Source organism: Marmota flaviventris, chromosome 5 (assembly GCF_047511675.1).
Source record: "Marmota flaviventris isolate mMarFla1 chromosome 5, mMarFla1.hap1, whole genome shotgun sequence".
NCBI classification, from domain to species: Eukaryota; Metazoa; Chordata; class Mammalia; order Rodentia; family Sciuridae; genus Marmota; species Marmota flaviventris.
In genome coordinates, this window is record NC_092502.1 from 35,737,840 (window position 1) to 35,809,928 (window position 72,089).

General features: G+C 38.0%; 1 protein-coding gene and 3 pseudogenes across 1 annotated transcript; 3 read left to right on the forward strand and 1 right to left on the reverse strand.

Annotated features, from left to right (window-relative positions):
- The first annotated feature begins 18,147 nt into the window (after nucleotides 1-18,147).
- Nucleotides 18,148-19,676, forward strand: LOC114084240 (protein RCC2 pseudogene; annotated as a pseudogene).
- Nucleotides 19,677-25,168: 5,492 nt separating this feature from the next.
- LOC139705900 (protein RCC2 pseudogene) lies at nucleotides 25,169-26,697 on the forward strand (annotated as a pseudogene).
- A 1,829-nt stretch (nucleotides 26,698-28,526) lies between these two features.
- On the reverse strand, nucleotides 28,527-29,464 carry LOC114106414 (olfactory receptor 2Y1B-like; annotated as a pseudogene).
- Nucleotides 29,465-56,420: 26,956 nt separating this feature from the next.
- Nucleotides 56,421-57,350, forward strand: LOC114106429 (olfactory receptor 2Y1B-like). Its single transcript, XM_027953352.2, has one exon. The coding sequence runs from the start codon at nucleotides 56,421-56,423 to the stop codon at nucleotides 57,348-57,350; it is 930 nt and encodes a 309-aa protein (XP_027809153.2).
- The last annotated feature ends 14,739 nt before the right edge of the window (nucleotides 57,351-72,089 follow it).

A 72,089-nucleotide genomic window follows, 5' to 3' on the forward strand; every position in this document is an offset into this window, starting at 1 on the left:
AAGGAACATTTTCTGAGTGAAAAATTTGACTCTCCCATTACATCTGATGAAAATCTATTTCCTCTAAGAATCCAGAGGATTAATGGTCAACACACTTTAATAAACTATGGCAGTGAAATATGCATAAAGTTGCTTTTTACTTGAAACTGATATTTCTTACAGTTAAAATCTAAATACCATATAAGAAAATTTACCAGAAACCAAAAAAATGAAAAATAAAAAAATCCTAAACAATAGAAGCTTAGCCTATGCTCAACATGAGCAGTTTTAGCCAAATTAACACATTCTTCTTTTCATTAAGTCTGCTATACTGAAAGATCATTAACAGTGCTTTGGTGCTGGATGACTTATTCCAGTAAAGTATTTAGGTGCCATGGTTCATGCCCTTTTGTATACAAAACATGGGGGGAAAGTAAATTATAAAAAGAAAGTTTTAATACACATGTAATATAACCAACATACCTATGATGGGTTTTGGATGAACATTTTAGTAAATTAACTAATGAAGTCTGCAGTCAGATCCGTACATATCAACTTTATTACTTCCCACTTCAACTGTTCTGAAATTTCAGTTCTGTGAGTCTCCAATCACTTAACTGTAAAAAAGCAAAGCAAAGCAAAAACAAATCCTTATTTCACAAGATTTTGACTTGGACTAAAGGATCTCATACATTCTGAAGTGTCAATTTATGTAATATATACTTTTAACACTTGTCTGTCTACACTAGTAATCTTTACATACCATCCAACTGGGCCTGCTTAGTTCTTTTATCATTTTATCCCTCTTTCCCCATGAAATGCCTGGAGAAAGAAAGGGTCTTAGTATAGATCTTTGAATGAACTGGTGAACAAGTTCTACATCCCGGTACTGCTCTTAGTGCACATAAATGTCCAAGAAATATTTATTTTCTGTTTATCAGGAAAGAATCCGCACTTTTTCTCATTTAATCCTGCTTCATATGTTTATCAATGATATTTATACTAACATATACGTATGCTTAGGTAGACATAGAAGATGGTTACATGAAAAATGTTGGAAATGTAATCCAAAAGGATTTCAACATCATGAAGCAAAGAGTCATAAAGCAATAAGTGGACACCATAGTATATAAGTTAAAACTGAATAGGGAAGATTGAACCCAGCTTTTAAAGCTTTGAAACCTCAGTTGAACAGATAGAATGGAGGAAACCACAATTGAAAGCTTGATAGTTATTTAAATAAAGAGTGGGTGATACTGGCCAAAACTTCAGTGTAAGGCAGCAGCACTTTTGAAATTTACCAAATGAAAGCTCCGACTAGAGGAAAATTATGATATATACCTTCACCACTCTAGTTTAGAATCTAAATATCATTTCTGCACAGATCTTTGTACCATCTGGTAATCTCTCCCCTATAAATAATCTCAAAATGAGAAATAGTTTAATGAAGCTCTTGCCTCATTTCTTCACCCATAGTTTTTTTCCTTCTTTATTTCTTTCCTGTCTTAATCTTTATGGGAATATCTGTGTTTGATTCCTTAATCTATCGAATTAACTATTTCTTCACCCATAGTTTTTTTTCCTTCTTTATTTCTTTCCATCTCTTGGTTCCTGTCTTAATCTTTATGGGAATTTCTGTATTTGATTCCTTAATCTATCATATCAACTATTTTCTTGGCAATGTCCTTAATTTATTTTCTTTCTTTCTTGTTCATTCATTTCTGGAAATTTTTCACTAGGTTGTGGTCTCCATAATTACGATCAGATTCATAAAGTGACCTATCTTGTTCAGGTTTGTAGTTGTAATACTGAGAGTAAAGACTAGCACATGAAAGTACTCAATATGTCCCTGAACCTGTAGGAACCCATGTGCACAGTTCTTTCACAGGTCCTTAGGAAAGCATGAAGACTTACAGCAATTTCAGGTTTATTTATAAATTGTGTTGTGGAGGTGTCCATATTTCCTTGGAGTCAAGTGTGAAAGAAGAGTCCCAATCCTGTGTAGCTCAAAGTCACTATCCTTGCTCAATCATGTTGACTATCTTCTGCCTGAACAGGAGCTTGTGCTTTGGAGGCTGTGTACTACTTTCTAATCTCTAGGGTCCTTCTGAGAATGGGCTGAGGTACAGAACTACAATATCAATAATATCCACATGAAGTGTTCTATTAAACTTCTGAGACTGATGCTAGTGACTCTGTGTTCAGCATGACTCACCTTGCACTCCTTGTATTGGCCACACATCTGTCATTCAAGAACCAGTGGCTGCAGTGTGATACTTTCTCCGTACCTCATAGAGCATTTATCATGGTCTTAGTTGTTCAGGCTTATCTTATGCCCACACCTGGAAATCATAAAAAGAGAATCTCCCTGGAAACCAGGAGTATGTTCTGTCTTTCATGAACAGTTGCCAGCTCCATCACACACAGAATCCAGTGATGGACCTCTGTAGATTCCATACATTATTCCTAGTCCTATGTCTCATAACTCAGGAATGACTTGACCCTGGAGGGTAGGGACAACTTAATTGCAGAGCACCTAAATAAACCTCCCAACTGACAGTCCTCCAAATGTTGAGAAAAAAACTAATTACAACAGGCAAGTTTTACTGGCTTCCATATTCCTCAACTGAAGGTGACAGCTTGAAAATATCCACTTCCTTTCACCTTGCCCAAAATTTCATCCCAGTAAAGAACAGAAATAATGTTAGGCTGATACAATTGTTTCCTAATGATTCACATTTGCATCCCAGACATCACTGTGTTCATGATTTATCCTTCTACAACTTCGTATTGAAATAAAAGTATAGTACCTAAGACTCTGCACAGATCAGTTAGCATAAGGAGAACCATGCAAGTTCGTGGGGGTAGACAAAAGAGAAACAAAGGACAATTGAACCAATATGACAATTGACCCAAAAGGACACCTATTAACCTCCTGCATGAGAAACAGGGGGTGTTTCTTGAGTTTTTAGACTAGAAGAGGGAATATTTTAATTCAAGCTTGACAGTTGTATCTGTGTTTAAACACCTGTCTTATGGGAAAAGCTGTAAATTTGCTTTGTTCTTCTCAACAGGCCATCAATCAGGTAAAATTCACAACAGGGCAGATTGTGGCACAGTATAAAGAAAACATTTAAAAAAAAGAGCCATGTAAAAAACAGTCTTCCTGGAAAGTAAGTGATATTCCTGTAACTTGAAAGTTTGCTGCTAGTTCAGAGGCTGAAAGCTGATCTTTCAGGATATTGTAAAAGTGTTCCTGAATTATTTTAAAGATGTAGTTTGGACAGAAGGTTTGGAGCATCCTATCCAGCCCTGATCTACATTTTTCTAACCTTAAATTATCTTTCTAAAACTTGATCCCTATTCCTAAACTCCTTGACACACAGAAAACATTTTGACATTTGTATCTTTGGTTTTTGTACTACAAAGGTCAGTGACCACCTATGTTCAACTCTGTGTGTTTGTGTCTCTGTATATGTTCACATTCATGTGTCTCTGCATGTTTTCTATAATAATAAACGTCTCCATTTTTTTCTCAATAGTGTTAGTATTACATCCTTAATCCTATCTTCTAATTTAATGTTATTGTCTGACTATAATGGAACCACATTAAAGCCAGAAAGTTGAACGTCTGTATAAACAAAAAAGGAAATTATACAATTTTCTTCCCCATAACCTAAATAGTTAAACCATGTCGTCTTCAATTTGAATCTAATTTTATTCCTTCTATTATGTCTGCATGGGTACTTTTTGGGAGACTAGACCAGCTATAAAACCTTACTAGATACCAAAGCATTCTTCCACAAGTCTCCAAAACCATCTCCTACACAGACTCAATCATTCTGTGGTCTGAACCCTATCCCTTTCACATAATATTCAAAATTACTTTAAGTCAACTCTCATACTCTACATAAAGTCTTGTTCCCCTATAATTTATGCAGTTGCAAAGAATGAGATGCAAGTGAGCATCTTTATTCTTGACAATGTGCTTGTAGTTGTGTGTGTGGATAGATGGATGATGCATCATAGAAAACAAAAGTCTTTATCAGAGATAATATGTATTTTTGCCTGATTGTAAAATTTCTTTGTCCTGAAACTAGGTAGCAAACAGAGTGAAATCCAGGGCTAATTGCCTAGTGGAATATTTCTTATTTTGTGTTTTTATTTCCTATGAAGTCAGAGTAACCCACCCTGTCAGTACTCACCCAGACCTCCAGGGAAGAAAACTGCCGAATTTACCACCCTCAATTCTTTCTATCAATTTCAAAGGTGATGTGAACCTATTTGAGACTGTTAGCATCTGGAGATGTCTGAGTTAGATATATTCTTCTTTTTTTGATGTTTTCCTTTGTAGAGTGAGACCTTGGATCAGATGTTCTGCCTGGAGAAGTCATGATTACAGCTTGGTCCTCTTCAGCAGGGAGCTTGCTGAGGCTCAAAACCTAGAAGGTGGGTGCATCCCCACCTGTAAGACACCCCAGCTCAAACTAGCCAGCTGACCAGCAAGGAGCAGGTGTATTGTCAGACTACCACTTGAATCTAAGGCTGAAGACACCACTTCTGCCCTTGGGCATTGCCAAGGCCTTCTTTAGAGCAGTGGAGGGAGAGAGTTGTTTACCAAGTGCAACCTTGGAGATCTTTGGGACCCAATGGGGCAATTATAATCAACTTACTGGCTCAAGATCTACCGTGGAGCCCTCAGTTCTATTTCCCATACTCTGCCCAAACCAAAGTAGTCGATTCATTGTCCTTGGACCACATGTTCTTGCTTGGCTCATATGTCTCTGCATCCTGGGATTCCTCCACTTTCCTACTTCAGCCCCCATCCTGACAGTCCTTCACCAGCCATGCAATCTTCCATAACCTAATTGAAGCCATCATGTTCTCAACACACCTAAAATCTTTTCCTTCTCTGGAATCTTTATACAACTATCACATTCTCATTTATGTATATCGTTGATCCAACAAAATTGGTTTTTTTCCTTAATGACAAGTTCATTGCTCTTTTTTTTCTTTCCTACACTATATTTAATTTATCACAATTTCATACTTCTGCCATAAAATACTATAGACAATTATAAGAGAAAAGAGAAAGGGGGGGAATAAATTACTTCCAAGAGGTTGGGAAATGTCCTCTTTGAAAACCTCATGCATAAAAGAAAAATAATAGCTAAACCTTGTAGTGTTTATTCTGTATCAGGCACTGTTCCAGAACAACTAAGATTATAAAGATTTCCCCCAGGTGCTATGAGACTTAAGAAAGACAAAAGGCTCACTGACAGACTTACAGAAGTGTGATTCAGAGTGGCAGCAATACCAGTTGGATATCCCACCATTTGGGCCAGAAAGAGGAGCATATTTATGGGTTAGGACAAAACTGATTTCAACCTGACTGAAGTGTATCTGCTTTATCATAAGATTATATTGAAGAGACATAGGCAGCCCTGGAACCAGGATCCAGTTGTAAAGTCCTACAAATGACTCTGATGGTTTTATTACTTATGGTTTGCGGAGAAACTGTGCAGGAAAACACAGCTAGAGTAAAACACAACCAGGGTTAAACAGGAGGAATCATGATGGTTATATCTCAAGTCTTGCCTGGAATCATGTCAAGCAGAACCTACACAGGCACTCTTCTAAGGATTTATCCTCACAATAACTCATGTGGTAATTCTCACTGTCATTGCTATTCTACAGAAGATACTAAGGCATAGAGGTTTCAATTAAGTTTTTCATGGTTGTATTACAGCTGTCCATGGCCAGCCCAAGAAACTAAACCCAGGTATGAATACACAAAGTAGAATCCCATTTTCAGTGTTTTTGAGTTTTATATTTTTTTTGTAAAAAAAGAAGGTTTATGTACCCAAACACACACATACTCTCTCTATTTCTCTCTCTCTCTCTCTCTCTCTCTCTCTCTCTCTCTCTCTCTCTCTCTCTCTCATACACACACACACACACACACACACAACACAACACACCATATAGCCTAGTTATGTCAGGCTAAACCATCTAGATTTCTAGAAGTTCAATCCATAACATTCACACTATGAAGAATTTGTTATTGGTAGCCAAGCCAGGGAATCTGCCTAGATATCAGCTGGCTAAACCTGGCTGCCAGCCCCCCACCCCATGTAAGGAATAAGCAAACATAAAAAGGAAAAATGATCTGGGCATAAAGGTGCACACCTGTAATTTGGGAGACTGAGGCAGGAGGATCACAAGTTTGAGGCCAGCTCAGCAACTTAGTAGGACCCTCAGCAGCTTATTTTATATTCAAAATAAAATATAAAAAGTGTGGCTCAGTGACTGAACAAACAAACACAGTGCACAATAAACAAACACAAAATACGAAATGAAAACATGGATTTATGGTGGTTTGACCAGAACTGGGAAAAGCAGCTTGTCTGTATCTTTAGGGGTTCTAGATTAGCAGATTTAGCTAGGCTGTGCTAGCCAAGGAACATGTCACAGTTCCTGTTTGTTGGGCCTGTGGGTAGATTCTTAGTGTCCATTCTCAGCATGAGGAAATTCAGAGAGTAAAAAATAGCTTTTATCAGGAAACTGGGGATTGGGTACAACTTGGGGCTTTTAATTTTCATGGGTCCCTGGTAAAACTCCCTCGTCTATTTAGGCCTCAGTCTTGTGGGTATTGTGGTGTTGTGTCATCTGGCTGACAGTATATTATTGGATAAGTGTGTAGATACCATCAAGGAACTCTGAAGCATGAAAAGCCAGATTCCTTTTCCTGAAGGAGACAAAGTCTGAAATATTAAACAGTTCTGATGATGGGAAAGACTTCAGTGTTAATTCAAGGAAAAAATCTCCTCTTTAGCCTGACTGTGGATTTTGATGGGGTTAGGTGTCTATTTAAATTAGTTAAGTGACTATTTAGCTTCCCCCACCACTGAATGATTTCCTCTGAAGATATTGATGGTTATTTATCAACCAGGATTCCATGAAGCAGGAGCTGTGTCCCACTCATTGATCTGATTGGTCTCCAGTTAGAGGGAAAGTAAGGCTCTATGACTCAGCATCAAAAGACCACCCTTCTTATCCAAACAAGAACAAGATCAAGAGCTTTAGAAACAGCAGTTCTTAGGCTAAAGTTAGTAGCAATCCACTGTTAAGAATCTTGACACCAATATAGGCAAAGCAATTCCAGTTTGTATAGTACATTCTAATTAATAAACATAATTCTTTTAGTTCTATAATTTTTATCTAATCAAAAAATATGTCTACGTATTTCAGATTTTTGCAGTAAACAGTGCCTGTTAGCTAAAGACTGTCTTATACAAACAAACGTTACTTAGCATTTAGGTACAAAGTTCATCATCACATTTTACAACATCTGTAGAATTTTTTAGATACATTCCACAGAACTGCAAAATTTTTGAACATAGACTATAAGAATTAATTAATAAATAACACACGTAACAATGCACACATACGCACATTATCATATCTTAAATATGCTTTGCAAACTGTCATAAAGAGTATAATTGAGAAAACTTTTTAAAAAATCAGCCTTTCCTATCTTATATTAATATCTTTAATGAAATTCATCTTGTAATGTAAGATGAACAAGGCAAAGTTACCACTTTATTAACTGCAGAGACATGGCTCATGTTATTTAAAATAACTAGAAACAATATACAAGATACTAATACTACATACAGAGTTTAGCGATGCAGCAAAATAATGCTTTACTTTTATAATATGTTAAGACAATGTTCATGATTTATAGTTTTATATTTAGAATATCAGATGTCTAAAGCTTCAGAATATTTTTATCAACAAAACATGTCTTATTGTTGTAAAAATACTAAGTAATTTAACCAGAGTAATAAACCCAAAAAAGACTTAACAAATAAAGATTTGAGCAAACCTTAATTTTTGTGGAACCTAAATATTCTTTTAAGCAATCAAAAATAAAACCTAAATAAAATAAAATAAACCCCAATAAAATCAGCAGAAAACGTAGAAAATTATATTGGTAAATGTAAAATCTTTTTTATTTAAGTCAGTTGTTTGTAAACATTGCTAAAAGCATATCAATATTTTAGAGAATTCCTTGTTTTAAATATAAAGAACTAGAATTTGGTTTCACATTTGTGCACTATATTTTGATTCTTTTCCGTAGTCAATAACATTGGGATTCATTATGACATAATTGTATATAACAGAACATATATTGTTCTAATTCAGTCTCCAGGACTTCTCTTTTCCCTCCCCCATCCTTACTCCTGTTTGCTTCCTTCTATTCTATTGATCATCCTACTATTTACTTACAGTTATATTTAATTAGTATCTTGTGGATATACATGATGGAGAGATTCACTGTAGTATATTTATATATGCATATAGAAAAATAGGTCGTATTCATTCCACTGTCTTTCACTATCCCAGTCATCCTCCCTTTCCTACATTTCCCTCCATCTACTCCATGATCTTTCCTTTTTTGTTTTATCCTCCCTCCTTATTTTGCATTGGCTTCTACATATTAGAGAAAACATTTGACCTTTCACTTTTTCTGAGCTTGCTTATTTCACTTAGCATGATAGTCTGCAGTTCCATCAATTTACTGGCAACTGTCATAAAGTCATTCTTCTTTATGACTGTGTTATACTCCATTTTGTATATATACCACATTTTATTTGTCCACTCATCTGTTGAAGGATACCTAGGTTGGCTATTGTAAATTGTGTTGCTATAAACATTGATATGGCTGTGTCAACGTAGTATGCTGACTTTAGATCTTTGGGACATATATGAGGAGTAGGAGAGCTGGGTCATATGGTGATTCAATTCCAAGTTTTTTGAGGAATTTCCATACTGCTTACCAGAGTGATTTTGCAGTCCCACCAACAAGGTATCAGTGCATCTTTCCCCCACATCTTCTCCAATATTTATTGTTATTTTTATTCTTGATAAGTGGCATTCTGACTGCAGTGAGATGAAATGTCTATATACTTTTAATTTGCATTTCTTTAATTGCTAAATATGTTGAACATTTTTCATAAATTTTTTGATCATTTGTATTTCTTCATTTCAGAACTGTCTGATTAGTTCTTTTCCCATTTATTGATTGGGTTATTTGTTTTTGTTCTGTTTCTTATTATTGTTGTTGTTTTGTTGTTGGGGGTGGGGGTTTGGTGTTATGTTTTTTGAGTTCTTTTATATCCTGAATATTAATGCCATGCAGAGCATGTGGCAAAAATATTTTCCCATTCATTGAGCTCTCTCATAACACTCTTAATTGTTTCCTTTACGGTAAAGAAGCTTTTTAATTTAATGCCATCCCACTTATTGATTTTTTAATATTTTATTTCTTATACTTTAGGAGTCTTGTTAAGGAACTCAGTTTCAGTGCCAAAATGCTGGAGAGTTGAACCTACATTTTCTTCTACCAATATCTTTGTTTTGTGATTTAACTTCCTACATATTTTTTAAAACTCATAGAACAATTTAATTATGAACTTTCTAAATTTCTTCTCTGGGATTTCCTCCACTCCAGTGTGGTGTTAATAAAATCACTTGATGAAGCTTTAAGGACTGTTCGGGATGGTTTGTTCCCCTTTTACATTATTTTTTGTCTACCCACCTACTGGTATAGCTTTCAATTATTCTTTTAAGCAATAAAAAGCAATCTTTTTAGTTTGTGCACTTCTTTCTCTTAAGAGCCCTGGATTGGGTGTATACCAGATAATGATATTTTAAGTCAATTGTGACCTTCACTGCCTCCTTTCTGTGTTGTGAGGACACTGAAGCCAGAATTAAAAGGCAGTCAGTATAGATAGGTAAATGGAGTAAGGCTGGATCAAGGAGGCCAATTTGAGTGAGTCTGGGAAGATAGAGACTGCCCCAGAGGCATTGAAATGAGTTCAGAGCCCATCCTCCCCTCTTATCAAGATAACCTGCTCCTGCTCCAACCTGTTGCTAATATAATTTGTCCCAGGAATTGTCCCTCCAGCTAGCTAGTTATAAAAGTTGTTCATTTGCCTGGGGACTGAACCCAGGGACATTTACCACTGAACTACATTGTATTTAATTTTAATTTTGAGACAGAGTCTTGTTAAATTTCCTAGGGCCTAAATTGCTAAGGCTGTCCTTGAATTTGCAATCCTCTTGCCTCAGCCTCTGAAGTCACTGGGATTACAGGCATGTACCACCATGCCTGGCTCCTTGCTAACTTGTACTGTTATGACTTGCTGCTCACAGTCACTCTGCATCATACATTTCAGTTCCATTAATATTTTAGAATTTGTAACCCATTAAAGCTATTAAATCCTGAAAAAAAAATTGTTCATGTGTCCTGGGCTGCTCCATCCACACAGCCCCATCTGCTTCTCATCTTTGGCCATCCCACCTGAACATCTCCAGGACCTAGTCAGGTAAGCAGGAAGAAGAAAGATAAAGGGAAGAGAACAGGAGAACAAAGTCTCCAGAACTGTAATAGTGGCCATTCTATTTAAGGAGCTTCATCTACAAGTAAATCCCATGTTAAAGTGGGCATTGGTGTCAGTAGCTGATCAGAAGTTACCCTAGTACACCTGCACTACTAAAGGAATATTCCTTTTCAGACAAAGGGAGACATCTATAGTCATAATCCCTAACTCACACCAACCTGGATGGACCTTGTCAAAAGATAGTTTCAATCATTTTCTTTTGGTGTATTTCCACAAATGTTTGTATTCTATAGAAAATTCGCTTTCCCAAATTTGCTTTTCCATCCACTTTGGGGGAATTTAATGAGTACTCTGAAGTAATTTTTTAAAAATTTATTTATTTATTCTAATTTGTTATGTATGACAGCAGAATGCACTTCAATTCATGGTACACATATACAGCACAATTTTTCATGACCATCATTGCGCACAAAGAGTCACAACATTCCTGTCTTCATAAAAATCTTCTCTCAACCAAAGAAACAATTAAGGAGGTGAATAGGGAAGAATTATTTACCACACTCACATCAGAGCACTAATCTCTAGGATATATAAAGAATTTGAAAAAATGTTCAACATCTCTAGCAATTAGAGAAAGGCAAATCAGAACTATGGCAGCTATTAAGAATACAAACAACAATAAGTGTTGGCATGGATGTGGGGAGAAAAGCACACTCATACATTGTGGGTGGGACTGCAAATTGGTGAAGCCAATTGTAAGGATGGCCTTAGCCTAAGCAACTCCATTTTACAATAAAACTGCAGTTCCCACCAGGCAAGCCTACAGAGCCCTTCAAGACTGTCATCAGGCATAGCCTGATAAAAGAAATCATTTTCACAACCCTGATAAAATTCATAGGGAAATCACTGTCATTTGCCTTTGCCTTGATAAAAGATTAGGACAAAAACCACCAAACCATATGTTCTGACTCTAAGATGTAAGATGTCACTAAGAAACCTAGTAACAGCTGATAGGGGCCTGAAGGGTGAGCAGAAGCTCCCCAAATTTAGTATAAATGATGGAGCAAATAAACAGACATTCGGGCCTGCTGACACTTTTATGCACACAAGCTTGAGAGCCTCATGAGGACCCAGACTGACATCCAACTCTCCTCCTCATCTGCCTGATTCTGCATCATCCTCACCACTCTCAAACTTACAGCAGCCTCTTGAACCTGGTAAGGATGGTGACATCTCCTTATGACCATCTCCTAAGCCAGCCATCAGCTCTACACCAAGAGTAGCCTCTATCAGTTCCTGATCCAGTCGCTGCAGTCTAAGTGAGTGTACATCTGCTGGACTGAAGACTAACTTAAGAACTTAAATCTAGCACTTAAACTTAGCGTGCAGAGGGAATGTCTGTAATAGGTCTAATAGATTAAGTGTGTTTGCAGTATTTAGAATTAACTTAGAATTGTTTGCTTTAAATTGATCATGTCTATTGCAGTTCCCAGCATTAAGGATTGTCATTTCTTGATTAAGAACCTATAGAGTGAAATTGTATTGAGTGATTTTGAAGTGAATAAATCATTGGAAAGGACATTAGTGCATGGACATTCTTTCTCTCTCCCCTCAATTGCAGATGTCACACTTTTGCCCATTGCAACACCAATCTGAAAAGCAGTATGGAGATTGCTTAGGAAACTTGGAATGGAACCACCATATGATCCAGCTATCTCACTCCTAGGTTTATGCCCAAAGGAGTTAAAATCAGTATACTCTAGTAACACATCCACATCAGTATTTATAGCAGCACAGTTCACAATAGCTAAATTGTGGAACCAACCTAGATGCTCTTCAGTAAATGAACGGATAAAGAAACTGTGGTACACACACACAATGGAATATGACTCACCATTAAAAGAGAATAAAATTATGCCATTTGCATGTAAATGGATGGAGTTGGAGAATATATTCCAAAACAAATGCCAAATGTTTTCTCGAATATGAGGATACTGGTCCATAATGGAGATGCGAGGGGGTGGGGGAGGCATTGGATGAAGGGTGAAACTTTAGATAAGGCAAAGGAGGGGGGAGGTGAAGGGAGGGGATAGGGGTAGGAAAGACAGGGAATGAGATGGACTCTGAAGTAATTTAAATAACACTTGTGGGAGTGCCATGCATTTCACTGCTTTTTGCTAGCTACTGCTTAACATGTGGATGTTTAAAAGGAAAGACAATGATTCTTTTAATCTAATTTGAGATGTGCACCTGAGTCAGCCCTACCAAAAGTAAGTAATGCTGGGAGATTATAAAGGAAGTATTCTTACACTGGCATGCCTACAATGACTATTACAAAAGTCTCTGAGGGCTGGAGTTGTGGCTCAGTTGTAGAGCACTTCCTGTGTGTGTAAGGCCCTGGGTTCAATCCTCAGCACTACATGTAAACAAACAAAGTAAATAATAATAATAATAAATGTATTGTGTCCAACTACAATTTTAAAATATATATTTTTTAAAAGTCTCTGATAGAGTCATGAGTTTGTCCTGAGTCAATTTGAGCCTGATCTCACAAACCTACAAATCTTTCTAACCTAAACTTTTCTTTGTTGGAAGGCATAACATTGCTGCGGCAATTTCATTGCTTGATGTTGGTCCATTTAAGTTTTCTATATCATCATTATTCATTTTGAGTAAGTCATATGTCTAGAAATTTGTCAATATATTCTAAATTTTCTAGTTTATTGAAGTATAAATTTTCAAAGTAGTTTCTAATGTTCCTTTAGATTTCAGAAATGTCCACCTTGATAGCCCCTTTATTTTTCACCTCCAATTTTGTTTCTGTCTTCTCTTTCTTTCTTGGTTATTTTGGCTAAGTGTTTATCAAACTTATCTTTTCAAAGAGCCAACTCTTTGTTTCATTGAATCATTGTAGTGCTTTCTTTGTCCTAAGTTTTTATCAATTTTGGCTCTGATCTTAATTACTTCTTGTCTTCACCTGATTTTGTAACTAGTTTTTCTTCCTTTTCTAGGGCCTTGAGGTGTAATGTTAGATTATTTATTTTGGATATTTCTATTTTTCAATGTAAAAACACAGTGCTATAAACTTTGATCTTTCTGTCCCAGAGATTTTGATATGTTGTATCTCTTCTCATTTGTTTCTGAAAATTTTATTATTTCTCCCCTGATTTCTTTTGTGATCCATTCCTCATTCAAAGGTGTATTATTCAATTTTGAGGTGTTAAAAAGGTTTCTGCTTCTGTATTTTATACTGGTGTTAATTTCCAATTTTATTCTTATGATCTTATAGCTTTGGAGGACTTATCTCTAGTTTTTTTGTTTGTTTGTTTGTTTTTTGTATTTTCTAAGACTTGCTTTGTGCCCTCCAATATAATAAATTTTGAGAAAGTTCCCTATGCTGCTAACAAGAGAACAAATTCAGTTTTCAATAGATGAAATTTTCCATAGATGTCTGTTAAGTTCATTTGATTGACAGGTTTTTTTAAGTTCTGAAGGTTTTATGTCTGGATGAACTATCTAGAAGTGAGAGAGGTGTTAAAATCATTCAGTATTATTGCATTGGTGTCTATTTGATACTTTATGTTGAGTGAGTTTTGTTTCATGCATATAGATACATTGATGTTTGAGCCAGTAGTTACAATCATCATATCTTGTTGTTGGGTGATTTCCTTAATCAGTGTGAAGTGGCCTTCTATGTCTCCCCTGACTAATTTTGGCATGAAGTCTACTTTGTCTGATGATAGCTATCCCTGCTTACATTAAGTTTCTACTTGCATGGTGTATCATTTTCAATTTATTCATCTACAGCCTATGGATGTCTTTGCCTGTAAGGTGAGTATCTTGTAAACCACATATGGTTGAGCTTGTTTTCTAAACTAATTTGCCAATCTATATTTTTTATTGGAGAGTTTAGACCATTTACATTTAGTATTATTGTAGACAGATGTTTTTTTTCCTGCCATTTTAATTTATTTCTAATGCTTAATTCAGATAATTCTCATTAATTGCATATTTTAGAATGATTCATTCCTATGCTGTTTCTCATTTTTATTTATTTATTCTTTCTGCATAAAAATATCTATTTGAGTTTATTTTGTAGTGTTTACTTAGTGTTTATAAATTAGTTTCATTTCTGTTTCTCAAGGATTTTTTTTATTTCATCTTAAATGCTGAAGTACAGTTTTGCTAAATAAAGTAATTTTGGTTGGCACCAGATATCTTTCAGAAACCACCTTACTTTTAGAGTCTGGGTTGACAAATCTATTGCAGTCCAAATTGATTTATCTCTCAATGTGACCTTCCATTTTCTCTTAGGGCTTTTAAAATTCTCTCCTTCTTATGTACACTAGATATTTTAATCATAATGTGTTTTGGAGGGAATAATTTTGATCTTGCCTGTTCATTACTCTAAATGCCTGTTGTGTTTGAATTTCTATCTTAACCTAAGGTTTGGAAAATTTTATATTATTTTATTGAAAATGTTGTGCATTTCTTTAGTTTGTATTTTATTGCCTTCTTCTATACCGATAATTCTTTTATTTGGTCTCTAAATGTAATTCCAGATTTTTAAAATATTCTTGTCATGGCCTCTTAACATCTTTTATTTATTGTCAATTTTATTTTTAGGATATTATTCTTTGAGACCTGAGAAATAGTCATCAAAGTGTCCTAATCTATTGATAATGCTTCCATCAAATTTTAATTTGATTTTTTTGTGTGTCTTTTATTTCCAAGAGTTCTTTTTGGTTTCTTTTTCAGAATTGCTAACTCTTACCAAAATGGCTCTGAATCATCTTTCTGTGCCTTCCTGTGTGTTTGACTCTCTTCTCCCTTTAATAAAGACACGGCATTATTGAATTAGGGCCTACTCTATTCTGGTAGGATCTCATCTTGCAAAATATATTTGCAACAATTAAGGTCACATTCTGAGACCCTTGGAAAGACACAAAGTTTGGCAGGACCCCATTCAATCCAGTACACATTTCTTTCAGAACTTGACACATCTACCCAGATCTCTTCAGCCCTGCTACTCCAATGGGTCAGTCACTGGCTTTGCCACAGAGCTCCTATAGAACAAAGTTATCTTCCAAAATTCCATGCTGACCATCCTGACATTTGACCTAATTTTGTCATACATAAGCTTCCATGAAAGCCCTAGCCAGATTAATACATGGAAAATTCAGACATCCTGAGAGGAGAAAGGCTTTTGAGAATAGACCAGGGTTTTCAGTTTCACCAAGTCAAAAATCCAAAGTATTACAGCATAAAGCATTCCATACATTAAAAATGTCTTCCAAAAGAAGCCAAGTGAGGACATGCCAGGCAGGTGGCTCTCTGCAAGCCTGAAAAAGAGCCCTCACCAGAAATTTGGCCAGCCTGTTCATCATGGAATTGCAAATTCTAGAACTTTTAGAATTAAATGTCTGTTTTTGGTTTTGGTTTTTGTTTGTGGTACTGGGGATTGAATCCAGGGGCTCTTAACCCCTATGACACATGCCCAGCCCCTCTTATATTTTATTTTGAAACATCCTCACTAAGTTGCTGAGGCTGGCTTTGAACTCATGATTCTCCTGAGCTGCTGGGATTACAGGTGTGTGCCACCATGCCCAGCTTCAGTGTCTGTTATTTAAGCAACCCAGTCTGTGCTATTCTGATATGGCAGCCTTAGACTAATACATTAGCAAAGGAGCAGTAGAAATATCCAAGTGATTTTAGGGGTGCCAAATGGTTGCCTATGTCCTCTCCAAATTCAAAAGATTAATTCTAACATCCACGATGACAATATTAGATATTAGGGCCTGTGGAGATGATGAGGACTTGAGAGCAGAACCTTCATAATTGGGCTTAATGCCTTTATAAAAGAGACCATAGAGATCTTGCTAGTTCCCTCTCTCATGTGAGAACACAGTGAGAAGTTCACATCTATGAACAAGGAAATAGACCCTCACCAGGCAGAAAATCTGCACAACTTCATTTGTACTCCTCATCTTCCAGAATTGTGAGAAGTAAATCTTTGTTGTCTTCATACACACACACACACACACACACACACACACACACACACACACATGATGTTCTACTTTCTGTATTTTTCAAATTCATGCTTTACATCTTCTTTTAGCTCACGGAATATTTTAACTGTAAACTTTCTAAATAATTTCTCAACCATTTTCTATATTGCAGTATCAATGTGATCATTTGTTGAAGTATTTACTGTTTGGGGTTGTTTGTTCCTTTCCTTTTTTGTACTGTTAATGTCCACGCATCTGCCAGCATGATTATAATCTCCTTTTATGCAACAGACTATTTAGAGCTCCTATCCCATAAGTCCCCAGGCTGGGTGAACATCCAGATGTTGATACTTTCACTCAACTTGTGACTTCTGCTGTTTTCAGTATCAGCACCACTTTGAGAGAAGACACTAAAGTATTATCACATTGAGAGAAGACACTAAACAGAGCAAAGCCACATATTTATTCATCTTAGGAAAACAAAAACTTGAAAATGCTCTCTACAGTCTCTAAGACAGGTATATTATCATAGGAATGTTCAAGAACAGTTTGATAAATTGATTATTAAATCTAGTAAAGTTACTACTATGTTATATAGGGGGAAAAAGTTGGAGGAGAGAAAAATTGGGATTTGAGGCCGTTGCAGGTAAGGTAAGAGGACAAAGAAGGACTAAGAAGATCAAGTATATAAGTCTGGGCTTGGAAAACACAGAATAACTCCAGTTAATTCTCTGAAAGCTTGGAAAGAACACAATTAAATGGGTTGAGAGTTCAGTATCAATAACTAGGGGAACAAATATGAAATCAAAATGAAGAGTAGTATATATCACATATATATACATATATCATATGTATATATAACACATATCATATACATATGTATGTAAACGTATCTGTGTGTGTCTAGGGATTTATAAATATATTCCTTCTTCAAGATTTGGGAGCTTTGGAAGATTCCTATCACTCTTCATGTTTTGTTTCTCCTAGAGGTGTTGAGCACAGCAACCGTTGGTTGCTATTGATTTCCAAACACCCAGTTCTTTTTCATCAGTCCAGGGGCCTGAGGCTGCATGCTTGCAGGGTTGTTTTGTTGTCTGTTGATTATTTCTACTGAGTGCAGGAGCACAGGATGTGGGTTCAGGGTTGTCACACTGCTTTTGGCCACTGGACACCCACTTCCTCCTAAGGGCCTTCTTTAATGTGGCATAGAGCTTTGTAACTGTCTGAAAGTGTGGAACCTGTGATGGTGTGTTTCTGTAAGTGGTGTGTGGCGCAGAAGCCTCCCTCCTGACTGTTGTAAATTGCTGGGATACCATTCCTGTGACTGTAAAATAGAGTCATTTGGCCTTCCTGTGTCTGACTTCCCGTTTCCCATGGTTGTTAATCACCAGTGCAGGCTCCCCTCTGCTGGGTCTTCCCTGGAGTGGTGCAATCAAGCACCTGGTGATTGCGTACAACCATGGGGCCCATGGGTCATCTGTGGTACTGACCCTATACCTAGGCTGATCTAGATTACTGGGATACTGACCCTCTGACTGGGATAGAGAGACACTTGGCCCAAGAGAGCTCTTAATGCCTGTGAGTATGAAGAGTGAGCTCTGTTCCCCTCTGCTGACTGGGTAAAAGAGTCAGTTGGACAGCCTGCCCCTGGTCTCTTACTGTTCAAATTTTGAATTGCTGCACTGGTTCCTTCTTCTGGGATATCCTTGATACTGTGCTATCCAAGCACCTTGAATCCTTCTACATCCATGAGGCCTACAGATAAAGCTGTCTCTGGCCTCCCTGTACTACAGAAGCCTCAGTTCTGGTGGGTACAGCCCATTGGGTTTTACTCATCACCAATGATGGGGTGGGGTGTCAGTTGGCCCATCTTTGTCTGAGCTCCCACAGAGGCTGTGTTGAGTGCTGGGTCAGAGTTAGCACTCCCTGAGAGTAATTAGCTCTTAGTCAGCTCCACTGCACTCTTTTGGTCCATGGTGAGGGAAAGGGGGTTTCAGTAACTTTCTGTTAGCAGTGATTCCTCTACAGGTAACTTCTAGACAGATTATTGGGATAACCCATTTCAGAGGTATTTCCACAGGTATGGATGCCTGTTGTGGGTACAGGGGTGTAAACGGTGGTTTCGGGTTCGTGTGCCGCCCACAGCCTCCTCATCACCACGGAAGGGAAACTGTGGAACTGGGGTCGAAATGAGAAGGGGCAGCTGGGCCATGGCGACACCAAGCGAGTCGAAGCCCCCAGACTCATCGAGTCCCTCAGCCATCATATGGGCTGCGTGTGGGCGCAACCACACCCTGGCCTTGACGGAAATGGGCTCCGTGTTTGCTTTTGGAACAAAATGGGACAGCTGGGGCTTGGCAAGCAGACAGATGCCGTCCCCAGCCCTGCGCAGATAATGTACATCGGCCAGCCAATTACCAAAATGGCCTGTGGGGCTGAATTCAGTAAGATAATGGACTGCAAAGGAAACCTCTATTCCTTTGGATGCCCTGAGTACGGCCAGCTGGGACACAACACGGACGGGAAGTTCATTGCCCTGGCTCAGCGGATAGAGTACGACTGTGAGCTGGTGCCCTGGAGGGTGGCCATCTTCATTGAGAAGACGAAAGACGGGCAGATCTTGCCTTTCCCAAACGTGGTGGTGCGTGACGTGGCCTGTGGCGCCAACCACACGCTGGTTTTGGACTCCCAGAAGCGTGTCTTCATCTGGGGCTTCGGTGGCTATGGCCAGCTGGGCCACGCAGAGCAGAAGGAGGAGATGATGCCGCGCCTGGTGAAGCTCCTCGACTTCCCTGGGTGAGGGGCCTCCCAGATCTTCGCTGGCTACACCTGCTCCTTTGCTGTCAGCAAAGTGGGTGGCCTGTTTTTCTGGGGGGCCACCAACACCTCCCGTGAGTCCACCATGTACCCGAAAGCAGTGCAGGATCTCTGTGGCTGGAGGATCCGGAGCCTGGCGTGTGGGAAGAGTAGCATCTTCGTGGCAGCGGACGAGAGCACCATCAGCTGGGGCCAGTCGCCGACCTTCAGAGAACTGGGCTACGGGGACCATAAGCCCAAGTCTTCTACTGCGGCCCAAGAGGTGAGGACTCTGGACCGCATCTTCTCAGAACAGGTGGCCATGGGCTACTCACACTCCCTGGTGATCGCAGGGGACGAGAGCAAGACCGAGAAGGAGAAGCTGAAGCCGCCCCCAGAGTACAACCAGCGCATGGCTCTGAGGCGCCGCGGCCCACAGCAGCGGTCACTCCACCTGCACCGGGACGGGAAGTCGGACTAGGAATCAAAAGCAAAGTTGACCGAAGGTGCATTTTTGTTAGACTCCCCGAGGTTCCGTTTTCTACGAGATTCAACGTTAACTACCTGTTTGCTTTCCAAAGTGTTTTTTTTTTCTCCTTTTGATGTTTAATTTTTAATTAAAAGATTTGCTCATAAAAAAAAGATGGTTTTCAGTCCACAGTTTGTTCTAAGCTACTTGATCCCTTTCACGTCTTTGTTATTTCTGTCACATTTTAATTCATCCTGCTTTTCTTTCCAGCTGTTGTTAAGGAAATAAACACATGTGTTTTTCCTCTCCCTTTCTCTTCTTGTTACCCCTTCCCCCAACTCCACCCTGGTCAGGGTTATGGATCAAGGAATTTTGTCCTTATTTTCTTTTCCAGCAACAAAACACCAGTCCCTCCAACTGTCAAACTGTTCAATATTGAGTTTCAGAATATTTACACTGTCTCCTGGTCATTTGTTCTTTCCCTGCTTTCACTCAGGGCTATGGAGTGTTCAGGGTTGCAGCCTAGCTCTGATCTTCCAACTTTGCTCCTCCAAAGTTCTATCTCTATTTGAAGATACCTTTAAATGTATATTATGGGCATGAAATTGTATCTCATTATTACTGCAATTTGCATTTAATTCATTATGAGTTGGACTCAGCGTCTTTTCATGTGGTTTATTGTACAACTCATTTTCTTTTTTTTAAATGTTCTTAACTTTTATTTTCTGAATTCCTTTTTTATTATTCATCTCATTTTCTTCATTAATTATCTGCTCATATACTTTTATATTCCATTGGACTATTGTCTCTTTTCTAAAAGATTTGTAGGTTGTTTGTTATATACAATGCAAATATATTCTGATCTTTAGCCTGTTTTCTCACTTTACTTATGAAATATTTGTGTCCTATTACATGGTGCTCACCTATGTGCATTTACTATTAATTCACTTGTTTTATGGTGTGAGTCTTGACAAAAAAAATCTCTTTGGATTAGAGAGAAGATGTTTAATAGGAACAGATGTGCAGTTATATAGGATGAATAATTTTTGTATTTTTAGCATAGAACACATTTCTGGTTGTTTTGGTACTCATTTATTTTTTTTATTCTCCTCTCTCTTGCATGAAAATATCTCCTCCATGACACCAAGTGACATGAGTAAGACTGGGTTCAGCTGACCAGATTTGGACGCATCTTTTACTCAATGCTATCCCAATGACTTTGACTTTTTCTTCATGATCGTAAATGACACTCATATCTGAAACTTCATATGTTCAATGAAATACCTCTAATCATGATCTCCTTCTTTCTGCCAAGCAATGGTAACCACTAGAATCCTGGAAGGTTAATCATTGTAGGAGAACTTAGAACAGGTAATAAGATATGTGAGGAAGTGACCAGGGGCCATTTATTAGAAATAAAGTGGTGAACTCATGTTCTCCACATTTAAGGACAGTGTCATCTACATAAGTCCACATTGGGAGTCATTGACTTTGGAAAAGGCATTTTCACAATTAATATTCCCTTCACTCTCAGAGAAGTCTAGAACCCCTCCCCTACTCTATTCTTTACATCTGGCCAGAACACATCCATTTCTCAAGGTTATTTTTGTGGGATGTTGTGATACAGATCAGCAGTGACTCCCTTCAGTACAACAATGGTTCATATAGGCTACAAAGCAACTCATGAGATTTCCACTTGAAACTTCCCACAAAGGAAGGAACTAAAACCCTGAGTTCCACCAACACTGTGTTCTAGTGACCAGCTAACTCTAAATAACAGAAAGTGTTTCGGGGAATAAAACTTTTATCACAGAAACTGTTCTTTGGCCTCCTTATCCCTCCTACCTGGAAATGCTATCTCTCCCTAGTACATTGCACAGAGCCCTCTTAACATCCTTGTTCCTTAGGGTGTAGATCAGAGGATTAAGCTTGGGACTAATGACAGTATAAAAAGGGGCAACAAACTTTCCTTCACCCTCAAAGTAACGGTCCATGGGTTAGAGATATGTGCATATGGCTGAGCCATAAAACAGACAAACCACCAGAAAATGGGAGCCACATGTCCCAAAAGACTTTCTGCACCCAGTCATTGACTTAGTCTTCAGCACTGCCTGAGCAATGTGTACCACAATGCCTGGCTCCTTGCTAACTTGTACTGTTATGTCTTGCTGCTCACAGTCACTTTGCATCATACATTTCAATTCCATTAATATTTAAGAATTTGTAAAGCATTAAAGCTTCTAAATCCTGAGGAAAAAAAAGTTTTTCATGTGTACTGGGCTGCTCCGTCCGCACAGCCCAATCTGCTGTTCTCATCTTTGGCCATCCCACCTAAACATCTCCTGGGCCTAGCCACATAAGCAGGAAGAAGAAAGATTAGAAGAACAGGAGAACAAAGGTCCCCAGAACTGTAACACTGGCCATTCTGTTCAAGGAGCTTCATCTACAAGTAAATCCCATGTTAAAGTGGGCATTGGTGTCAGTAACCGATCAGAAGTTACCTTAGTACACCTGCACTACTAAAGGAATATTTTTTTCAGACAAAGGGAGACATCTATAGTCATACTCCCTAACTTACACAAACCTTGATGGACCTTTTCAAGACTTAGTCTCAATCTTTTTCTTTTGGTATATTTTCCCAAATAGCTCTTTTGCTTCTGCTTATTTTCCATAGAAAATTTGCTTTCCCAAATTTGTTTTCCCATCCACTTTGAGGGAATTTAATGGATACTGTGAAGCATTTTTTAAAAAATTTATTTATTTGTTCTAATTTCTTATGTATGACAGGAGAATGCACTTCATTTCATAGTAAACATATACAGCACAATTTTTCATGATTCTCATTGCACGCAAAGACCATCCTGACATTTGACCTAATTTTGTCATACATAAGCTTCCATGAAAGCCCTAGCCAGATTGATACATGGAACATTCAGACATCCTGAGAGGAGAAAGGCTTTTGAGAATAGACCAGGGTTTTCAGTTTCACCAAGTCAAAAATCCAAAGTATTACAGCATAAAGCATTCCATACATTAAAAATGTCTTCCAAAAGAAGCCAAGTGAGGACATGCCAGGCAGGTGGCTCTCTGCAAGCCTGAAAAAGAGCCCTCACCAGAAATTTGGCCAGCCTGTTCATCATGGAATTGCAAATTCTAGAACTTTTAGAATTAAATGTCTGTTTTTGGTTTTGGTTTTTGTTTGTGGTACTGGGGATTGAATCCAGGGGCTCTTAACCCCTATGACACATGCCCAGCCCCTCTTATATTTTATTTTGAAACATCCTCACTAAGTTGCTGAGGCTGGCTTTGAACTCATGATTCTCCTGAGCTGCTGGGATTACAGGTGTGTGCCACCATGCCCAGCTTCAGTGTCTGTTATTTAAGCAACCCAGTCTGTGCTATTCTGATATGGCAGCCTTAGACTAATACATTAGCAAAGGAGCAGTAGAAATATCCAAGTGATTTTAGGGGTGCCAAATGGTTGCCTATGTCCTCTCCAAATTCAAAAGATTAATTCTAACATCCACGATGACAATATTAGATATTAGGGCCTGTGGAGATGATGAGGACTTGAGAGCAGAACCTTCATAATTGGGCTTAATGCCTTTATAAAAGAGACCATAGAGATCTTGCTAGTTCCCTCTCTCATGTGAGAACACAGTGAGAAGTTCACATCTATGAACAAGGAAATAGACCCTCACCAGGCAGAAAATCTGCACAACTTCATTTGTACTCCTCATCTTCCAGAATTGTGAGAAGTAAATCTTTGTTGTCTTCATACACACACACACACACACACACACACACACACACATGATGTTCTACTTTCTGTATTTTTCAAATTCATGCTTTACATCTTCTTTTAGCTCACGGAATATTTTAACTGTAAACTTTCTAAATAATTTCTCAACCATTTTCTATATTGCAGTATCAATGTGATCATTTGTTGAAGTATTTACTGTTTGGGGTTGTTTGTTCCTTTCCTTTTTTGTACTGTTAATGTCCACGCATCTGCCAGCATGATTATAATCTCCTTTTATGCAACAGACTATTTAGAGCTCCTATCCCATAAGTCCCCAGGCTGGGTGAACATCCAGATGTTGATACTTTCACTCAACTTGTGACTTCTGCTGTTTTCAGTATCAGCACCACTTTGAGAGAAGACACTAAAGTATTATCACATTGAGAGAAGACACTAAACAGAGCAAAGCCACATATTTATTCATCTTAGGAAAACAAAAACTTGAAAATGCTCTCTACAGTCTCTAAGACAGGTATATTATCATAGGAATGTTCAAGAACAGTTTGATAAATTGATTATTAAATCTAGTAAAGTTACTACTATGTTATATAGGGGGAAAAAGTTGGAGGAGAGAAAAATTGGGATTTGAGGCCGTTGCAGGTAAGGTAAGAGGACAAAGAAGGACTAAGAAGATCAAGTATATAAGTCTGGGCTTGGAAAACACAGAATAACTCCAGTTAATTCTCTGAAAGCTTGGAAAGAACACAATTAAATGGGTTGAGAGTTCAGTATCAATAACTAGGGGAACAAATATGAAATCAAAATGAAGAGTAGTATATATCACATATATATACATATATCATATGTATATATAACACATATCATATACATATGTATGTAAACGTATCTGTGTGTGTCTAGGGATTTATAAATATATTCCTTCTTCAAGATTTGGGAGCTTTGGAAGATTCCTATCACTCTTCATGTTTTGTTTCTCCTAGAGGTGTTGAGCACAGCAACCGTTGGTTGCTATTGATTTCCAAACACCCAGTTCTTTTTCATCAGTCCAGGGGCCTGAGGCTGCATGCTTGCAGGGTTGTTTTGTTGTCTGTTGATTATTTCTACTGAGTGCAGGAGCACAGGATGTGGGTTCAGGGTTGTCACACTGCTTTTGGCCACTGGACACCCACTTCCTCCTAAGGGCCTTCTTTAATGTGGCATAGAGCTTTGTAACTGTCTGAAAGTGTGGAACCTGTGATGGTGTGTTTCTGTAAGTGGTGTGTGGCGCAGAAGCCTCCCTCCTGACTGTTGTAAATTGCTGGGATACCATTCCTGTGACTGTAAAATAGAGTCATTTGGCCTTCCTGTGTCTGACTTCCCGTTTCCCATGGTTGTTAATCACCAGTGCAGGCTCCCCTCTGCTGGGTCTTCCCTGGAGTGGTGCAATCAAGCACCTGGTGATTGCGTACAACCATGGGGCCCATGGGTCATCTGTGGTACTGACCCTATACCTAGGCTGATCTAGATTACTGGGATACTGACCCTCTGACTGGGATAGAGAGACACTTGGCCCAAGAGAGCTCTTAATGCCTGTGAGTATGAAGAGTGAGCTCTGTTCCCCTCTGCTGACTGGGTAAAAGAGTCAGTTGGACAGCCTGCCCCTGGTCTCTTACTGTTCAAATTTTGAATTGCTGCACTGGTTCCTTCTTCTGGGATATCCTTGATACTGTGCTATCCAAGCACCTTGAATCCTTCTACATCCATGAGGCCTACAGATAAAGCTGTCTCTGGCCTCCCTGTACTACAGAAGCCTCAGTTCTGGTGGGTACAGCCCATTGGGTTTTACTCATCACCAATGATGGGGTGGGGTGTCAGTTGGCCCATCTTTGTCTGAGCTCCCACAGAGGCTGTGTTGAGTGCTGGGTCAGAGTTAGCACTCCCTGAGAGTAATTAGCTCTTAGTCAGCTCCACTGCACTCTTTTGGTCCATGGTGAGGGAAAGGGGGTTTCAGTAACTTTCTGTTAGCAGTGATTCCTCTACAGGTAACTTCTAGACAGATTATTGGGATAACCCATTTCAGAGGTATTTCCACAGGTATGGATGCCTGTTGTGGGTACAGGGGTGTAAACGGTGGTTTCGGGTTCGTGTGCCGCCCACAGCCTCCTCATCACCACGGAAGGGAAACTGTGGAACTGGGGTCGAAATGAGAAGGGGCAGCTGGGCCATGGCGACACCAAGCGAGTCGAAGCCCCCAGACTCATCGAGTCCCTCAGCCATCATATGGGCTGCGTGTGGGCGCAACCACACCCTGGCCTTGACGGAAATGGGCTCCGTGTTTGCTTTTGGAACAAAATGGGACAGCTGGGGCTTGGCAAGCAGACAGATGCCGTCCCCAGCCCTGCGCAGATAATGTACATCGGCCAGCCAATTACCAAAATGGCCTGTGGGGCTGAATTCAGTAAGATAATGGACTGCAAAGGAAACCTCTATTCCTTTGGATGCCCTGAGTACGGCCAGCTGGGACACAACACGGACGGGAAGTTCATTGCCCTGGCTCAGCGGATAGAGTACGACTGTGAGCTGGTGCCCTGGAGGGTGGCCATCTTCATTGAGAAGACGAAAGACGGGCAGATCTTGCCTTTCCCAAACGTGGTGGTGCGTGACGTGGCCTGTGGCGCCAACCACACGCTGGTTTTGGACTCCCAGAAGCGTGTCTTCATCTGGGGCTTCGGTGGCTATGGCCAGCTGGGCCACGCAGAGCAGAAGGAGGAGATGATGCCGCGCCTGGTGAAGCTCCTCGACTTCCCTGGGTGAGGGGCCTCCCAGATCTTCGCTGGCTACACCTGCTCCTTTGCTGTCAGCAAAGTGGGTGGCCTGTTTTTCTGGGGGGCCACCAACACCTCCCGTGAGTCCACCATGTACCCGAAAGCAGTGCAGGATCTCTGTGGCTGGAGGATCCGGAGCCTGGCGTGTGGGAAGAGTAGCATCTTCGTGGCAGCGGACGAGAGCACCATCAGCTGGGGCCAGTCGCCGACCTTCAGAGAACTGGGCTACGGGGACCATAAGCCCAAGTCTTCTACTGCGGCCCAAGAGGTGAGGACTCTGGACCGCATCTTCTCAGAACAGGTGGCCATGGGCTACTCACACTCCCTGGTGATCGCAGGGGACGAGAGCAAGACCGAGAAGGAGAAGCTGAAGCCGCCCCCAGAGTACAACCAGCGCATGGCTCTGAGGCGCCGCGGCCCACAGCAGCGGTCACTCCACCTGCACCGGGACGGGAAGTCGGACTAGGAATCAAAAGCAAAGTTGACCGAAGGTGCATTTTTGTTAGACTCCCCGAGGTTCCGTTTTCTACGAGATTCAACGTTAACTACCTGTTTGCTTTCCAAAGTGTTTTTTTTTTCTCCTTTTGATGTTTAATTTTTAATTAAAAGATTTGCTCATAAAAAAAAGATGGTTTTCAGTCCACAGTTTGTTCTAAGCTACTTGATCCCTTTCACGTCTTTGTTATTTCTGTCACATTTTAATTCATCCTGCTTTTCTTTCCAGCTGTTGTTAAGGAAATAAACACATGTGTTTTTCCTCTCCCTTTCTCTTCTTGTTACCCCTTCCCCCAACTCCACCCTGGTCAGGGTTATGGATCAAGGAATTTTGTCCTTATTTTCTTTTCCAGCAACAAAACACCAGTCCCTCCAACTGTCAAACTGTTCAATATTGAGTTTCAGAATATTTACACTGTCTCCTGGTCATTTGTTCTTTCCCTGCTTTCACTCAGGGCTATGGAGTGTTCAGGGTTGCAGCCTAGCTCTGATCTTCCAACTTTGCTCCTCCAAAGTTCTATCTCTATTTGAAGATACCTTTAAATGTATATTATGGGCATGAAATTGTATCTCATTATTACTGCAATTTGCATTTAATTCATTATGAGTTGGACTCAGCGTCTTTTCATGTGGTTTATTGTACAACTCATTTTCTTTTTTTTAAATGTTCTTAACTTTTATTTTCTGAATTCCTTTTTTATTATTCATCTCATTTTCTTCATTAATTATCTGCTCATATACTTTTATATTCCATTGGACTATTGTCTCTTTTCTAAAAGATTTGTAGGTTGTTTGTTATATACAATGCAAATATATTCTGATCTTTAGCCTGTTTTCTCACTTTACTTATGAAATATTTGTGTCCTATTACATGGTGCTCACCTATGTGCATTTACTATTAATTCACTTGTTTTATGGTGTGAGTCTTGACAAAAAAAATCTCTTTGGATTAGAGAGAAGATGTTTAATAGGAACAGATGTGCAGTTATATAGGATGAATAATTTTTGTATTTTTAGCATAGAACACATTTCTGGTTGTTTTGGTACTCATTTATTTTTTTTATTCTCCTCTCTCTTGCATGAAAATATCTCCTCCATGACACCAAGTGACATGAGTAAGACTGGGTTCAGCTGACCAGATTTGGACGCATCTTTTACTCAATGCTATCCCAATGACTTTGACTTTTTCTTCATGATCGTAAATGACACTCATATCTGAAACTTCATATGTTCAATGAAATACCTCTAATCATGATCTCCTTCTTTCTGCCAAGCAATGGTAACCACTAGAATCCTGGAAGGTTAATCATTGTAGGAGAACTTAGAACAGGTAATAAGATATGTGAGGAAGTGACCAGGGGCCATTTATTAGAAATAAAGTGGTGAACTCATGTTCTCCACATTTAAGGACAGTGTCATCTACATAAGTCCACATTGGGAGTCATTGACTTTGGAAAAGGCATTTTCACAATTAATATTCCCTTCACTCTCAGAGAAGTCTAGAACCCCTCCCCTACTCTATTCTTTACATCTGGCCAGAACACATCCATTTCTCAAGGTTATTTTTGTGGGATGTTGTGATACAGATCAGCAGTGACTCCCTTCAGTACAACAATGGTTCATATAGGCTACAAAGCAACTCATGAGATTTCCACTTGAAACTTCCCACAAAGGAAGGAACTAAAACCCTGAGTTCCACCAACACTGTGTTCTAGTGACCAGCTAACTCTAAATAACAGAAAGTGTTTCGGGGAATAAAACTTTTATCACAGAAACTGTTCTTTGGCCTCCTTATCCCTCCTACCTGGAAATGCTATCTCTCCCTAGTACATTCCACAGAGCCCTCTTAACATCCTTGTTCCTTAGGGTATAGATCAGAGGATTAAGCTTGGGACTAATGACAGTATAAAAAGGGGCAACAAACTTTCCTTCACTCTCAAAGTAACGGTCCATGGGTTAGAGATATGTGCATATGGCTGAGCCATAAAACAGACAAACCACCAGAAAATGGGAGCCACATGTCCCAAAAGACTTTCTGCACCCAGTCATTGACTTAGTCTTCAGCACTGCCTGAGCAATGTGTGCACAGGATCCTAGAATTAGTGCCACATGAACAACAAAGATTATGGCTCCAGCCACAAACAGATTGGCCTCTGTTCCTCCTGCATCCTCACAAGCCAACTTCAGTAACACAGGCATCTCACAAAAGAATGGTTCAGGCAGTGAAGGCCACAGAGTGGCAGGGATGCCACAAGCCCTGTCTGAATAAGAGCATTCAGAAGGCCTCCCATCCAGGAGGTGATAGCTAGTGATTGGCAGAGCAGGGGGTGCATGATGGTTGTGTAGTGGAGTGGATGACACACGGCAGCATAACGGTCAAAGGTCATCACCACCAGGAGCACACACTCAGTTCCACCCAAAGCGAGGAGAATGAAGAACTGGGCCACACACCCTCCATAGCTGATGGTCCTGTCAAGTCCAGAAAGATTGATCAGCAGCTGGGGCACAGTGCTGGTGGTATAGCAGAGGTCCAGGAAGGAGAGGTGGCAGAGGAAGAAGTACATGGGCGTGTGCAGTCGAGGGTCCAGTTGTGAAAGTGTGATAATGGTGGTGTTGCTAAAGAGAGTCAGAGAGTAGAATACTGAAATGAAAGTCAAAAAGGGGAGCTCCAGATGAGGCCAATCTGAGAAGCCCACCAAAATGAAGCCCTCTCCCAAACTGGTATTGAAACTTCCCATAGCCTTTTACCTGCACAAATAACAGAAGACAATTCAATGCTCTTGTTAAAAACATATTAAATTTTTATGTCACAATATTGCCCAACACTGTTTTGCTATTCCATGCATTTTGGTCCAGTTTTTCTCCTAGCTCTTCTCTAGAGACAATAGCACTTGATTAGGAGTGATAAGAACTTGATTTGAACTCTAGTTTTGCTGTTTGTTTGTTCTTTGACTATAGCAAAGGCCTTGTGTCTGAGGTTTCTTGTGTGAAAAATATCAAGGATGCATCACCTCTCTCACTGCACTGAGGACCTATGCAGTTATGTGGAACCAAGCTTTTAAAATGTAGAATGTGGGGCTTGGGTTGTGTCTCAGTTGTAGAGTGCTTGCTTAGCACATGTGAGACCCTTGGCTTGATCTCCAACAGCGCATAAAAAGAAAGAAGTAAACTACAGATATTTTGTTCACATACAACTGAAGATTAAAAAAACTGCATGCAATCTGTACACGTAGAAATATAAGAATTCACGCCCCATTTGAATCAAATGTATGATATGTCAAGATCATTGTAATGTTTTGAGCAACTAATAAAAAACTGCATGCTAAATGTTTTTATATCCAATAATTTTCTGACATAATATCTCTCAATTCAGAGAAAAGGACATATTTAAAAGAATTTAGTGAGTGTAAAAACAATCCTAAATAAAAATTATGCAAAGAAGACTATGCTACAAGTAGCCAACAACTCTTTCTGGAGAGTTGAAGGATGGATATAACAGTTGTATTCCATATTGTTCTCCTTTGCCCTCTTTCTTTATTAGGTAGACTGTTTCATTAGATTAGGATCAAGATTTATCAAGGATGAGAGCTCAAGTTTGGACACAGATGCTCATCCATTTCTTTCTGATCACTGAATATGATCAACTCATCATTAATCCTTGGAAGTCCAATCAGGACTAGCTGCCATCTGTCTCCAAAAACTGAGAAAAGTCTAGATTCATTCTGGACAAAAAATTATAAAACATCAACTCATTAGAATGAGTTATGGTACTTTGAAATTCTTTTCACTTCTTTGGCTTCTGCTAAGTCCATCTCTTAATTTCAAGTTGAGAAAAAGAATCATGACATGCAAGTTTTATTGGCCTCCATATTCCTCAACCAAAGGTGACACCTTGAAGATGTCTACTTCCTTTCATATTGCCTAAGTCTTTCATCCCAGTAAAAGAAGGATGATAACATTTAATTAATTATTTCAATATAGTTAGTAGAAAGTACATTTTTGGGGTGCACCAGGGATTGAACTCAGGAGCACTCGATCAGTAAGCCACATCCCCAGCCTTATTTTGTGTTTCATTTAGAGACAGGGTCTCATGGGCTGCTTAGTGCTTTGACATTGTCAAGGCTGGCTTTGAATTCTCAATCCTCCTGTCTCAGCCACCTGAGACACTGGGATTATAGGCATGGACCACTGCACCCCCTAGTAGAGAGGATTTTTAATGTTCCTAAGACAAAGAAATGATAGGAGGTGATGAATATCCCAAATACCTTGATCTGATCACTACACATTGTATAGATTATTTCAAGTTAAATCACAAGAGGAAAAGTAACTCCAGAAAGGGCAATGTGAGGTACATGGAAGATAGAAGCAACCCTTGAGTCCTCCATAGCCTAGAAATGAAGGAGTGAAAGAACAGCTGATCAGAGAGGTGGGTGATAGAGCAAACACTTCCAACGTTAGCATTGGACAGATTGAAATGTGGAGGAACTTGGAGATTTGTACACTGGAGTAGGAAATAAGAATAGAATTTCTTTAACCTAAACACTCAGCATGGGTTAGAGGGATGGGTAACAAGAAAGAGGGAGAGAAAAACCACATAGGCTGACTTAACAGTTGGAAAGAAAAGCAGACCAATTTAAAATGGGATAGGAGCAGCAAAAACAGTGAAGGAGATCACACAGTTTAGCCCACATTGTGGCCTGAAAGCTGTGTTGGACAGGGCAGCCATTTTGTAGAGTTCACATCTATCCACAGTCCCTAAAAGCACTTAAATCAATACCTCCTCCTGATAGTAACAAATAAAACCAAAGAAAATGCCTTAGAAATGAGTTGTCTCAGTAATTCATCTAGAAGGAACTTGTAGAGAGAATGCTGCTAGGTGTAGGCTATTGAAAGCCCTACCCTTCACTGTGGAAAAGGGGAGTGAAGTGGAGCTAATCCCTCCCAGGAGTGCAGCCCTAACCCAGGGATCTCACAGCACAGGAGAAGATGGGCCAACGTACACCCTGGTCCACTCAGGCATCTTTCACCCCTGCACCCATTGAAACAAGCATCAGATGAAGCACCCTCCAACCATGAAGACTAAGCCCTCTGGTCTGACATACAAGTACCAACTGGCAAGAAAATCATAGCAACCAGGAAAGTAGCTGCTGTGCCCCTAGCACCTCCCTGTAAGAGGGTTCACAGCTGCAAGTCCCAGAATGGTCAGCTAACTCAATTCTCATTTAGTCACATGGACCCACTGATGGCGTTTGCTTAAGAAACCTCTATCAGCCAGCAGAAAACCTCAGAGCACACACAACAGCAGTACACCTCACAAAGGGGCTTGCAGAGGAGTGTCCCAGAGACATCAGCCACTGCCTGGTAAGCCCAGCTACAAGTCCACTAACCTGTGGCCTTACATTCCAGAGGAAGCCTGAGTCAACCACCTCCCATGAGTTACACAATACACATCAACCTGTCTACAATAACGCTACCCTAGAACATGATACCCTGCACACTCTGAAATACGCATGAGAGAGCCCACATTGAGTTTGACAGTGATGGATACATGCAGCTTTTCTTCAGGAGGAAATACAGGATTGCATCCCCTAACAGGGAGTAACCTGGCTGCTAAAACACAGACAATTAGGGAGCATTTCTTCTGACCCATCAGACAGCTAGAAGATATTTGGACACAAAAAAGGAGAGGTACTTCCTAGGATTGGGAGGTAGTGTGATGACTATCCTCACATCCAGGTATACAGAGGTAAAACTGAGGAATGGTCAGCATCTTCTAAAGTCCTCAAATCCTGATACAATCCAAACCAATAAGACTTGATAAGTAATTTCCTTATCTCAGCATGGAATATCTTAAATAGCTCTAATGTCAATTTTGGTCTTACAAATATTTTTGATATTAAATTCATAGATGTTCCCTGATTATTTGATATTTGTTTGCATGTGGTTTAGGCCCTGTGAAGAAGGTTTGAAGTTCTGGCAGGAGAAAGAAGAAGGTGTAAGGAATAGTTGGGATGGCAGACATGTTTTATTTAGAGATGGCAGCAGCCCCCTGAGTCTTGCATAGACTTTTAAAAATCTGTAGGCCAAACAAAGAAGGCACATTTCCAACAGGTTACATAAATGAGTGCATGTTCACAGGCAGATGTTTATGACCTTCAGTACATATACTGAATCAGCATGTTTGTGATCTTGACTACATAATAAAAACTGCTTGATGGAAGTGTCAGTGACAGAACTTAATTATAACCACCTTGGGTCTACCTACAATATTATAGCCTTTGATCCAAATGATCATATTTCTTCTAGTGTTTTAAAGCATGAACTGGAATCTTTATTTCTTTAGTCAGGTTTACGCTTGCTCCTATTAGTCTTTCTTTCCCCTCGGCATTACCTGCTCCTCCTTCAAATACACTCATTTTTCTTATTTTTGTCTTAGTTTATATTTTTAAAAATATTATCGCTCTCTTTTTCCTTTGCACATTTTTCTCTTCTCCCCTTTTCAAGCTCTATGTAGTAAAATAGTAATTTTAATAACTATTTTCTCAATATTTAAGAACATGACTACAATTTCATATTTGGATTAGAGGACTGTGGAGGACATTTTCAATAAGTTGTGTGTCCTAATTGATGAGTAGTACATGGCTTTGTAATTAATAGAGTTTAGTATGTTCTCTCAAATTGATAGATACGGAGCATAGAAGCAGATACAGGCTGACTGGGAATGTTAATACTAGGATATTTTCCCCACCTGTGGAATTTAACAAAAAGTAGCTTACTAAGTCATTCCTTGCATAAAAGTGAAAGAGATAATCATCCAGGAAGGTGGGTGGACACACAAAATAATATGAAATAGCAAGGGATAGAACTACACCAAATAGCCCCAAGTGCCATAGCCGATCCCATTGACACCACAGTGGAGAAAATGTTTTATAAAACATAAAGATAATTGACAGTTCAAATGTTCAATGAACTAAAAGAAGATATAAGAAATTATCTGAGAGAGAAAACACAAGAAGTGAAATGTCATTTCAATAGAGATCGAGATTCTGAAAAAAGAAACAAAAAGAAATCCTGAAAATGTAAGAATCAATAAAACAAATTAAAAATCTAGTTGATAGCGTTGCTCATAGATTAGACCACATAGAAAACAAATTAACCCCCCCAAGCATATAATATTTAAAATAAAGCCAAAAAAATTAGAAAAGATGTTAAGAGACCATGATCAGAAAATTCAAGAAGTCTGAAATAACTTTGAGAGATCAAATCTAAGAATTGTTGTTGTAGAGGAAGTCACCTAAGGGAATTCAAAATGTTTCCAATGAAGTAACATGAGGAAAATATCCAAATCTTAGGAATGACATGGAAATCCAAATACAAGAGGCATTTTTATTGGTTCTTTTTAGTTATACATGGCAGTAGAACCTATTTTGATAAATTATGCATACATAGATTATATTTTATTCTAATTAGGATCCCACTGTTGTGGATGTACAGGATGGTGGGCTTAAGTTAGGTATTTTCATATATGTACATAGGAAAAGTATGTGAGATCATTCCACTGTCTTTCCTATTTCTATTCTCCCTCCCTTCCCTTCGTTTCCCTTGTCTAATCAATAGAACTTCTGTTTTCCCCCTCCCCATTTATTGTGGCTTATCTTCAACATGTCAACAAAAACATTTGACCTGTGTTTTAGGGGGATGGGCTTATTTCACATAACATGATATTCTCCAGATCCATCCATTTGTTTGTAAATGTCATAAATGGCTGAGTAATATTTCATTTTTTATATATTCTTCAAAATTTATTTATCCCTCTAACTTTCAAAGTGCAGCTAGGTTGTCTCCATAGCTTAGCTATTGAAAATTATGCTGCTGTAAACATTGATGTAGTTGTCACTGTAGATGCTGATTGTAAATCTTTGGAGTTATGCTGAGGAGTGGGATCACTGGGCAAATAGTGATTCTATTCTTAGTTTTTTTTTGAGAAATCTCCATACTGCTTTCTGGAGTGGTTGCACCAATTTGTAGTCCTACCAGCAATGCAGGAATGTACCTTTTCCCCCACATCTATGCTAACATCTCCTGTTACTGCTAATTTTTTTAGGTGCCACTTTGACAGGAGTGAGATGAAATCTCAGTGCAGTTTTAATTTGCATTTCTCTAATTGTTAGAAATGTAGAACTTTTTTTCATGTATTTGTTGACCATTTATATTTCTTCTTTTGAGAAGGGTTTGTTTAGTTCCTTTGCACATTTGATTGGGTAATATGGGTTTTCTTTGGTGTTAAGATTTCTAAGCTATTTGTATATCCTGGAAATTAATGTTTTACCTGTTGTAGAGGTGGTAAAGATTTTCTCTCATTCTGTAGGCTCTCTCTTCATGTTCTGGATTGTTTCCTCTACTTTTTAGTTGAAGGGCCTCTAGGTTGGTTGTACAGTTTACCTTTTGTGAATTGAGCTGCTATGAACATTGATGTGGCTGCATCACTACAGTATGCTGATTTTAATTCCTTTGAGTATAAACCAAGGAATGGGATAGCTGGGTCAAATTGTGGTTCCATTCAAAGTTTTCTGAGGTACCTTCATATTGCTTTCCTAATGGTTGCACCAATTTGTAGTCCCACCAGCAATGGATAAGTATACCTCTTCCCCCACATCCTTGCCAACCCTTATTTCTTGTATTCTTGATGATTGCCATTCTGACTGGAGTGAGATGAAATCTTAGAGTCGTTTTGATTTGCATTTCTCTAATTGATAGACATGAAAAACTTTTTTATATGTTTACTGATCAATTGTATTTCTTCTTCTGTGAAGTATCTGTTCAATTTCTTAGTCCATTTATTGATTGGGTTATTTGTTTTGTTGGTGTTAAATTTTTTGAGTTCTTTGTATATCCTGGAGATTAGTGTGCTGAGGGGCATGTGGTAAAGATTTTTCCCACCTGTAGGCCCTCTCATTACATTTTGGTTGTTTGTCTTGCTGATAAGACTCATTTTAGTTTGATACCATCCCATTTATTGATTCTTAATTTTACCTCTTGTGCTTTAGCAGTCATATTAAGGAAGTCATGGCCTAAGAGGACATGGTGAATAGTTGGGCCTTCTTTTTCATCTAGTATGTACAGGATATCTCTTCTAGTGTCTAAGTCTTTGATCTACTTTGAGTTGAAGAATCAACTTTTTGATTCCATAATTTTTTGAGTTTTTTAAATTCCCAATTTCAGTGAGTTTGACTCTGATTTTAATTATTCCATGTCTTCTATTGATTTTGATGTTAACTTGCTCATTTCACTAGTTTCTTGAGATGTAATGTTAGATTATTTATTTGGTGAATTTCTATTCTTTTAATGAATGAGCTCAATGCTATGAACATTCCTCTCAGAACTGTGTTCATAATGTCCCAGGGATTTTGGTGTGTTACATCACTATTCTCATTGCTTCTAGGTTTATGGTTTAATTTTATTCCTGATTTCTTTTGCTTTCCTTTCATCATGCAAGAGTGAATTTTTTAGTCTCTAGATATAGAGTAGTTTCTGCTTTTTGTATTACAATTGACTTCTTATTTCATTCCATTATGATCTGATATAATACAGGGAGATATATATATATATATATATATATATATATATATATATATATATATATATATAATATGAATGAATGAATATGATTGGGAATTTAATCCAGGGCCTAGTGCATGCAAGGCAAGCACTCTACCAACTGAACTATATCCATAGCCCTATATATGTTTTTTGTGTCCTAAAATGTTGATGGTTTTAGAAAATGTTTCATTTGCTGCTGAGAAAAAGTTATATCCAGTCATTTTTGGATTAAATATTCTATAGATGTCTATTCAATCTAGATTATTAATTGTATTTCCTTTGGTTCTGTTGTTCCATAAATGGACTATAATTTCTCATTCTTCTGGTTGTATATAATATAGAATCACACCAGCCATATATGTACATAATATAAAAAATGCTTGATTCATTCTATTGTCCTTCCTACCTTCACGTGCACTCCCTTCCCTTCACTCCCCTCTAACTAATCTAAAATATTATTTTGTTGTGTTCTATTTGATTCTTGATATTGAGAAGGATATGTAGATGTTCCATATTTGGGTCACAAATATTTGGGGCACAAATATTTGCGACTGTTATTCCTTGCTGGTGTATGACGCCCTTAAGCAGTAAGAAATGACTTTCTTTATCTCTTCTGATTAGATGTGGCTTAAAGTTCACTTTATCAGATATGAGACTAGAAAGATTTGCTTATTTACAAGATCCATGTGAATGACAAGGTTTTTTTTATGCCCTTTCACTTTCAATTTGTACATATCTTTGCCTATAAGGTGGGTCTCTTGGAGAGAACATATTGTTTTTAATCCAATCTGCTAGCCTATGTCTTTGATTGATGAGCTGAGTCCATTAACATTCACTGTTATTATTGAGAGATGATTTTTATTCCCTGTTATTTTGATTTACTTCTAGTTTTTAAGTGGAATTTGATTCTCCTTTGATATACTATTATAGTTTAGTGTATTCTGCCAGTTTTCATTTGTATTCTCCATTTTTTATTCATGAAATATTTTATTGTGTGTACTTTATAGTGCTAGCTCTCTAGTGGTGAATTCTTTTAACTTTTGTTCATCATTTTCACCTCATCTTCAGATCTGAAGCTTAATTTTGCTGAAATATTATTTGCAAACTCTTGGTTGGCATCCATTTTTTTTTAGAGCTTAGTATACATTATTTCAAGACTTCCTAACTGTTAGGGTTTGGGTTGAAAAATAAGCTTAGGTCCAGATTGTTTTTACCTCCAAATGTGATCAGTTTTTTTTTCTAGACAATTTTAAAATTCTATCCTTATTCTGTACTTAGACATTTTCATAATAATGTGCTAGAAGTGGGTTTGTTGTAATTTTTTATATTTGGATTCCTTTTTGCCTCCTGTATATGATTTTTCATTTCTTTCTTAAGATTTGAGAAATTCTTTGTTGCTATTCCATTAAAAATATTGTGCATTCCTTTGGTTTGTATCTCCGAGTCTTCATCTATTCCTATAAATCTTGAGTTTGGCTTTTTAATGATATTCCATATTTCTTGAAAATTTTGTTCATGGTCTCTTAACATTTTTCTCCATGATTAACTTTATTTCCAAGATCATGCACTTCATATTTGTTGCCTGAAAATCTATCTTCCAAGTGGTCAAGACTATTGGTGATGCTTTTTACTGATTTTTTATTTTGCTTTGGGAAAGAAGAACAGATGGATGTAGAAAAGGATTTGTAGATTCAGGAGGTAAATAGGGCAAAAGCAAGGTGGTATAGGATGTGTTGTTTATGAAGAATGAGAATCAAAATAGAAGTAAAAGAACTGACAGAAGATGAAAGAGAGAACAATAGAGATTGGCTGTTAGCAATAGAAAAGAGAGAAATAATAAAGGGAAACAGAGCTCTGAAGCAGACAATACAAAATCAATCAAAAATATACCAATCAAAAACTCTAACCCTCAAAATACCGAGTAAGGAAAAGTAACTACCTTCAAGAAAGACTGGAAATGAGAAAGCACAAATAAACATGTATGTGTACAAGTGTATAAAAGCCCATCATATATCAATCAGTATACATTCTAAAACAAAAACAATATATAAGAATAGGCAATAAGAGTATGTGCTTACTGTCTGTGCCAAATTGTCTCTTCATTTCTCAGCTTCACGTCTCTGAGGATGTTTGTGGGGAACTTTGGAAGAAGCAATTGGATTCATTCCCAGGGTATAGTTGCCTCTGGGTTCTATGAGCTCTTAGTCAGCTTTTTTGCTGCTCTGACTAAATGCCCCAACCAACACACCTGAAAAGGAGGAAAAATTTACTTAAGAGCTCACGATTTTAGATGTCTTAGTCCATATGCAGCCAGCTCCATCATGGTAGAAAAGTATGGCAGAAGGAGGTGGATCACACGATAATCAAGAAGCAAAGAGAGAGAGGTCTCCAATTGCCAGATACATATTTATACCCCAAAGCCAAATCCTCAATTGTCACCCCCTCCAGACACACCTTAACACTTCAGTTACCACTCAGTTAATCCCTACCAGGAGATTAATTCACAATCATTTATCCTCTGAACTTTCCTGCATTGTCTCACAGGTGAGCATTTGAGGAACACTTCATGTCCAAACCATAACAGGGATGACTTTCTGGAAGTGAAGCTCCCAGAGGCAGGGAGTAGGTCAAGTATTGCCCCAGATGTTTTCTTCCATAGGGAGTTTTCAGGAATTAATGAATCAGTTACTCTAAGACTGTAACCCTCTATTCCCTTTAGGGCCCCACTCATAGGCAGGGAAATTCAGTCCTTTGCCAGTTCTCTGCCCTTTCTGTCCTTCCAAGGACTGTCCGTCCAAACTCTGCTACTCTGTCTATTCAAGTTCTCAAGCCATTGCCACAGGCTTGCACAATGTTTGGTCCTAGGGAGGGAAGGGAGACAGGTCCTTTCTGGCCTCTCCAACCAGTATTAGGCCTAGGCAAAAGGAACTCCATACCAGAGATTCTCCTGATTTGCTAGGCTGAGTTTAGACTTCATGGCTGGTGTCTGATGGATTCCTGTATTGGACTCAGCTCCAAACTACCAGATCTAAGTTCACAGTCTGAGTTGACAGCACTTCAGCATGGAGGGACCAGAATGTCTCCAGCTTGGGCTCCCTGTGCACAGCAGGCAGACCCACTGTGACTTCTGTGCAGCAGTTTCATGAGCTGAATAACCTCTGAGTACGTCCAGGACAGGGTGCCCCTCTGATCCTAGGATTATCAAGACTTTTCCATCACTTTTCCATCTTTTCCAACCTCATGTACTAATTTCCCCTGCTCTCACCAGGAGCTCAGCTCCAATTCCATTTTATATCCTTGTCTAAGGTACCCCAAATTTTCCAGTCTTCAAGGCTCTGTGTCCAATATTGAGTATCAGTGGAGTACTCTTTTCACTTGCTGTTTAACTACTGTATGATGGAGCTGTGAGAAAAGTCACTTACCACTAATCTACCATCTTGTCTCTCCTATATCTTTTATTTCTTCTTGAAGTATGAACTAAATAAGGATCCAGGTATTTTATTGCATTGCAAATTATTTGTTGGTGTTGAATCAATATGTTTCTTGAGCCACCCATCTGTTCAAATTGCTAAGACAATATACCTGGCCTTGTGAGTTCCCATGAGCTATTGGACTCAGAGGTGAAGGGTGCTGGGTTCTCCCTGGTCTCTCCAGCTTGTATTTCCTCAGACAAATTGCTTTCTGTATTTGAATTTCCCCTATTTTGCTAGGCTCAGGTAAGACTTTGGAGGCTCAGAGAAGATCTCCTGGAGCCAGTCGCAGACAAGATCTTAGTTCTGTTGGCACTGCTGTGGGGTAGTCTCAAGATGACTCCTGACTTGGTTCCCTGTGGATGATGGGTAAACTCAGGGTGTCCTTTGTGGACACATTTAATGAGTTGAACAGCCCATGAATTGGCTAGGACAGGCAGCCTCTCCAGTCTCTTCATAGTATTTCTCAGCTTTTTCCATCCCTGTGTGCTAATTTCACTGCTCCAGTGAGCAGCTTTTCTCTAATTTTGTTCCTTTTCCTTGCTTCATATGCCCAAACTTTCTATTTTTCTAAGAGTCTCTGTCCAAAATTGAATATTAATAAAATTCCTTTTTGGACTCCTTCAGGGAGAAGCAGTATTCCTGCTGCTTGAGCCCAGGTAGCTGAGTGATGATAAATGCTATTACACTCACACAAGAGACATTTAGAACTCTAGATAGCGTAATAAAACAATTTCCTCCAGGACACATGATAATTAACATGTCTATTATACAGGACAAGATAAAACTTTATAAGCAACAAGAAAAAACAGAAAGTCAAATTTAGAAGTAAGCCAACTTGAATTTGTACTGATTTCTTAATCCAGACAGTATGACCCAGGAGAGTTTGGAATAATGTACACCAAGCCACAAAAGACAATTGGTGCCAACCAATATTGTTTACCAAGAAAACTATCCTTCAGGATTGAAGATAAGTAGAAGTTAAAAGAATTATAACCACCAAGGAAGGCAGCACTATACAACATACTCAGTGAAATATTTCATGCAAAGAAATGAAAAATAACTATAAGAGCAAGTGTAATAGTGAATCTCACTAGACTAACCAAAGGAAAATAATTAATTAAAGGAGAATAATTAAAGGAGAATCATTCTTAATTAATCATTAGAAATAAATTAAAATGGCAGGAAATTAAAACAATCTTAACAATGTAAATGGTCTGAACTCTCCAATCAAAAGATGTAGAATGGTAGATCAGATTAGAAAACAAGACCCAACCATGTGTGGTTTACAAGAGACTCACCTTACAGGTGAAGGTGACATAGGCTAAAGGTGAGAGGATGGGAAAATATATGACCTGCAATTGGACACAAAATGCAAGCAGGGGTAGCAACTCTTATATCAGACAAAGTAGACTTCAGGCCAGAATTGACAAGAGACAAAAAAGGACACTTGCTACTGTTTAAGGGAATCATCCAAGAATAATATATAATAACTGTAAATATTTATACCCTAAACATTAGTACACCTACATATATAAAACAAACATTTATATATAATTTGATAGATCACAACACAGTAGACTGGATGATTTCAACATAATTCTCTCCAACAATAGATGGGACTAAGAAAGACTCTTCAGAACTAAAAGATACCATTAATCAAATGGATTTAACACACATCTATAGATTGTTTTATTCATCAACCACTAAATTTACTTTATTCTCAGTTTCACATGGAACCTTCCATAAAATACATATTTTAATAAAATACACATAGCAAATATAAACAAGTAAAAAATTAGATATAATTTTTATATACTATTATAATGGAATGAAATTAGAAATCAACAAGATAAAACACTCATTTTTATACCTGGAAGTTAAAAAAAGTTTTAAATTGTTTTTATTGGTTATTTTTAGTTATACATAACATTAGGATTATTTTGACATAATTATAAAAGCATAGCATATAATTTGTTGTAATTCAGTCCCCAGTACTTCCTCTTCACCTCTCATTCTCCTTCCCCTGTTTCCTTCCCTCTACTCTACTGACCTTTCTGTTATTTACATATAGATTTTTAAAATTAGTGTCTTGTGGATATACATGATGATAAGAGTCACTGTGGTATATTCCTATAGGTACATAGGAAAGTTGGGTAGGTCAGATTCATTCCACTGATTCCTTACCTATCCAGGAAGGGAGAAAGGATAGACTAGGGAATAATACACTTTTGAATGAGGAATGGGTCATAGAAGAAATCAGGAAGAAAAAAAAATCTTCATAGACAAATGAGAACAGGTACAACATCAAAATCTCTGGGACTAAGAGGGCAGATCACAGCATTGATTGCCTACATAAAAACTACAAAAAGATTCCAATAGTCTAAGGACTTAGAAAGAGAGAAACATACTTATCTCAAACTTGGTAGAAGACAGGAATTAATTAAGGCCAGAGTTCAAATTAATAAAATTCAGAATAAAAAATCAAAGGACTAATGCAACAAAGAGTTGTTTCATTCAAAAGATAAACAAACCTGATAAATCCTTAGCCAAACTAACAAAAAGAAAGCTAGAGAAGATCCAAATCAACAGTAATAGAGATGAGAAAGAAGATATCACCACAGACATGTATGAAAGCCAAAGGATCATTAGCAACTCTTTTGAAATCTATACTACAATAAACTGGAAAATTTAGAAGATACTGACAAATTTCTAGACACATATGACCTACGAAAAATGAACAACAATCTTATAGAAAACTTGAACAAAGGAATTAGTAGCAATGAGATTGAAACAGCAATTAAAAGTCTTCCAAAAAAAAAAGTTCAGGGTCAGATGGATTCTCAGTCAAGTTCTTCCAGATCTTTAAAAAAGCACTGGCTTTGATACTACTCAAAATATTCCATGGAATACAAAAGGAAGGAACACAGCCAAATTTATTCTAGAAACCAGTATATACACGATATCAAAACCAGACAAACACAAATCAAGGAAAGTAAACTTCAGATCAGTATCCCTGATGGACAGAGATGTATAAGCAAAGCATATTTAAAACATATTATAAATATAGTATACCATGATCAAGTGGATTTTACCTGAGGGAAACAAGGTATTTCAACATACACCAATCAGTAAATGTAATTAGCCACATAGATAAATTAAGAACAAGAATCACAGGATCAACTTAATAAAGGCAGAAAGTCTTTAACAAAATTTAGCAACCACTTATGTGAAGAATGCTGAAAAAGCTTGGGATAGAAGAAACTTACCTCAATATTATAAAGATCATATATGACAAACCCAAAGTCAATAGCATATAGGATAAAGAACAACTGAAAACATTTCTTCTAAAATTAGGAACAAGACAAGTGTGTGCACTCTCTCCACTGAGATTCAACATAGTTCTTAAAACTAATCAGAGTAACCAGGAAAGAAAAGGAAATTAAAGGGATACAAATAGAAAATGAAATCAAATTATCTCTATTTGTCAATGACATGATACTGTATATAGAAGACCCACAAACCTCACTAGAAGTCCTCTGAAGCTGAAAAATATTTACCAAAGTATCAGGATGCAAGATTAACATACCAAAATAAATTACCTTTTATGCTCCAGTATTGAATCTATTGGAAAAAAATCTGGAGAGTTATCTCATTCACAGTCATCTCAAAAAAATACTTAGGAATAAATCCACCCAAGGTGAAAGACCTTTACAATGAAACTATAGAAAACTAAAGAAATAAATAGAAGACCTTTAAAATGAAAAGATCTCCCATGTTCTTGGATAGATAGAATTTATATTGTCAAAATGGCCATATTACAAAAAGCAATATCCAGATTCAATGTAATAGCATCAAAATTTCAATCACATTTTTCACAAAACTAGAAAGTCTTAAAATTTATTTGAGAGAAAAGAAAAAGACCCCAAATAGCCAAAACAACACTGAACAAAAAGATTGATTTTGGAGGCATCACTGTACTGGATCTCAAATTATATTACAGAACTGTGGTTACAAAAACAGCATGTTGGCACCAAAATAGACTTCAAGACCAGTGCAAGAGAATAAAAGACACAGAAAAAACCCACGTAGATAGAGTCATCTGATACTTGACAAAGCTGTGAAAAAACATATGTTGGAGAAAAGAGAGATTTTAAATAAATGATCTTGGGTACTGGGTATCTATATGTAGAATAATGAAACAAGATTGCTATCTTTCATCTTTCACAGAAGTCAACTCAAAGTGGATTAAAGACCTAGGAATTAGGCCAGAAACTTTGTACCTCTAGAAGAAAACATGCACACAACACTCCAACAAACTGACACAGTCACTGACTTCCTTCAGAAGACCATAAATTCAAGAAATAAAATGAAGTGATAATAAGTGGAATAGCATCAAATGGAAAATATTAACTCCCTCTGCACATCAAAGGAGATAAGTGTGCAAAGACAGCCTACAGAATGGCAGAAAATATTTTCCAGCTACTCCTCTGATAAGAATCCAGAAATATTTTCCAGCTATTCCTCTGGACTAGAATCCAGAACATCTAAAGAATTAAAAAACTAAACACACACACACACACACACACACCAAAAAACTCAAATAATCTAATTAATAATTGGGCAAAAGACCCAAACAAGAATTTCTCAAAAGAAGAAATACAAATGGGCCAAAAATACATGAAAAAAATTTTAACATCCCTAGCAATTACAAAAATGTAAATCAAAACTACATTGAGATATCATCTTGCTCTAGTTAGCAGAGCAGTTATCAAGAATACAAACAATAATAAACGTTGGTGAAGATGAGGGGAAAAGGGCAACTTATATGTTGTTCTTGTGACTGCAAATTAGCACAATCACTTTGGAAACCAATATGGGGATTCTTCAAAATCCTAGGAATGGAACCATCATATGACCTAGATATTCTACTCTTCAGTATTTATACAAAAGAATTAAAATCAGCATAGTGTAAGGATACAGCCACAACAATATTTAGAGCAGCACTATACACAGTAATCAAGTTATGAGATGAGCCTAGGTGCCTGTCAACAGACGAATGAACATGGTGTATATGGGTTATACATACACAATGGTGCTTTACTCAGCCTTGAGGAAGAATGGAATTATGGAATTTGATAGTAAATGAGTGGAACTGGAAAACATTATGCTAAGTAAAATTAGCCAGACTCAGAAAGTCAAGTGTTGAATACTTTCTCTCAGCAGTGAAAGCCAGAGTAAAACAAAGGTGAAAAAGGAGGAATCCCATGAAAATAGAAGGGAGACTAATATAGTAAAAGAAGGGGATAAAGGGGAAGAAAATATCCAGGGAAAAAGTGGGGAACTGTGAAATGAAATTTAATAAATTATGTTGTAAACATATATGACTATACCACAGTGAATTTCACCTTTAGGGATAAGACAGGAATTTGAAAACGAATAAATTGCTGGGTGCTGTGGTGCACATCTGTAATCCCAGTGGCTTGGGAGGCTGAGGCAGGAGGATCACAAGTTCAAAGCCAGCCCCAGAAACTTAGTGAGGCCCTAAGCAATTTAGCAAAAACTTGCTGTAATGGTTAATTTGAATTGTCAACTTGATTGATTGAATTAAGAGATGCCAAAGATTAAGAGGCTTCTAGGTATGTCAGTGAGGTATCTAGGAATGATCTGGGACATGGGGTAGCTAACTGAAGTGGAAACCCTCCCTAAGCATAGGCAGTACCAATATGCTGGAGGCTTGGATGGCATAAAGGTTGGTAGAACAAGGAAGCAGCAGTAGATGCAAGCTCCATTCTTCTTGATCAGGTTCTTGGTTGCTGCTGTGGTCACCTGAGGATATCAGATTTTTGCTTCTTCACTCTTCCACAGGGGACTCTGCCAGTGATTCTCCAGAGAGTTTCCAGAAGCCTTTGGCCTCCAACTGGGGTAGCATCATTGATCCTTCTTGCTTTGAGGCATCTTGGACTGTGCAGCTACAGGTTCCTCTAGCTCTCCAGCCTACAGATGGCCATTGTGAACTATCCAGCCAGTATAATAAATTCCCTGATTATAATCACACTTCCTGTTGATTCAGTTCTTCTAGAGAAAACTTACTAATACACTAGCCTCAAAAAAAATTAAGTTAAAAAAAAGTGCTGGTGTTGTGGCTCAGTGGCTAAGCATCCTTGGTATTCAATCCTTGGTCCTCCAAAAAAGAAAAAATATATAGAAGGATGACCATTACAGTAGAGGAAGGGGACCAGGGAGAGGGAGTGGAGAGAGAAAGAAGTACTGAGAACAGAATTTGAGTAAATTATTTAAATTACTTGGTTCCTGTGGTGTGTGTTCAAAACAGATAACTCAGGCCTAGGATAGGAAATAGGTAATCCTGTTTCCCTTGAGGTTAGGGAGAGGGAGAGGGAGAAGAGTAAAAGAAAACATACCCATTTAAACTAAGCCTCAGTGGCAGAGCAGCCAGGGCTACATACACAGTAAGTGGACAACTGTTAAAGCAGGAACTGCTCTCTTTTGTTCTGTTTTCTTTCTTTCTTCATGATGACACTGGTGTTGAGAATAGGGTTCAAGTCGTCTTCTGCCAGTGTTGAAGACTAAACTGTCAAGAAATGTTGAGGCAAGAGCAAAGAGTTTTATTTAAAGGATAGAAAACACACACACACACACACACACACACACACACATATGGAAAGAGGCTCTTCCTAGGGCAGCGGGGGGTCCTAGTTTTTGCTCAAGGAAGTGGGGATGTCCTCCCCTTTTTATGCATTTTAGTTTTCCTTTCTTCTCATGCTCCCTCCTCCCCTTAAATTGCCTACATGACCAAAAAGTGGACCAAGAGAAGCCTCCCAGGGGTACAGGCAGGAATGGAGCAGCCCAGTGGGCATTCATTAACACCTCCTTGCAGGGAGGAACAATTCCCTGGAGGCAGGGAACCTTGGCAACAGGTTGGAGGAGGTGGGTATGCTATGGAGGTATTAGCTTTTTATTTCCTCTTGAATCAGTTGAATCAGTCCCCATGTTCCTGACCCATTCATTTATTACCTACACTGACTGTCCTTTTGCCCCTGGCCTAGACATAATTCTTGTTTATTTACTCACATTTACTCTATTTTCTTCTCTTTAGCATGGAAATATCTTCTTCATGACACCACACAGCATGACCAACACACTTGGTGCAAGTAATAAGCTTTTATTCTTTTCTTTTTTTAATGCCATGCTACATATTTTGCCTTTTTCCTTGAGGAGGTAAATGACATTCACCTTGAAACCCTATCTGCTCAGAATAGGGCCTCTGAGCAGGACCCCTTATTTGCTAACAACTGTTATGACTAGAAGACTAGAGGAATAACTATTGTTTGAGAAGGTAGAAATAGGTCTCAGTTGTGTGGGAGGGTGTTCAGGGTCCCAATTTATTAAAAAATCTAGAAGTGAACATATGACTTTCCCATTTAGGCACACTGGGAGATACTGACAACATTGGGAATCAGTCTCTTTGGAAAAGGGTTACCAGATTGAATTAGTCTTCCCTGGCTCTCAGAAATGTACAGACCCCATCCCTATTCTCCACATATGGCAAAATGTACCCTCTTGTCAAGCTCATTCCTTTTGAACATTGTGATACAAAAGATTTTCTCCCTCCTGAACAATAATCATAAAAACACTGAATTAGAGATTCTCACTTCCCAAGAAAGAATATAGTAAAATTCTGAGGACCCACGAGGACTGTTCTCTAGTGGCCAACTGCCTCCAAAGAAAGGGCTAGTTTTTAGGAAATGCAAGTTACCATGGAAAATGTAATTTGACTTTGTTTCCCCTCCTACCTTCAATCTCTGCTTCTCCCTAGTACCTTCAAGAGAGCCCCTTTCACATCCTTGTTCCTTAGGGTATAGATCAGAGGATTGAGCATTGGTGTAATGATAGTATAAAAAAGAGCAGCAAAGTTTCCCTCACTCTCAGAGTAACTGCCTTTTACTCTAAGAGGGTGATGAAGATGACAGCAGAGAGGATCATGCTGTTGATTTTGGAGGTCTCAGTCCACAGACTTCCTGATTCATTCCTTGGAGCTTGAGGTGAGGCAGTACCTGAAGGCAGAAGAGTGTTACAGAAGGAAGTGGCTCACATGATTAGGAAGCAGAAAGAGAGTGGTCAAGTGGTCTTTAGTTTACTCTTAAATTTTTCTTTAAATTACTGCCAACACAGATGTATAAATAACTTGTAGCAGATAACCTGTAGAAAAAAAAAAACATTGGCACACAGACCTTCAGAAAAATCAAATAGAAAAAAAAAGAAACTAAGTGGGATGGATGATTGGGGAAATGCATCAAGAAAAGATTAATAGGAATAACTTTTGATAATATCCACTGAGCTCAAGGAACATCTATGATTTAAGACATAAGTACTTCCATTTATCTTGGAAGGGAGGTTTCTTTAGTAAGGTAGCCACACAAAGTAAATGCTAACTGACCACTGATCCAAATACCCTCATTAAAATAAGATTGACTTGTATATGAAGCTCCCTGCATAGGATGGCCACCATGAAATTTCCAGAGAGGACCAATTAGGGTCAAAAACTCCACAGCCTGAGGGAAAGGAAGAGTGGAACATCTGTTTGACATCGTGCAGAAGGAGGACACCAGTTCTCAAGGTGAACATCAAACAGAAATAAATTTAGAAGCAGCATTGTTTCCTTGGTTATACTCTGCTAGGAGATTACCCAGCCAGTCTCTCTTGAGACTGCTTTCTGCTTGAGCATTAATTCACTTTCACCTTTTCTTCACATTAATTTCTCCTATAATAAAGCTCCCTTGCATGACTTTTGGTGTCTGGCTTTAAACTTTCTTTTGTTGGAATACAGTAAACAAAGGTTGGAGCTTCAATTCCCCCACTGTCCTGTGACAATAATGGTAATTATTACATAAGTTATTGTGAGGATTATTTGGGTCAATATGTGCAGATTTCTTAGAAGAGTGCCTGTATGGGTTCTGCTTGACCTGACTCCAGCCAAGACTTGAGATATAACCATCATGATGCCTCCTGAGTAACCCTGGCTGTGTTTTACCCTGACTGTGTTTTCCTGCATAGTTTCTCAGCAAACCATAAGTAAATAAACCATCAGAGTGGACTCTACAACTGGAACCTGGTTCCAGGGCTGCCCCTGTCTCTTCGATATTATGATAAAGCAGATACACTTCAGTCAGGTTGAAATCAATTTTGTCCTAACCCATAAATATGCTCCTCTTTCTGGCCCAAATGGTGGGATATCCAACTGGTATTGCTGCCACTCTGAACCACACTTCTGTCAGTCTGTCACTGAGCCTTTTGTCTTTCTTTTGTCTCGTAGCACCTGGGGGAAATCTTTATAATCTCAGTTGTTCTGGAACAGTGCCTGATACAGAATAAACACTACAAGGTTTAGCTATTATTTTTCTTTTATGCATGAGTTTCTCAAAGAGGACATTTCCTACTCTCTTGGAAGTAATTTATTCCTCCCCTCTATCTCTTATAATTGTGCATAGTATTTTATGCCATTTTCATTAATCGTATACAAAATAAAATCCAAAAAGGTAATTACATTCTCAATATTTTCAGTGTTTCCTTTAAGATTTTAAGCTCCTTGAGTTAAAGGACAGACTTGTGCACTTATCATCTTGGCCGTAATTATTTGAAATGTCATCTGTCTCTTATTACTAATACCTCTAATTAGTTGTGTGCAATTCTGTGTTAGTCAGATTTTTGTTACTATGACCAAAATGCCTGACAAGAGTAAATAACTTAGAGGAGGAAAGTTTATTTTGTACTAATGGTTTCAGAGATTTTATTGCATGGTCTGCCAAGTTCTTTGCACTAGGCTCAACGTAAGGCAGTACATCATGGCAGAAGGACATAGTGGAAAAATGTTGCTCTGTTCAAGGTATCCAGGGAGAGTGGGGTGGTGAATGAAGCCTGGATCTGGGAAAAGGGACCCTTCCAGGGAACACTCTCAGTGACTCACCTCCTCCAGCCATGACCCTCTTGCCTACAGTTACCACTCAATTAGTTCATTCAAATTAGGATGGACCTGTCAGGTCATAGCTCTTATAATCTAATCATTTACCTCTAAATATTCCTGCTTTAACACGGGAGCTTTGGGAGGACACCTGTTATCCAAATCATAACAACTTCCTTGATATAAGAGATTATATTTTCTTCATTTGCATCAGGCAAAAAGAAGGCCCTGGACAGATGTTTGTATTACAGTGACACTAATTACCACTGAAAGAACATCTACCATATGCCAGGCACATTGTGTAAATCCACAAAGCAGTGGTACAGGTTCAGTCAGATAAACATCATCCTACTGGTGAGGCAATGAGACAAAAGCATGTCAAGAAAACTTTTCTAAGTTGAAAAGTTTGTAATGGCAGAGATACTTTCTCTTCATTATATTATGATTCTTTAGTGGATGCATATTATTCAATAGTTTTTATTTTCTATGGTGTATAAATCAGTCAATTGTTCAACATGTTTTTGAATACATTGAGAAACTAATAGTTATTTAAGCATAATGTGGAGAAAACCAGAAGTATAAAAATGTGATACATTAAATATAGTGTAGAAAAGAAAAAAGAGCAATGAACTTGTCATTAAGGAAAAAAAACAATTTTGTTGGATCAACGATATACATAAATGAGAATGTGAGAGTTGTATAAAGATTCCAGAGAAGGAAAAAAATTTAGATGTGTTGAGAACATGATGGCTTCAATTATGTCGTGGAAGATTGCATGGCTGGTGAAGGACTGTCAGGATGGGGGTTGAAGTAGGAAAGTGGGAAGAATCCCAGGCTGCAAAGACACATGAGCCAAGCAAGAACATGTGATCTGAGGACAATAAATTGACTACTTTGGTTTGGGCAGAGTATGGCAAAGAGAACTGAGGGCTCCAAGGCAGATCTTGATCCAGTAAGTTGATTATAATTGCCCCATTGGGTCCCAAAGATCTCCAAGGTTGCACTTGGTAAACAACTCTCTCCCTCCACTGCTCTAAAGAAGGCCTTGGCAATGCCAGAGGGCAGAAGTGGTGTCTTCAGCCTTAGAGTCAAGTGGTAGTCTGACAATACACCAGCTCCTTGCTGGTCAGCTGGCTAGCTTGAGCTGGGGTGGCTTACTGTTGGAGACGCACCCACCTCCTAGGTTTTGAGCCTCAGCAAGCTTCCTGCTGAAGAGGAACAAGCTGTAATCATGACTTCTCCAGGACAGAACATTTGATCCAAGGTCTCACTCTACAAAGGAAATCAGGAACAAAGATGAATATGTCTAACTAAAACATCTCCAGATGCTAACAGTCTCAATTACGTTTCACATCACCTTTGAAATCAATAGAATTGAGGGTGGTAAATTCAGTAGTTTTCTTCCCTGGAGGTCTGGGTGAGTACTGACAGGGTGGGCTACTCTGGCTTCACAGGAAATAAAAATACAAAATAAGAAATATTCCACTAGGCAATTAGCCCTGGATTTCACTCTGTTTGCTACCTAGTTTCAGGACAAAGAAACGTTAAAATCAGGCTAAAAATACATATTGTCTCTGATAAAGTTTTTGTTTCCATGATGCATCCACCTATTCACATACCCCACTACAAGCACCTTGTCAAGAATAAAGATGCTCACTTGCATCTCATTCTTTGCAACTGCATAAATTATAGGAGAAAAAGATTTTATGTAGAGTATGATTGTTGACTTAAAGTAATTTTGAATATTATATGAAAGGGATAGGGTTCAGACCACAGAATGATTGAGTCTGTGTAGGAGATGGTTTTGGAGACTAGTAGAAGAATGCTTTGGTGTCTAGTAAGGTTTTATAGCTGGTTTAGTCTCCCAAAAACTGCACATGCAGACATAATAGGAGGAAGTAAAAATTAGATTCAAATTTAAGAAGACATGGTTGAACTATGAAGGTGATGGGGAAGGAATTTGTATAATTTCCTTTTTTGCTTAGATAGAGGTTCAACTTTCTGGCTTTAATTTGGTTCCATTATAGTCTGGCAATAGCATTAAATTAGAAGACTAGGCTGAAGGATGTAATATTAACATTATTGAGAAAAAATTTAAACAGGATTTCTGATGGAGAAGTTTATTATTTATACACAACATGCAGAGACACATGAATGTGCACACATGCAGAGACACAAACACAGAGTTGAACACAGGTGGTCACTGAACTTTATAGTACAGAAAACCAAAGATGCGAATGCAAAATTTTTGCTGGGTGTCAAGGAGATTAGGAATAGGGATTAAGTTTTAGAAAGATAATTTAAGGTCATAAAAATGTATATCGGGGCTGGATAGGATGCTACAAACCATCTGTCCAAATTACATCTTTAAAATAATTCAGGAACATTTTTACAATATCCTGAAAGATCAGCTTTCAACCTCTGAAAGAGCAGGAAACTTTCAAGTTACAGGAATATCACTTCCTTTTCAGGAAGACTAATTATCTCATGGCTCTCTTTTTAAAGTTTTCTTTACACTGAGCCACAATCTGCCCTGTTGTGAAATTTACCTGATTGATGGCCTTTTGAGAAGAACAAAGCAAATTTACAGCTTTTCTTATAAGACAGGAGTTTAAACACAGATACAAATGTCATGCTTGAATTTAAATATTCCCCCTTCTAGTCAAAAAACTCAAAAAACACCTCCTGGTTCTCATGCAAGAGAGCAATAGATGTCCTTTTGGTTCAATTGTCCTTTGGTTCTATTTTGTCAAGCAAGCAAGTCTAACCCCAAGAACTTGCATGGTACTCCTAATGCTAACTGATCCGTGCAGAGTCTTAGGTACTACACGTTTATTTCAATACAAAGTTGTAGAAGGACAAATCATGAACACAGTGATGTCTGGGATGCAAATGTGAATCATTAGGAAACAATTGTATCAGCCTAACATTATTTCTGTTCTTTACTGGGATGAAAGGTTTGGGCAAGGTGAAAGGAAGTGGATAGTTTCAAACTGTCACCTTCAGTTGAGGAATATGGAAGCCAGTAAAACTTGCCTGTTGTAATTAGTTTTTTCCTCAACATTTGGAGGACTGTCTTTTGGGAGGTTTTTGTTTATTTGGGTGCTCCACAAATAAGTTGTCTCCACTCTCCAGGGTCAAGTCATTCCTGAGTTATGAGATATAGGACTAGGAATAATGTATGGAATCTACAGAGGTCCATCACTGGATTCTGTGTGTGAGGGAGCTGGCAACTGTTCATGAAAGACAGAACATACTCCTGGTTTCCAGGGAGATTCTCTTTTTATGATTTCCAGGTGTGGGCATAAGATAAGCCTGAGCAACTAAGACCATGAGAAATGCTCTATGAGGTATGGAGAAAGTATCACACTGCAGCCACTGGTTCTTGAATGACAGATGTGTGGCCAATACAAGGAGAGCAAGGGGAGTCATGCTGAACACAGAGTCACTAGCATCAGTCTCAGAAGTTTAATAGAACACTTCATGTGGATATGTATATTGATATTGTAGTTCTGTACCTCAGCCCATTCTCAGAAGGACCCTAGAGATTAGAAAGTAGTACACAGCCTCCAAAGCAAAAGCTCCTGTTCAGACAGAAGATAGTCAACATGATTGAGCAAGGATAGTGACTTTGAGCTACATAGGATTGGGACTCTTCTTTCACACTTGACTCCAAGGAAATATGGACACCTCCACAACACAATTTATAAATAAACCTGAAATTGCTATAAATCTTCATGCCTTTCTAAGGACCTGTGAAAGAACTGTGCTCATGGGTTCCTACAGGCTCAGGGACATATGGAGAAATTTCATGTGCTAGTCATTTCTCTCAGTGCTAAAGCTACAAACCTGAACAAGATAGGTCAATCTATGAATCTGTTGCTAATTATGGGGACCACAAACTAGTGAAAAATTTCCAGAAATGAATGAACAAGAAAGAGTGAAAATATATTAAGGACATTGCCAAGAAAACAGTTAATATGATAGATTAAGGAATCAAACACAGAAATTCCCATAAAGATTCAAACGGGAACCAAGAGATGGAAAAAAATGTATAGGTAAAGAAACGAGGCAAGAGCTTCATTAAACTAGTTCTCATTTTGAGATTCTTTATAGGGGAGAGATTAGCAGATGGTGCAAGGATCTGTGCAGAAATGATCTTTAGATTTAAAACTAGAGTGGTGAAGGTTATATATCATGATTTTCATCTAGTCTGAGCTTTCATTTGGTAAATTTCAAAAGTGCTGCTGCCTTACACTGAAGTTTTGGCCAGTATCATCCACTCTGTAAAGAAATGACTATCAAGCTTTCAATTGTGGTTTCCTCCATTCTGTTTAACTGAAGTCTCAAAGCTTTCAAAGCTGGGTTCAATATTCCCTGTTCAGTGTTAACTTATATACTATGGTGTCCACTTATTGCTTTATGACTCTTTGCTTATTGATGTTGAAATCCTTTTGGATTACATTTACAACATTTTTCATGTAACCATCTTCTATGTCTACTTAAGCATACCTATATGTTAGTATAAATATCATTGATAAACACATGAAGCAGGAATAGTTAAAATCCTTTTGCCAATAAATGAGAAAAAGTGCAGATTCTTTCCTGGTGAACAGAAAATAAATATTTCTGGGACATTTATGTGTACCAGGAACAGGACCAGGATGTAGAACTTATTCACCAGTTCATTCAAAGATCTTTGCTAAGACCTTCCCCAGGCATTTCATGGAGAAAAGGGGATATAATGATACATGAATTAAGCAGGCCCAGATGAATGGTATGTAAAGATTACTAGTGTAGACAGACAAGTGTTAAAAGCATATATTACATAATTTGGCACTTCAGAATGTATGAGATCCTTTAGTCCAAATCAAAATCTTGTGAAATAAGGATTTGTTTTTGCTTTGCTTTGCTTTTTTACAGTTAAGTGATTGGAGACTCACAGAACTAAAATTTCAGAACAGTTGAAGTGGGAAGTAATAAAGTTGATATGTACGGATCTGACTGCAGACTTTATTAGTTAATTTACTAAGGTGTTCATCCAAATCCCATCATAAGTCTGTTGGTCATATTACATGTGTATTAACACTTTGTCTTTATAATTCACATTTTCTCCATCTTTTCCACAAGGGCATGAACCATGGCACCTAAATACTTTACTGGAATCAGTCATCCAGCACTAAAGCACTGTTAATGATCTTTCAGTATAGCAGACTTAATGAAAAGAAAAATGTGTATTTTGGCAAAAACTACTCATGTTGAGCATAAGCTAAGCTTCTATTGTTTAGGGTTTTTTTATTTCTCTTTTTTTTTTTTTTTTTTTGGTTTCTGGTAAATTTTCTCATATGGTATTTAGATTTTAACCAAAAGAAACATCAATCTTTCAAGTAAAAAGCAACTGTATGCATATTTCACTGCCATAGTTTATTAAAGTGTGTTGACCATTAATCCTCTGGGTTCCTACAGGAAATAGATCTTCATCACATGTAATGGGAGAGTCAAATGTTTCACTCAGAAAAAGTTCCTTAACATCTAGTGTATATCATGAAAAAAAGTAAAGTGAATTTATCCCTAAGAGAGGACATTAGTATTTTTAAACTGACTGTTGTGCACAGGCTTGGAGTAGAATACAAAAAGACGTCAAGTGAGTGTGACAAGTGCTAGAAAGAAACTCTGCAAATAATATTGGACTAGAGAGGAGAGAACAACTCATCCCCGGGAGTGGAAGGATGGTTTTATCACTTAGATAAAAAGTTGGGGATACTCCAAAGATGATGACTCAGCATAAGGAATGTATCTGTTATGAATTATTTTTGCCCTAAAGGGATGCAACTTTACTCTTCCTGGTCCCAAGTGACAGATGGTAGTTGATCATGAGCAAGGATTTCAGGATTGGTGTATTGAAGTTATTCTCTGAACAGAAGAACAGAGGAGCACCTGAAGCCAGTTTTTGTTTTTTGTGGTGCTAGGGATTGAACAGAGGGCCTTGTGCACGTGAGGGAAGTGTTCTACCAACTCAGCTATATCCCCAGCCCCAGAAGCCCAACTTTTGATCTCAGCCTCATAAGTCCTGAACATCAACCACTGAAAAATCCTACCTACTATACCAAGAAAATGACAAAGAGAACAACATAGAATACTAATGTTATGTTTTTAGACTTTAGATTTTTTTTCTCTTGTGGTACTGGGGATCAAACCAAGGGTCTGTGCATTCCAGGGAAGTACTTTACTACTGAGCTACACTCCCAGCAACAAATTAGATTTTTTAAAAGCAATTTTTACCTGAATGCATTGGATTCTTGTCTCAGTAAAGGGAGGCAATACATCATGTATATGTTCAGACAAGGAAGCATCATGTCAAAATGATTGAATAGATAGCCTCAAATCATGGAATAAACAGGCAGTAGGAATAGGGCTCACACAAGGGCCCATCATTCCTAATCTCCACACTACAGAAGAGAAGAGTAGGAATAGAAGACTGAATGGAACTGAACTAAATAGCAAAGTGGAAAATAAAACGTATGATTTAGGAATACATAGGGAATACATGTAGGAATACACAGGGAATGGTGAAAATAATATTTTAATTCACTTTCTTCAGAAGAGGCATCAATCTTTTTCTGTTGTTTGGGCAAGAAAAAGACTATGGGAAGTAAGAATACCAGTATCAAAGATGGCTTCATTTTGGTAGGCTTCTCAGACTGGCCTCAACTGGAACTCATCCTTTTTGCTTTTATTTCAATTTTCTACTCTCTGACCCTCTTTGGCAGCATCAGCATCATTGCTCTCTCAAGACTGGACCCTCGACTGCACACACCCATGTACTTCTTCCTCTGCCACCTCTCCTTCCTGGACCTCTGTTTAACCACCAGCACTGTGCCCCAGCTGCTGATCAATCTTTCTGGACTTGACAAGACCATCAGCTACGGTGGGTGTGTGGCCCAGCTCCTCATAACTCTTGCCTTGGGCTCCACTGAGGCCATGCTCCTGGTGGTGATGGCCTTTGACCGCTATGCTGCTGTGTGTCGTCCACTCCACTACACAACCATCATGCACCCTCGTTTCTGCCAAGCACTGACTATTGTCTCCTGGGTGGGAGGCCTCATGAACTCTCTGATTCAGACAGGCCTCATGATGGCCATGCCTCTCTGTGGAAATCAGTTGAATCACTTCTTTTGTGAGATGCCTGTATTATTGAAGTTGGCTTGTGAGGATACAGGAGGAACAGAGGCCAAGATGTTTGTGGCCCGAGTCATAATCGTTGTTGTTCCTGCAGCACTGATTCTAGTCTCCTATGCACACATTGCTAAGGCAGTGCTGAAGCTCAAGTCAATGGCTGGGTGTGGAAAGGCTTTGGGGACATGTGGCTCCCACCTCCTGGTGGTTTGCCTTTTTTATGGCTCAGCCATCTATGCATACCTCCAACCTACAAGCAGTTATTCTGAGAGTGAGGGAAAATTTGCTGCCCTTTTTTATACTATCATTCCCCCTGTGCTCAATCCTCTGATCTATACCCTAAGGAACAAGGATGTGAAGGGGGCTTTCTTGAAGGTACTAGGGAGAAGCAGAGATTGAAGGTAGGAGGGGAAACAAATTACATTTTCCATGGTAACTTGCATTTCCTAAAAACTAGCCTTTTCTTTAGAGGCAGTTGGCCACTAGGGAATAGCCCTCTTGAGTCCTCAGAATTTCACTATATTCCTTCTTGGGAAGTTGGAAGTAGGAATCTCTAATACAGTGTTTTTATGATTATTGTTCAGGAGGGAGTAAGTCTTCTCTTGTATCACCATGGTCCAAAAGAATGAGCTTGAGAAGAGGGTACGTTTTGCATATGTGGACAATAGGGATGAAGTCTATACATGTCTGAAAGCCAGGGAAGACTAATTCAAAGTGGTAACCCCTTTTTCCAAAGAGCCTGATTCCCATTGTTGTCAGCATCTCCCAGTGTGCCTAAATGGGAAAGCCATAAGTTCACTTCTAGTTTTTTATTAAATTCTGGCCCTGACCACCCTCCCACACAAGTCAGACCTATTTCCACCTTCTCAAACAGTAGTTATTCCTCTAGTCTTCTAGTCATAACAGTTGTTAGCAAATAAGTGGTCATGCTCAGAGGCCCTATTCTGAGCAGATAGGGTTTCAAAGCGAATGTCATTTACATACTGAAGGAAAAAGGCAAAATATGTAACATGACATTGAATAAAGAAAAGAATAAAAGCCTTATTGAGAAACTAATGTGACTCCATTTTAAAAAATAAATAAATAACAGCAGCTTCTACCTCAAGGCCTGTCCTAAGGAAGGGGGCATGACCCTTGTCCTTGGAAAAACCCTGAGAGCACTCCTAAGCACGTACCCACCCTGCTGAGTTGTTTGTCAGTAAATAACAGGAGAGGTCTGTGGTGCCAGATATCCCTGACTCAGTTAGGCTAGGTGAGGACCCATAGCAACCCCACCTAGCAACCTCCAATCAGCATGAGACAGGGAAAATACCTGGAATACCAGATGACCCCCAAGTAGTTTATGGTGGTTGGTAACATGTTGGGAAACCATGTAGTTTAGCATGTACACCCCTCTTGGCCTAAACCAATCAGTTCAAAGGAATCCCCCTCTTGTACTAACCAATCACCCCTACCCAACTTGTTCCCGCCATTGAATGTGTTAATCAATGTTAAGAGTTGTTGTTTGATTTTTCTGCGGTATGGAATGATTTGCTGTATGATGTTGTATCCCCCAAAAACCTATAAAATCTCATTGAACAAAGGACCTGGACTCACTCCCTGGGACCTCTGCATCAGAATGGTTGTGAGTCCAGGCTCGAGCTTGTAATAAAGACTCTTGTGTGCTTGCATCGGATTCGGCTCCTGGAGGTCTATGGGGGTCCCAAGAATCTGGCATAACATTATTACTTGCACCAAGTATGTTAGTCATGACATCTTTCTAGGCCAGGAGCAAAAGGACAGTCAGTATAGGTAACAAATGAATGGGTCAGGAACTTGAGATTGATTCAAGAGGAAATAAAAAGCTAATACCTCCATAGCATACCACAACCTCCAACCTGTTGCCAAGGTTACCTACCTCCAGGGAACTGTTCCTCCCTGCAAGGTGTTAATGAATGCCCACTGGGCTGCTCCCTTCCTGCCTGTACCCCTGGGAGGCTTTTCTTGGTCCACTTTTTGGTCATGTAGGCAAGATAAGAGGAGGAGGGAGCATGAGAAGAAAGGAAAACTAAAATGTATAAAAAGGGGGGACGCCCCTACTCCCTTGGGCAACAACTAGGAACCCCCGCCCCTATGGCAGAGCCTCTGTCCGTGTGTGTGTGAGTGTGTGTGTGTGTGTGTGTGTTTTCTATCCTTTAAATAAAACTCTTTGCTCTTGCCTCAACATTTCTGGAGGGCTCAGTCTTCAACACTGGAAGAAGAGGACTTGAACCCAATTCTCAACATCAGTATCATCATAAAGATAGAAAGAAAACAGAACAAAAGAGAGAAGTACCTGTAGTAACAGTTGTCCACTTCATACTGTGTATATAGCCCTGGCTGCTCTGCCACTGAGGCTTAGTTTAAATGGGTATGTTTTCTTTTCCTCTTCCCTCTCTCTCTATCCCTAACCTCAAGGGAAACAGGATTACCTTTTTCCTATCCTAGGCCTGAGTTATCTGTCTTTGAACACACACCACTGGAGCCAAGTAATTTAAATAATCTACTCAAATTCTGTCCTCAGTACTTCTTTAAATCTTCACTCCCTCTCCATGGTCCCCATCCTCTACTGTAATGGTCATCCTTATATTTTTTTCTTTATTTGGGATTCAAGGATTGAATACCAAGGATGCTTAGCCACTGAGCCACAACACCAGCCACTTTTTATTTTTTTTTTTTTATTTTGAGGCTAGTGTATAGGTCAGTTTTCTGTAGAACAACTGAATCAACAGGAAGTGTGATTATAATCAGGGAATTTATTATACTGGCTGGATAGTTCACAATGGCCATCTGTAGGTTGGAGAGCTACACAGTCCAAGATGCCTCAAAGCAAGAGGGATCAATGATGCTACCCAAGTTGGAGGCCAAAGGCTTCTGGAAACTCTCTGGAGAATCACTGGTACAGTCCCCTGTGGAAGAGTGAAGAAGCAAGAGTCTGATATCCTCAGGTGACCACAGCAGCAATCAAGAACCTGTTCAAGAAGATTGGAGCTTGCATCTGCTGCTGCTTCCTTGTTCTCCCAACCTTTATGCCATTCAAGCCTCCAGCATATTGGTGCTGCCCACACCTAGGGAGGGTTTCCACTTCAGTTCACTATCCCATGTCCCAATCATTCCTAGGTATACCCTCACTGACCCACCTAGAACCCTCTTAATCTTTGGCATCTCTTAATTCAATCAATCAAGTTGACAATTCAAATTAACCATTACAGCAGGTTTTTGCTAAATTGCTTAGGGCCTCACTAAGTTGCTGGGGCTGCCATTGAACTTGTGATCCTCCTGCCTCAGCCTCCCAGCCACTAGGATTACAGATGTGCACCACAGCACCCAGCAATTTATTCGTTTTCAAATTCCTATCTTATACCTAAGGGTGAAATACACTGTGGTATAGTCATATATGTATATGGCATAATTTATTCAATTTCATGTCACAATTTCTAACTTTTTCCCTGGATACTTACTTCCCCTTTATCCCCTTCTTTTATTATATTGGTATCCTTTTTGTTTTCATGGGATTCCTCCCTTTTCACCTTTGTTTTACTCTGGCCTTCACATCTGAGAAAAAGTATTCAACACTTGACTTTCTGAGTCCTGCTTATTTAGCCTAATGTTTTCCAGTTCCATTCATTTACCAGCAAATGCCATAAATCCATTCTTCCTCAAGGCAGAGTAAAGTACCATTGTGTATGTATAACCCATATACACCATGTTCATTCATCTGTTGACAGGCACCTAGGCTCATCTCATAACTTGATTACTGTGTATAGTGCTGCTCTAAATATTGTTGTGGCTGTATCCTTACACTATGCTGATTTTAATTCTTTTGGATAAATACTGAAGAGTAGAATATCTAGGTCATTAGAATGGTTCCATTTTAGACTTTTGAGGAATCTCTGTACTGGTTTCCAAAATGATTGTACTAATTTGCAGTCTCAAAAACAACATATAATTTGCCTTTTCCCCCACAAACTCACCAACATTTATTATTGTTTGTATTCTTGATTACTGCTATGCTAACAAGAGCAAGATGATATCTCAGTGTAATTTTTATTTACATTTTCCTTATTGCTAGGGATGTTAGACATTTTCATATATTTTTTTACCCATTTGTATATCTTCTTTTGAGAAATACCTGTTTGGGTATTTTGCCCAATTATTAATTAGATTATTAGGGTTTTTATTAATTATTAATTAGATTATTGTGTGTCTGTGGGGGTGTGTGGGGGTGTGTGCATGTGTGTGTGTGTGTTATGCTTTTTAATTCTTTAGATATTCTGGATTCTAGTCCAGAGGAGTAGCTGAAAAACATTTCTGGATTCTAATCACAGGACTAGCTGGAAAATATTTTCTGCCACTCTGTAGGCTTTCTTTGCACACTTATATTCTTTGCTGTGCAGAGGGAGTTAATTTTTTCCATTTGATGCTATTCCACTTATTATTCCTTGGATTTATTTCTTGAAGTTTAGGGTCTTATGGAAGTAAGTGTCTGTGTCAGTTTGTTGGAGTGTTGTATGTGTGTTTTCTTCTAGAGGTACAAAGTTTCTGGCCTAATTCCTAGGTCTTTAATCCACTTTGAGTTGACTTCTGTGAAGGATGAAAGATCTTGCTTCATTCTTCTACATATGAGATACCCAGTACCCAAGATCATTTGTTTAAAATCTGTCTTTTTCCCAACATATGTTTTTTCACAGCTTAGTCAAGGATCAGATGACTCTATCTACGTGGGTTTTTTCTGTGTCTTTTATTCTATTCCACTGGTCTTGAAGTCTATTTTGGTGCCAACATGCTGTTTTTGTAACCACAGTTCTGTAATATAATTTGAGATCCAGTACAGTGATGCCTCCCAAATCAATCTTCTTGTTCAGTGTTGTTTTGGCTATTTGGGGTCTTTTCTTTTCTCTCAAATAAATTTTAGGACTTTCTAGTTCTATGAAAAATGTAATTGAAATTTTGATGCTATTACATTGAATCTGGATATTGCTTTTTGTAATGGCCATTTTGACTATAAATTCTGTGTATCCAAGAACATGGGAGATCTTTCCATTTTAAATATCTTCTGTTTATTTCTTCCGTTTTCTATAGTTTTCATTGTAGAGGTCTTTCAGCTTGGGTAGATTTATTCCTAAGTATTTTTTGAGGTGACTGTGAATGAGATAACTATCCAGATTTATTTTTCAATAGATTCATTTCTAGAGCCTAATTTTTGATTTATTGATTTTGGTATGTTGATCTTGCATCCTGATATTTTGCTCAATGTTTTTCAGCTTCAGAGGACTTCTAGTGAGGTTTGTGGGTCTTTTAGATACAGAATCATGTCATTGACAAATAAAGATAATTTGATTTATTTTCCTATTTGTATCCCTTTAATTTCTTTCTCTATCCTGTTTGCTTTGCATAGTTTTAAGAACTATGTTGAATCTCAGTGGTGAGAGTGCACATCCTTGCCTTGTTCCTAATTTTAGAAGAAATGTTTTCAATTGTTATTTATCCTATATGCTATTGAGTTTGGGTTTGTCATATATGATCTTTATAATATTGAGATAAATTTCTTCTATCCCTATCTTTGCCAGAATTCTTCATATAAGTGGATGCTGAATTTTGTTAAAGACTTTCTGCATCTATTATGTTGATTCTGTGATTCTTATTCTTAGTTTATCTATGTAGTTAATTACATTTACTGATTGGTGTATGTTGAAATATCCTTGTTTCCCTCAGGTAAAATCCACTTGATCATGGTACACTATATTTATAAAATGTTTTAAATATGCTTTGCTTATACATCTCTGTCCATCAGGGATACTGGTCTGAAATTTACTTTTCTTGATTTGTCTTTGTCTGGTTTTGATATCGTGTATATACTGGTTTCTAGAATAAATTTGGCTGTGTTCCTTCTTTTTGTATTCCATGGAATATTTTGAGTAGGATCAAAACCAGTGCTTTTTTAAAGATCTGGAAGAACTTGACTGAGAATCCATCAGACCCTGAATTTTTCTTGTTGGAAGACTTTTAATTGCTGCTTCAATTTAATTGCGTCTAATTGCTTTGTTCAAATTTTCTATAAGCTTGTTGTTCATTTTTCGTAGGTCATATGTGTCTAGAAATTTGTCAGTATCTTCTAAATTTTCCAATTTATTATAGTATAGATTTGAAAATTGTTGCTAATGATCTTTGGGTTTCATATAAGTCTGTGGTGATATCTTCTTTCTCATCTCTAATATTGTTGATTTGGGTCTTCTCTAGCTTTCTTTTTGTTAGTTTGGCTAAGGATTTATCAGGTTTGTTTACTTTTCAATGAAACTACTCTTTGTTGCATGAATCCTTTGTATTTTTTTTATTCTGAATTTTATTATTTTAAACTCTGACCTTAATTATTTCCTGTCTTCTGCTGATTTTAAGATAAGTTATTTCTCTCTTTCTAAGTCCTTAGACTATTGGAATATTTTTGTATTTTTTATGGAGGCAATCAATGCTGTGAACTGCCCTCTTAGAACTGTCCCAGAGATTTTGATGTTGTATCTGTTTTCATTTGTCTATGGAGATTTTTATTTCCTCCTGATTTCTTCTATGACCCTTCCTCATTCAAAAGTGTATTATTCCCTGGTCTATCCTTTCTCCCTTCCTGGATAGGTAAGGAATCAGTGGAATGAATCTGACCTACCCAACTTTCCTATGTACATATAGGAATATACCACAGTGACTCTTATCATCATGTATATCCACAAGACACTAATTTTAAAAATCTATATGTAAATAACAGAAAGGTCAGTAGAGTAGAGGGAAGGAAACAGGGGAAGGAGAATGAGAGGTGAAGAGGAAGTACTGGGGACTGAATTACAACAAATTATATGCCATGCTTTTATTATTATGTCAAAATGAATCCTAATGTTATGGATAAGTAAAAATAACCAATAAAAACAATTTAAACTTCCAGGTGTAAAAATGATTTCTGTGTTTTATCTTGTTGATTTCTAATTTCATTCCATTATAATCTAATAGGATACAAGAAATTATGTCTAATTTTTTATTTGTTAATATATTCTATGTGCATTTTATTAAAATATGTATTTTATAGGAGGCTCCCTGTGAAACTGAGAAGAAAGTAAATTCAGTTGTTGATGAATAAAACATTCTATAGATGTCTGATAAATCCATTTGATTAATGGTATCTTTTAGTTCTGAAGAGTCTTTCTTAGTCTCATCTATTGTTGGAAAGAACAATAGATTAGACTAAAATCATCCAGTATTATTTTTTTGTGATCTATCAAATTATATATATAGAAGAGTGTTTGCCTTGCAAGGGTGAGGCCTTGGGTTTGATCCTTGGCACCACATAAGAAATAAACAAAGATATTGTGTCCATCTACAACTAAAAAAATATTTTAAATAAAAAATTTGTTTTATATATGTAGGAGTACTAATGTTTAGGGTATAAATATTTACAATTATTGTATATTATTCTTGAATAATCCCCTTAAACAGTAATAATGTCCTTATTTGTCTCTTGGTCAATCTCAGCTTGAAATCTACTTTGTATGCTATAAGAGTAGCTACCCCTGCTTGCATCTGGTGTCCATTTGCAGGTCATATATTTTCCCATCCTGTTACCTTTACCCTGTGTCATTTTCGCATCTAAGATGAGTTTCTTGTAAACCACCCATGGTTGGGTCTTGTTTTCTAATCCAATCTACCAGTCTACATCTTTTGATTGGAGAGTTTAGACCATTTACATTGTTAAGATTGTTTTAATTTCCTCCCATTTTAATTTATTGCTAATGCTTAATTAAGAATGATTCTCCTTTAATTATTCTCCTTTAATTAATTATTCTCTTTTGATTCTTCTTGTGAGAGTCACTAATACACTTGCTCTCTTATTTATTTTTCATTTCTTCTGCATGAAATATTTCACTGAGTGTGCACTATAGTACTGCCTTACTTGGTGATTATAAATTCTTTTAACTTCTACTTATCTTGAATTCTAAAGGATAGTTTTCTTGGTAAACAATATAGGTTGACACCCATTGTCTTTTGTGGCTTGGTGTACATTATTCCAAACTCTCCCGGCTCTTAATGTCTGGACTGAGAAATCAGTACAAATTCAAGTTGGCTTACTTCTAAATTTGACTTGCTGTTTTTCTCTGGTTGCTTATAAAATTTTATCTTGTCCTGTTTAATAGACATGTTAATTAAGATGTGCCTTGGAGGAATTTTTTTTTATGCTGTCTGGAGTTCTGAATGTCTCTTGTATGAGTGTGATAGCATTTCAGATACCTGGGACTCAAGCAGCAGGAATACTGCTTCTCCCTGTGGTAGACAAAAAAATAATTTTATTGATAGTCAATTTTGTACAGAGACTCTTAGAAAAATAGAAAGTTTGGGCATATGAAGCAAGGAAAGGGTACAAAATTAGAGATAAGCTGCTCACTGGAGCAGTGAAATTAGCACACAGGGATGGAAAAAGCTGAGAAATACTATGAAGAGACTGGAGAGGCTGCCTGCCCTAGCCAATTCACTGTTCAACTAATTAAATGGTCCACAAAGGACAGACTGAGTTTACCTATTATCCACAGGAAATCAAATCTGGAGTCATCGTGAGACTACCCCACAGCAATGCCCACAGAAACTGGGAACTAAGATCTGGTCTGCAGCTGGGTCCAGGAGATCATATCTGAGCCCCCAAAGGCTTACATGAGTCTAGCAAAAAAGGGGAAATTGAAACACAGAGAGCAATTAGTCTGGGTAAATACAAGCTGGAGAGACCAGGAAGAACCCGGTTCCCTTCACCTCTTTGACTCCAATAGCTCGCAGGTATAGTGTCTTAGCAATTTGAACAGATGGGTGGCTCAAGAAGCATATTGATTCAACACCACCAAACAATTTGCAATGCAATAAAATACCTGGATCCTTATTCAATTCATGATTCAAGAAGAAATAAAAGATACAGGAGAGACAAGATGGTGAATTAGTGGGAAGTGGCTTTTCTCACAGCTCCATCACAAGTATTTAAAGAACAAGAAACTACTTCTCTATGAGGCAAGTGAAAACAGCACTCCACTGATACTCAGTATTAACAGAGAGCCTTGAAGACTGGTAAATTTGGGGTACTTTAGACAAGGATATAAAACGGAATTAGAGCTGAGCTCCTGGTGAGCACAGGGGAAATTAGTACATGAGGTTGTAAAAGACTGAAAAGTGCTGGAAAAGTCTTGATAATCCCAGAATCAGAGGGGCACCCTGACCTCAACCGATTCAGCTCATAACACTGCTGCACAAAAGTGACAGTGGGTCTGCCTGCTGTTCACAGGGAGCCCAAGCTGGAGACATTCTTGTACCTCCATGCTGCAGTGCTGCCAACTCAGACTGTGAACTTAGATCTGTGAGTTTGGAGCTGAGTCCAATACAGCAATCCATAAGACACCAGCCATAAGGTCTAAACTCAGCCTAGCAAATCAGGAGAGTCTCTGGCAAGGAGTTCCTTTTCCCTAGGGCTAATATGGGTTGGAGAGGCCAGAAAGGGCCTGTCTCCCTCCCCTCCCTAGGACCAAACATTGTGCAAGCCTGTGGCAGTGGCTTGAGAACTTGAATGGACAGAGTAGCAGAGTTTGCATGGACAATCCTTGGAAGGACAGAAAGGGCAGTATCTGCAAACAAGAGAACTGCCAAAGGACTGAATTTCCCTGCATATGAGTGGAGCCCTAAATGGAATAGAGGGTTACAGTCTTAGAGTAACTGATTCATTAATTCCTGATAACTCCCTATGCAAGAAAACATCTGGGGCAATATTTGACCTACTCCCTGCCTCTGGGAGCTTCACTTCCAGAAAATCATCCCTGTTATGGTGTGGACATGAAGTGTTCCTCAAATGCTCACCTGTGAGACAATGCAATAAGTTCAGAGGATAAATGATTGTGAATTAATGTCCTGGTAGGGGATTAACTGAGTGGTAACTGAAGTATTATGGTGTGGCTGGAGGGGGTGTAAATTGAGGATTTGGCTTGGGGTATAAATATGTATCTGGCAAGTGGAGACCTCTCTCTCTCTCTCTCTCTCTCTCTCTCTCTCTCTCTCTCTCTTTCTCTCTTTCTCTCTTTCTGCTTTCAGATTATCCTGTGAGCCACCTCCTTCTGCCATACTTTTCTGCTGTGTATGGATTAAGACATCTGAAATCATGAGCTCTTAAGTAAATTTTTCCCCCTCTTCAGTTGTGTTCGTATGGGCATTTAGTCACAGCAACAAAAAAGCTCACTAAAACAATCTCATAGAACACAGGGGCAATGATACCATGGGAATGGAGCCAACTGTGTCTTCCACAGCTCCCCACAAATATTCTCTGAGATGTAAAGCTGAGAAATAAAAGACAATTTGGCACAGAGAGCAAGCACATACTCTCATTGCCTATACCTATACATTGCTTTTGTTTTTGTTTTTGTTTTGGAATGTGTCCTGATTGATATATACTTGACATTTATACACATACATGGTGATTCTGGTTTCTCATTTCAAGTCTTTCTTGAAGGTAGTTACTTTTCCTTACTCTGTATTTGGAGGTTTAGGGCTTTTGATTGGTATATTTTTTATTGATTTTGTATTGTCTGTTTCACAGATCTGTTTCCCTTCATTATTTCTCTCTTTCTTCTTGCTAACAGCCAATCTCTATTGTTCTCTCTTTCATCTTCTTTCAGTTCTTTTACTTGTATTTTTCTCCTCATCCCTCATAAACAACACATCCTATACCACCTTTGCTTTTCCCCTACTTACCTCCTGAATCTACAAACCCCTTTTTTATACCCATTTCTTCTTCTTTCCCAAAGGAAAATAAAAATTCGGTAAAGAGCAACACCAATAATCTAGACCACTTGGAAGACAGATTTTCAGGCAACAAATATGAAGTGCATGATCTTGAAAATAAAGTTAATCATGGAGAAAAGTGTTAAGAGACCATGAATAGAATTTTCAAGAAATATGGAATATCACTAAAAGGCCAAACTCAAGATTCATAGGGGTAGATGAAGCCTCGGAGATACAAACCAAAGGAATGCACAATCTTTTCAATGAAATAGTAACAGACAATTTCCCAAATCTTAAGAAAGAAATGGAAAATCATATGCAGGAGGCATACAGGAATTTAAGTATACAAAATTACAACAATCCCACTTCTAGACACATTATTATGAAAATACAGAATAAGGATAGAAATTTAGAAATGTCTAGAGAACAGAAACTGATCACATTTGGAGGTAAAAACAATCTAGACCTAAGATTATTTTTCAACCCAAACCCTAATAGCTAGGAAGCCTTCAAATAATGTTTTCTAAGCTCTAAAAGAAAATGGATGCCAACCAAGAGCTTGCAAATACTTTTTCAGCAAAATTAAGCTTCAGATCTGAAGATGAAGTGAAAAAAATGAACAAAAGTTAAAAGAATTCATCAATAGAGAGCTAGCATTATAAAGTACACCCAATAAAATATTTGATGAAGAAGAAATGGAGAATACAAATAAAAACTGGCAGAATATACTAAAATAGAAGAATAGCATATCAAAGGAGAATCAAATTACACTTAAAAACTAGAAGTAAATCAAAATGACAGGGAATAAAAATCATCTCTCAATAATAATAGTAAATATCAATGGACTCAGCTCATCAATCAAAAGACATAGGCTAGCAGATTGGATTAAAAACAAAACCCAACAATATGTTCTCTCCAAGAGACCCACCTTATACACAAAGATATCTACAAATTGAAAATGAAAGGGCACTAAAAAAAAAACCTTATCATTCACATGGATCTTGTAAATAAGCAAGTCTTTCTAATCTCATATCATATAAAGTGAACTTTAAGCCACAGCTAATCAGAAGAGATAAAGAAGGTCATTTCTTACTGCTTAAGGGCGTCATACACCAGCAAGGAATAACAGTCACAAATATTTGTGCCCCAAATACCTGATATATGGAGCATCTACATACCCTTCTCATTATCAAGAATCAAATAGGAGGGGAGGGGAGGGGGGATAGTAGAGGATAGGAAGGGCAGCAGAATACAACAGACACTAGTATGGCAATATGTAAATCAATGGATGTGTAACTGATGTGATTCTGCAATCTGAATACGGGGTAAAAATGGGAGTTCATAACCCACTTGAATCAAAGTGTGAAATATGATATATCAATATCTATGTAATGTTTTGAACAACCAACAATAAAAATTTTAAAAAAAGAAAGTAAAAAAAAAAGAATCAAATAGACCACAGCAAAATAATATTTTAGATTAGGTAGAGGGGAGTGAAGGGAAGGGAGTGCACGTGAAGGTAGGAAGGACAATAGAATGAATCAAGCATTTTTGCCCTGTGTACATACATTGCTACATGACTGGTGTGATGCTGCATCCTGTACAACCAGAACAATGAGAAATTGTACTCCACTTATGGAACTACAGAACCAAAGGAAATACAATTAATAATCTAGATTGAATAGGCATCTATAGAATATTTTATCCAAAAAAGACTGAATACAACTTTTTCTCAGCAGCAACTGGAACATTTTCTAAAACAATCAACATTTTAGGACACAAAGAAAATCTTAGCAAACATAAAAAACATATATAGGGCTGGGGATATAGTTCATTTGGTAGAGTGCTTGCCTTGCATGAAAGAGGCCCTGTGTTCAATCCCCACATAAATATAAAATATCCTGTATTATATCAGATCCTAATGGAATAAAATTAGAAGTCAATTACAACACAAAACGCAGAAACTATTCTACATCTAGAGACTAACAAATGCACTCTTGCATGATAAAAGGAGAGCAAAAGAAATCAGGGATGAAATTAAACAATAACCTAGAAGTAAATGAGAATAGTGATGCGATATTCCAAAATCCCCCTCAGAACACAGTTCTGAGAGGAAAGTTCATAGCATTGAGAGGAAAGTTCATAACATTCATTAAAAGAATAGAAAGTCACAAAATAAATAATCTAACATTACATCTCAAGGAACTAGAGAAAGAAGAGCAAGTCAACACCAAAATCAATGGAAGACATGGAATAATTAAAATCAGAGTCAAACTCACTGAAATTGAGGAATTTAAAAAACTCAAAATATTAAGGAATCAAAAGGTTGATTCCTCAACTCAAAGTGGAGCAAAGACTTACACACTAGAAAAGATACCTGGACCTACTAGAAGAAAATGTAGGCCCAAATATTCACCATGTTGGCTTAGGACATGACTTCCTTAATATGACTGCTAAAGCGCAAGAGATAAAATTAAGAATCAATGAATGGGATGGTATGAAACTAAAATGATTCTTCTCAGCAAGGCAAACAACCAAAACATAAAGAGAGAGCCTATAGTTGGCTATATGGGAGGATATACAAAGAACTCAAAAAATGTAACACCAACAAAACAAATAACCCAATAAATAAATGGACTAAGAAATTTAACAGACACTTCACAGAAGAAGAAATACAATTGAACAGTAAACATATAAAAAAGTATTTCATCTCTATCAATTAGAGAAATGCAAATCAAAATGACTCTAAGATTTCATCTCACTCCAGTCAGAATGGCAATCATCAAGAATACAAGAAATAAGTGTTGGCGAGGATGTGGGGGAAGAGATATACTTATCCATTGCTGGTGGGAGTACATATTGGTGCAACCACTAGGAAAGTTATATGAAGACACCTCAAAAACTTTACATGGAACCACCATTTGACCCAGCTATCCCATTCCTTGTTTTATACCCAAAGGACTTAAAATCAGCATATTACAATGATGCAGCCATATCAATGTTTACAGCATGTCAATTCACAATAACTAAAATATGGAACCAACCTAGAGGCCCTTCAACTAAAAAGTTCCTTCACAGCCGAGGAAACAACCAAGAACATTAAAAGAGAGCCTACAAAATGAGAAAAAAATCTTTACCACCTCCACATCAGGTAAAACATTAATTTCCAGGATATAAAAAGAGCTTAAAAAACTTAACACCAAAGAAAACCCATATTACCCAATCAAATGGGCAAAGGAACTAGACAAACCCTTCTCAAAAGAAGAAATATAAATGGTCAACAAAAACATGAAAAAAAAATCTACATTTCTAACAATTAGAGAAGTGCAAATTAAAACTGCACTGAGATTTCATCTCACTCCTGTCAAAGTGGCACCTAACAAAATTAGCAGTAAAATGAGATCATTGCATAGATGTTGGGGAAAAGGTACACTCCTACATTGTTTGTGAGACTGCAAATTGGTGCAACCCCTCCAGAAAGCAGTATGGAGATTGCTCAAAAATAACTAAGAATAGAATCACGATTTCCCCAGTGATTCCACTCCTCAGCATAACTCTAAAGGATTTAAAATCAGCATTCTACAGTGACACAACTACATCAATGTTTACAGCAGCATAATTCACAATAGCTAAGCTATGCAGACCACCTAGCTGCACTTTAACAGATAAAGGGATAAAGAAATCGTGGTGAATATATACACAATGGAATATTACTCAGCCATAAAGAAGAAGGACTTTATGATATTTGCAAGCAAATAGATGGATCTGGAGAATATCATGTTATGTGAAATAAGCCCATCCCCAAAAAACAAAGGTCAAATGTTTTTGTTGACATGTTGAAGATAAGCCACAATAAATGGGGAGGGGGAAAAGAGAAGTTCTGTAGATTAGACAAGGGAAATGAAGGGAAGGGAGGGAGAATAAAAATAGGAAAGATAGTGGAATGATCTCACATACTTTTCCTATGTACATATATGAAAATACCTAACTTAATCCCACAATTATGTACACCCACAACAATGGAATCCTAATTAGAATAAGATATAATCTGTATATGCATAATTTTATCAAAATAGATTCTACTGCCATGTATAACTAAAAAGAACCAATAAAACATGCCTCTTGTATTTGGATTTCCATGTCATTCCTAAGATTTGAATATTTTCCTCATATTTTTCATTGAAAACATTTTGCAATCCCTTAGGTGACTTCCTCTACAACAACAATTCTTAGATTTGATCTCTCAAAGTTATTTCAGACTTCTTGAATTTTCTGATCATGGCCTCTTAACATCTTTTCTATTTTTTGGCTTTATTTTAAATATTATATATTTTG

Coding starts and splice junctions, on each gene's coding strand:
- LOC114106429 (XM_027953352.2), top strand. CDS start 56,421: ATGGGAAGTAAGAATACCAGTATCAAAGATGGCTTCATTTTGGTAGGC.